A 72,089-nucleotide genomic window follows, 5' to 3' on the forward strand; every position below is an offset into this window, starting at 1 on the left:
TTCGGCGAAGAGACAGCGTCTGGAAACCATTCTGTGCTTCCTGCTTGCCGAAGATTATTTTTTCAGTAAAGCGATTCCGTCGTTTCGAGAGTACTTACAGAAAAGTCTAGGAGAGCTCCTGTGGTATATTTACTGAGTGCCGACAGCCAAACTTACGAGGAGCGTGCCGCGTTAGCCCCGAGACTACGCTAGCGCGGAGCTTGCGACAGATGGCGACTCCTTAAGTCCTCGGCGCCAATTTTCAAGGTTTCATCATGAATACAGGCCGCAGATGTCCTGCACTAATAGCAACAACATTCGAAAGAGATTTACGATCAGAGAACGGCCGAAGACTCCAGCCGTAGCTTGTATGCCCCCCTCTCCTCCATCCGTTATAAGCTGCAGGACTGTAGAACAGGCGCTGGTGAACAGCCGCTTGGCTATGTGATGTAACATCGGCCGTGATAGTTACTGCCCACTCCCTTTACGACGCCATTTTCGAAGCCACACGCACGACCCTTCGTAAGGGCGGCGATCACCTATGCTGCGAGCGAGCGCTAAAATCCCGCTATCCCTCGGTGAGCTTCCTCGTCGACAAACAGCTCTTCTAGATTCAAATGTCTGAGCCAAAGTGACCGTGAGTGAGAAAGGAGCGGTCGAAGCCGATACGGTTGGCGCCACCGTCAGCAAGAAAGTGGCGGCACAAAGTGAGCTACGTCGCAGGCGGTTCAGTAATTTCCGATGACGGCTTGATAAAAGCAAGAATGCTTTATTTTAAACAGTAAACGCAAAAGGTAGAACATTGTTGAAGCAAGGAAATCCACACAAAGAAAGAAAGGAAGAAAGAGAAAGGACATCTGCTCGCTCGACCGAATCGCTCAGCAGACGTCGGCGGGAGGCTTCTGCCCGGCAAGAACCTTGGCGTGAGGGGCCAAGATGGGCCAGGCCTTGAAGCGGTCAGACGAAAGGTACTCCTTCAGTCCCGGCAGGGCAGCCACGCGCTGACAGTATTCCTCTAGGGCAGGGAAGCCTGTGCGGAAGGTGCTTGGGCCCATCGTCTTGATGAACTGCGAGAAAAACAGTGACAATGCCTGCTTGACACTACCGCACACTAAAAACAAGAATTGTCTACGATCATTACATTCAGCCTGTACTAATCTATTGAGCGGAAACTTGAAGGATAACGATGAAGCTCAAGAAAATGTCAAGAATCCCGTCATGGATGAAATGCTGGGCGTAACTTCCACGGGGAGACAACGGTGTAGTTTAAAGGGAGCCTGAAACGATTTTGACGATCTTGTACAAACGTACAGAGTCGTTAGGGTAGGTCCTTTTGATCATTAATTGACGTGCTCCACGTAAAACGTGCAATATAATGTGATCAAAATATACATAATTACCGATCACAGCACGCCACTCGGCTGAGGTTTAAGCCACTCCTGACCAGGTAACGACTTCACGCGATAACGAAACTAGAGCGAGTTATCCCATTGGCTGCCCAGGGCGTCTCATCAATAATTTTTCAAACTTTTTAGCGAAGAAATGATCCAATTAGTTGGAATGTTCGTTCGTTTCTATAAAAGGGAAAATAACAGAAAGGGAATACACAAGGACAATTTATCACTACAATCATTACTTCCGGCAAGTGTAGTCTGCTTGTGTTACAACGTGCTCATTTTGTTGATGAGACCTCGAGGGTAATTCAGTGTTTGTCTCGATGTTTATTTTCAGGAGCACCATGGTTGGTCCTTGTCACGTCATGGGCTGCACACGTAGCGACTGGCAATATGTCAAGCAGCGACACTGTGTCCCTCTGCAAGGCAGCAGATGAGCGGAGTGGCTGCAGCGCATCGGACTGTCGGTATCCAATCGTCGTCAGGATTTGCGCGTTGACGGCCGTCACGTTTCAAGAGATGAGTGGAAGCGCGAACGTGAACGGTTGGCACGATGCAGCCACCTGGTGGCACATAAAGCTCAACGCACAGAGCTACTACAGCAGTAGCGAAGTGTATTTCTATTTTCCTGCTGGTGTAAATTTTCTCTAAACAGTTTTCTCTAAACGTTCAAAATGATTGACACTTGATAGATAAATAATAGCTCTTCGTTTGGCAGGTTAAGCTATGCGCCGCCAGGTGGCTAGAGCATGTAGACTGATCAGGCTGCTCATGTGCGTCTACGCTAAAAATCCTTTCTTATACCAATAGTAGTATGCAGGGGCTTTAGTTTACGCCTCCACCCATCCGTCAAAACGCCCAGGTCGCCTGTGGTTACCGCAATGGCGGAAGCGCTCTGCGATACTACGGAATGCTCGCAACGCACGCTGCTTCGATAGCTCTCGCATGGGATCGACTGCCAGGCGGCTGGCGGAGAGGTAGGAGAGGCTTCGTGCACTGGCTCCAAGACAACCGGCAGGGCGCGACACGACGTCGCATGACGACGCAGAACCAGTGAAGTCGGAGCTTAGCCCCGATCACACGGTGAACGAGTTGAGAAAATGCATGGCTATGGAGGACGGTAACTTGCAATTGTCCGTAGCTCTCTTAATATTGCTCTTAATATTGTACTCGACGCTTCACACAGATGGTGGTGCGAATGATTTACTGTAGTTGTACCCCACGCTTCTGCTAAATTTGTGCGAACAGATTAACGTTAAGCAGCAAGCCGACATTCGACTGGCAAAGAGGAAGAAACAGAATTGAGCATGCCGTATAAGGGAAGATGGTTGGTGGTCCGCTGGAGTTCTACTATGGTTGCTAAAAGAAGGGAAATGCAGTTCAGGACGACACGGAGGGAATTAGATGGTGTGATGAAATGAGGAAATACGCAGGCATATAATGAGGACATCCAGCACAAGAAAGCGGTAGTGGGGATCGCTGGATGGAGGAGAAATTCGACTGCTTCAGCTATCCATGGTGATTTAAGGGTCACTTGTCAGCTTTTATAGCGAAATCGATTATACAGACAGTCGTGGCCCATTCATGTCGTCGTGCTGTCCGGGAAACGACGGCGCACGCGCAGCCAGCGCGTGCACGGAAGTATAGAAGATCTTCACAGAGGCGCAGTGAGCTTGGCTGCAAAAACACCCCGCACCGCTCACTTTGTTAGGCAGGGAACACAGGGTAGCCCTCTGACCTCCGCTGCAAGCACGAGGTTTACGCGCGCTCATAACTTTGCTGCTGAGGACCGGTGTACATATTACGTCGTGGTGCGCACAATGGTGCTATCGGAAACGATAGTAAACGTCAATGTAACTATATATAATCATTTTACTAAGCGTCGAACGCCGACGGTTTTCCGATAGGCTTACCTCGCGAACCATGCAAGTGTGACGCTGGTAGCTAGCACAGCTTTCCTTACCGAGCCAGCATTGCGACACGCCTGGAGCTTTGCAGGGAGATTTTCCTGCTTTGTAGCAGTAGTTGCTTCGCTTGTGTCGTGCCATGTCGCGTCCGTGTATTAGAACACCGTGCTAGGGGCTCGAGCGCCGTGCTATACCTCGCTATCAATTTCAACATATTTGTTTCGCAGTACGGAACTACACTAAATATGGTGAAAAGACTTGTATTCCATAACTGTATGTTTGAATTCTGCAAATGCGGCTTCTTTATAGGTATCGTGTGCGGCCAAATTGGTAGGAGAACACCGTCGTGCAGAGATCACAGCGCTGAATAATTGAAGGCTGAGCATTGTGCGTGCAGACGTCCGCTACATGGAGAAATCGTCACAACGCCGATAACCGCGGAAGCGGAAGTGTGGAAGTTATGTGCGGAAGCTGGCTACGATATTGTTAACTTACGGGTTTTGCGGCAGATAGGACACCCATTGTATACAATCCGAATGAGCGCTCTTCATTTGGCCTGCCAGGGCCGTAGAGGTAGGTGTAAACGGGTGCTGACAGAATGGCTTAGCTCTGTTGCTGTCCAGCAGTGTTAAAACTATTTGCAATCATTAACGTAGAACGAACATGTGTCTTGTTAAGGGAAAGTGGCAAACGTACATAATCTCACAAACTGAAACGTTCCACAGGTAGACGTCGTTTGCTGCGTTTTTTATACTTTGGTAGTCCAGATAAGCAAGAGATGTCTGCAGCATTGGTGGGAAGAAAACGTGCAAGCGATTGATACGATCGGACCCGTTAAAGGCGAATATTAGCGGTACAAGGTATCCAATAGTTTTGAGGAAGAGAAAAAGGTTGAGATGTATACAAAATGCTAGAATGGAAAGGATGAATAGCATGCATCATTACCTCAAGCAGACTAGGTGGCTATTTGTCACAGCCCCGTTTCAAAGGGAATGCCAAAAATCAGCATCATTATGGAGATAGATAAAATGCGACTAAAGTCACGCAAATTTCGTTGGCGGCGCCGATTTGTGCTGTTAGCCTTCGCTTTTGTGCTGTTAGCCAATCCAACCATTTCTTGCTCAAGGAAAGCAGCATTATTCAAGCGGATCCGTTACTAAGCGGCCTGTTGCTGAAGTTCATTCGTGAATGGTCCTACATAGTTACTTCGTACTGCGTTCAGTTCGTGGACATTACGGCAGCAAACTCGCTATCATGAAATAAATTGTATCAATTTAACCTTCTAACACTGCTGGAAGAGGCATCCACTGCTCTGAGAACGTGTGAAAAATTGAACGCTCAACTTAAAAAAAATATAGGGCCGCAAGAGAAATGAGAGCGCTACGCTGACTGCGACCATCGCTTTCGTTTCTAGATAAAACACGCAGTGCATGTTGCTTGCCATAGTGCAGGTTCGCATAGATGAACGACCACTTTCGAAGTAGGTGATCCTTACGCTCTGCATTACACGGGCGTTCCCAGAGAAGGCGACCAATGCGTTAAAGTGATTCTTAAGCTCATATGGAAGAACCGTATAGCAAGTTGGCCGAGTCGGTACAATTGCATGTTGACCTGCAGGGCGAAGAAATAAGACTGGACACTAACAAGGACGCTCGTGTCGGCGTGCAGCGCTCATGTCGTGCCATCCTTATTAGAGCACCGTCGGTGTTCGCGCTTTAGGAAGTTCTCCTTTTTTCTCCCATTAACCTTTTCCCAACGTATGGTTAAGAGGATTATTCTTTTTTGGTTGACCACCGTATACTTCTCCCCGTCATTGATCTGACTCACTGGGAAACATCTCAATAAAACAAAATTGTGAGATGTGTTTCCTTTCGGTGTAACCTTCATTCAAACATCGGTGCTGATCTTGCAGCCACGTACCTGGAGAGCCTCGTAGAGGAGAAAGTCCACGTATGTGACACTCTTCCCTGCACCGAATGGCCCGTGCTTGGCCAGGTAAGTGTCGACCTGGCGCAGCTTGTCCGCGGTGTCGACCAGGAACTGGACCCGCTTCTCCTCAGTGCAGTCGGGACTGTAGCAGAGGCGTGCTGCAGCCCACACGATGTCGGAAGCCTGCGATTCGCACGAGGACAATGTGGAGGACAAAAATAAAAAAATAAATCAGGATAACGTTTTTTTTTGCACTCGTAAAAGTGCTGAAGTAAATCTAAAATGAACTATTGACGAAAGGTGGACGCGAGCCCAGATTATTAATGCATCATTTTAAACTTTTGGTCCTCTGAAGGACGAAGGCCTACGGTGGTCTCGAGCTACCTCGGTGGCGTTTAAGGTGTGAGACGGCAGGCTACCTGGTAATCCACATGTATAGCGCGAGAGTAGAGAAGGACGGAAAAGCAGGACGGGTTTGAATGGTTGTTTCTGTCATACCTTTGCGTCCTTGCTGTGCAGATCGCGGAGTTTAAAACAGTTCTATCTAATGGTGACACCTTTCTTGATCTGATCCCACCACTTAAATGGCTACTGCATTCTGCCGCGCATCTCTTACTTTAGCGCACATTGTTACGATGTTGGCGAACTTGGTATCTGCTGCAGAGCAGATACCAGGTTACACAATCTGTCCAATTGCAGTTCTTGCTCTTAAACTGAAGATTACATTGAATGATTTGACATGAGAAATCGAGTAGGACGGGTCATGCAAGGCATAAAATCGATATCAGGAGGCACTGGTGTATCTTATCAGGGAAATCATACACCTATATGGGTTATGGTATATGAGTAGTTGAAGATGCATGTTACACAGCGCAGTATGGACCAGGGACAAGTCATGACAGGACAAGGTGACGCGTGGGAGCTATGTTACATCCATTACAATGAATCGCCAACATGCCCAAATCCATTATCTCCTGTAGTTGTTAAAGATGCCCATTTTCTGACTTCGTCCCTAGTCAAAGATTACGATACTCCCTAATGTGAAGCTTGAGCGGAGCCCTATACCTGTATATATTTCGCGATATAATGGCTGGCGCGGACCATCCATCTTGTGCGGCACATCGTAAACTGAGTGAAGTATGGCGCGACTGTCTCGCTAATCGCCAGTTCGCGAGAGGCAGCGTGTGGGTGATGGGTGTGCGTGGTTAAGAGCAGCCGCCACAGATAGGCATCCGCTCAAGCAGCGCTTTGTTTCCATGTATGGTATCGGTGGCGTTAGCGGTGAGCAGACGAGGCACGTTACTGTGGCGCCATCATGTGGCCATCGTCACCGCAGTATGTTTTAACGCGATAGCGTTAAGGAGCTCGTGTCGCAGAAAAGCCGGTGTCGTCGGTGTCGGCGTCGGGTGTCGGCGGCGGTGTCGGCGTTTGCGGCGTTGACCGTGAGCGATAAATCACGGCATGCGCTTCATAAATAAAAAGCAACTTCCAAGATTGGCCCGGTGGGAATCGAACCAGGGTCTCCGGAGTGTGAGACGGAGACGCTACCACTCAGCCACGAGTTCGATGCTTCCAAGCGGTGCAAACGCGCCTCTAGTGAATGCGGTGTTGCCTTCGAAACGAGCCGTGGAAAGTTATACTGCGGTGTATATCGGTAATTATGAACATGTAACGTACAGAAGTCACAATTACACGAGTTGCGAAGTGCGTTTCCACTGCATTTCTTCTGCGCTTTCCGCACACGCAGAGCCATCTTGCGGCAAACACAGAAGACCCCCTCCTCTCAATGTACGGCGCTGCCCCGACAGGAGGCGCGCCGCGCGCGCATTGGGACCGCTGCCAGGCGCGTCGCGGGACTCCCTCTCCCCTGACGACGCTTCGCCGTGCTCCCGGTTTAGATTACTATCTATCTCTCTGCCCGTGCCGATCACGACGTTTGGCTGGCGTAGATCGTTTCCCCTCCGAGACACCGAGTTCTTTGGTTCGTTCCGTTCGCTCAGGCGCACGTTTCGTTGCCGCGCCGAACGCTGCGTTGCTCGACGCTCACCGCGTGATAGGTGGGCGCTAAGTCCGATGCGAGGCGCATCGTAAGTGATCGCTGTGCCGTAGCGCATTGTCTTATACCCCTTGGCGGGTCGACGGGAACGCTATCGCGTCCCACTCTTGAAGGCGAAGCTTAAGCGTCCTCCAATTTTTTTTTTCTTCTCACTCTTTCGCCATAGTCTCCTCTTCCGCTTCTCGTCTCATGATATCGCTGCACCCTCCTCCGCTTTTCTCCTTGCGCTCTCTTCATTATCGCCGCCTTTCATCACCCGCTGGGCTTCGCGTTCGCTCTTTCATTCTTCGCTGTGCTCGTTCGCTCAGTTACGCCGAGGACGCTAACGTAGGAACGGAATTTTAGATACGTCCGTTTACTGTCCTACGCACATTTCCAGCTTCATGTTTCTTAATGTAAAGCTTGCAGTTTGTTCGAGCGCTATTTGTGTGGTCGTTATATAGCTCAGTTGGTCACCTCCAGATTGCTTAGAGCTGACAGTATGCATCGATTGTGTACTCTTTATCAAGGGCAATGTACCCTGCGTCACAAATGTGTGCTCGCTGTAAGCGCTCTAACCCATTTCTATTCGTCTGGGAATTACTGCACCATGCACTGTACACAATTTCGCGCATTCACAAGCTATGCTGTCGTCATTGCGTATATCGCACCCACATCGTCTTTTTTTGGTGACAATGCAGATAACTGAGTGAACGTTGGGGAAAGCAAACCGCACGTGGCCAATTGAATATCAAATGCGGGAAGATATTCTAATGAAAAATGAAATACTATGGGAATATATTTTTTCATGGGAGTCCTTAAAGGGCCCCTCACCACGCCTCATCGCAAATTTCGGTTATACGCTGGAAGTTGTTACGTGTCCTGTAGGGAGCGATCTGCCGCAAAAATTTTTCAAGTCGGCTCATTAATACCCGAGATGGAAATATTTCAGTGCTACGAACCCATCATTTCAGCAGGCGGGCCCCACTGCATAGCGAGACTCCCTCTCCCCTCGCCCCGCCTAGGCTTCGCAAGCGAAATTCCTTCCCTGCGTTCTCCCTTGCCGGACCGCGAGGGTCGCGCGACACAAAGGTCACGGCCCTCGCCTTCATTTTTTTTCTCCTCGCTCTTTTTCGGCGCTACGCATTCCCGCTAACGGCTACGCGCGCGAGCTGTTGTTTCGTTCGCGCTGTGCACAAGGACACATGACTAGTGGTATAACCGACTATCCTGTCCCACCGGCGCTGACGTGTTTGGATCGCACAATTTAGCCACCACTGTCGTAGCCTGTCCTCGAGTATCCCGTTCCTGTTTACACAAGCTCGATCGACATTAATCTCAATGTGTGATGTATGAGGCGAAGAATATTTCTATTTAAATACTTTTTGACCAAGAAAGCGATTCTTGGTGGTTCATGCCCTGCCACACATCACCTGGTGCTCGAGCATTTCAACCCTGCGCACTGTTTCTTCGTCCTTTGGTGCTAGGCCATGCTTGCGTCCCAGGTAGCGCAGGATGGCCTGGCTATGAGTCATCCGCACGTCGCCATCGATGATGTACGGCAGGTTGGGGAAGTCCAGGTCCAGCTTGTACTTCACTGGCAGCCACTCGTCCATGCTGGGTTCCGGGCCATCGCCGAAGCCATACCTGTATTACGGTGAGAACATGCTTAGGATGGTTTCCGTTATTTTGTTTACATGAATCTCTCCTTGGCTCCTACAACTATCGACGTGTTGTTGCACACATGTTCGCCGCGTCCCGAAACTAGATCAATCTCACAACATCCGTAGTTATTAAGTGCGGCGCGCTTTTTTCCTTCTTCAGAGCTCCTTGTACTAGTCGCAAAACATTTAAAGCAGCGATAAACTAGTGCAATGCAAGCATATGCAATCTAACACGATGTCCTGATCAGCGCAGTGTTGAGTTTTGTGTTGAAAATTGCGAGCAGCATCTTCATTGTCAATGCAAACCCGTCTATACGTAGGAAAGCGCAGGCGTAACACGCACGCACGCACGCACGCACGCACGCACGCACGCACGCACGCACGCACGCACGCACGCACGCACGCACGCACGCACGCACGCACGCACGCACGCACGCACGCACGCACGCACGCACTAGAAGACAGGACGAGCGCTCGTCCTGTCTTCAAGTCTGCGTGTGTGTTACTTCGCGCGACAGACCAAGAATATGTTACCGCACGAACTCGCCGAACGTTCTACTCTTGAAATTATGACGGGAGCGAACGCTTGCTTTCTGGCTCTGAGTGCACCTTGGCTCTGAGTGGCGCAGGCGTAACACTCCCGTGGCTAGATCTAGTAAAACAAATACCCAAGATAGTGGACGAATTCATAGCCGCAGCAGTAACAACTGCTGGTGCAACCCACGTGTAATGCGAAGGTTGCGAGTTCGGCTCCCACCGGCGGCAAGCTATCTTTACGTTCACTTTAATATTTTATACACTTCAATTTACACCGAAGTTACATTCTTTAGGAGGAGTCACTCGTGTTTCCTTTGTAGCTTTGAGCTACCTTTGGGAGCACGACACTGCTCTTATGAAAAATGCGGTATTGCACAGGAAGAAAGCGTTGCGGGCAGAGAAGTAAAACGCTGCTGTGCTCGTAAATGTGCACAATATTTATTTATTTATTTATTTATTTATTCAGTACCCACAGGCGCCAAAGGGCATTACAGTGGGGGGAAGGGTTTAACAGAACAGGTATAAACTTCACAAATTTTTTTTTTTACCCGACGTGAGAAAAAACAACAAAAGTTCAACAGAACTTACAGAATTTTCAAAACACGGTAACTTATACATGGGCAAATTCAATCTAAAGGTAAAAAGAAATAGGCTAGTTGAGTCACTTCAACAGGGCAAAAAATACATCATTTGACACGACGTTGACGACACTGGCAGGTAACCTATTCCATTCCTGTATAGTTCTTGGAAAAAAATGTCTTCTTATACAGTTCTGTCTTGCATGGAACTTCTCGTACCTTTAGCGCATGATCCACGCGTTGTGATCGGTAATGAGGTGGCATTATGTATTTGTCCCTTTCTATACCAATTGTACCGTAGAATATGGAATGGAAAAGTTTCAGTCGTAGCCTTCTGCGTCGTACCTCCAAGGTATCCCATTTAAACTCTTCCTTAGCACTCGTAACGCTGAAATTAACTTTGTATCGACCTGACACGTACCGCACACCTAAATTCTGTACCCTCTCAAGTTTATGAATGTCACGTGCCGTCGGAGGGTCCCAAACTACACAGCCGTACTCAAGGACGGACCTTACGTACGTCTTGTACAGCAGCTCTCGTGTAGACGTGCTGAATGCTCTGGAGTTCCTACGAAGAAAACCTAACATTTTCCCTGCCTTAGCGGTTACATAGTTAACCTGCTTCTGCCATGATAATTCTGGGGTGTACCAAACACCTAGGTATTTAAACGCCAGTACGCCAGGAAGTACGCCAGGTTTGTAGCAAAGCAAGGAGGCGCTCTAATGACAGTGTCATATCCTACCTGAAACTATAGCGCGAAATTGCGCAATACGAATAGAAATACAGGACAGACACAGCGCCGACGTCGTACTAAAGAAAAATGAATTTGCGAGATTGCATAGTTCGATTCGAGGGAAAGCAGTAAGTCGGAATGCCAGTAAACTGCGTAAACACTCGGGACGCGCGCAGCGAATCTGCGCCGAACTGGAACACCGCAAGGCTTCACATATTTCGGTGATGTATAGCCGAGTCTAGTTAATTATCGGACAGAATACAAATATGGGCAAAGCGGTTGGAAAACGTAATGTGGCTGCTTCTGACTTCAGTTCATTTTGTATTGTTTCTTAATTGCGACAAAATGGGAAGCTTGGGTACTGAAAAGATCTACCTGATCATCGTAGCTAAAGAACACTAAGAAAATAGAATGCATATCTAGCGCGCCTTTAGGCGTGCTAGAAATAGGGAAGCTGACAGACTGACAGACGAGAAATTATTTGGTCCTAAGGGACTACGTTGTCGTAGTCGCGGACCGCACCAGCACCGGGGGCGGAAGAGCAGGATCTCCAGCGCTGTCGCAGGCCCTTTGGACAGCCCGAAGCTTGACCTGAAGCAGTAATATTGTTTTCGTCTGATACTTTCTTCGCTAACAGGGGATTTTGCTTAGAGCGTATATCACTTGGCTCTGGTGCCTGTGTTCGTTTCTTTGTTCCTGTACTCCATGTTACTGTGCAAATACAAAGCGCGTCGGAACCAATCCGACGTTGGCATCGTACTCGGTAGTCACAAAACATGTAAAGCCTCATCGAAACATAACACTTGGGTGATCCCTACGCGCTATAATATTTTCAAAATTTTTTAGGTTCAATGTATCACGAAACCGGAATAGGCAAGACTCCCCAAGTGGGTCCCTCGCCATCTACACGCGATTTGCTACGAAGCTACCCTTATTGTAAAGAGCACAATATGTATTCGGTATGACAAATATCCTTGTCTCGGGCGACAAGCATGCGGGCATATCTCGTACCGGAAATTAAATTTAGAACTCCTACCGAGCCTTCCAGATTGGATCACTCACATGTTTCATTTCTGCAAAGGGTACTTTAATTAAAGAGAAAGTAATCATAGCGATAGTAACTATACATAATTCAACGTTCAGTTGTTAGCCGAGCAGTGATTATAATACTTTTGCATAATGTCGGCCAGCGCTGCAATGAGTAAGTAGCTGGAAAGGAAACTCTGCAATTGACCATCTCTAAATTTTGGCTCTGGCGAATTGAAGCAGGTGGGATATCTTCGATTCAGTTACTGTTAAATATTATGCTCCGAAAAAGAAGAGAAGAAGACGAAGTTAGAAGCGAGCATGGAGCCGAGCGCGCGCCTGCATTTTTTTGAGCTGTTTTTTAGCAAGCGTCGAATAAAGAAGACGTTCTCTACTTCGGCTCCGCTTCCTGGTTTTCAACAAATGGTGCCGTGACCAGGATATCAGACCTACAGTTGAAGACCCCTAACGATGAAGCGAGCGTGGAGCCGAGCGCGCACCTGCATTTTTTGAGTTGTTTTTGCCAGCGTCGAATAAAGAAGACATTCTCTACTTCAGCTCCGCTTCCTGGTTTTCAACAGTTACAGCTTTTACCAGTTACCAGCTTTTACCTTTTAACTTACAGCGTTATACCTGTGTTGTTTATTGCTGGCGGAATCTTACCCAGAATTTTATTGATGGTGACCACACTACCCACAATCTTCCCACAGAAATCTTGGGCTATGTCAACCTGCTAGCTGCCTTGATGGAGGGCTGATGGAAATATTTGATGAGCATCTGCCACGAGAACGACGTCGACCGACGTCAGTAGCTGCTTCTTGATGAGTTGAACGGTTCTTCACCATTTTCTTCAAGGAGGAGGGTTCCCCCTTATCTCTTGGGCATTCCTTTGACGACGCTTAGTGGGGCCCCTGACAGTTTAGACACAAGTTTTAGCCCAGCAGATGTCTGGGGAGTGTAGCGCTGCAAAACGGGAACATATCGTAGACTTTCCACGGACGGCGCTCACAAGGCCGAATTTCTGGCATTTTCTGCACACAAGTCGCTTGGGAACAGAAGGCCCGACAGCATGTCGGAAATGACCTACATTTACATGCGACCGAAGGCAGTCATCTTTAAAGGGCCCCTCACCAAGCCCCATAGCACATTTTGATTATACGCTGAAAGTTGTTACTTGTCCTCTAGGGAGCGTTCTGTAGCAAACATTTTTCAAATCAGCTCATTAATAGCTGAGATAAACATATTTCAGTGTCGCGAAACTGAGTTCAGGAGGCGAGCTTCACCGCATAATATAGACGATGTCTCCACGTGCCCCGTCTAGCCTTCGCAAACGAAATTCCTTCCCCGCGTTCTCCCATACCAGACCTCAAAGGTAAACCTTGACGCATAGGCCACGTGCCCCGCCTGAATTTTTTTTTCTCCACTTTCTTGCGGCGCGGCGCACTCCCACTGACAAGCGTCGCGCGCGAGCTGTTGTGCAGCGCGGCAGAAGAAAGGAAAAGTGGGCAGAGATTGAGGAGCAGTTACATAGAGAACAAATAGGTGTGTATGCGGTTACAGAAATGCACCTTAGAGGCTCAGAAGAGCCGCCAGTTATTGCGAATTATGTTTGGGAAGGGTGCAACAGAAGGGTTGAAATCTGGGCCAGTTGGTACATACTTGAACGAAAAAACCAGTCAAAAACACAAAGCACAAGAGGAGAGGTTCACACCACAACGACTGCAGTATCAACTGAGGTTTATTAGAATCGGTGTAGTTTCAGCAAGGCCAGCAGAGCATGCGCAACAGCATCATCGCTAATCACATAGCATGAAAAAACAAGAAACGCTTCTATCGTGATCGACGTAGAAATTCAAGTTCTTTTTCAAGTAAGCGCACCGAGGTTGTACTAACGCAGTCATCACCTAATAAACTGATGTAGTACGCTTGTAGTATGCAATCGTTGTGGTGTGAACCTCTTTTGTCCTTTGTGTTTTTGACTGGTTTATTTCGTTCACGGGTGAAACAGAACTAAGTGGGAAAGAAAGGGAGGGGGAGTCGAAATGCTCATCCATCAGGGAGCCAAATGGAAAAGAGTAAATTCACAATGTCAAGAGCATCTTTGGTTATCAGTTAGAATGAGTGGGAAAGAAACTTGGCTGGGCGTTACGTATTTGTGGACCGGAAAAAATTGCACAGAGAAGAATAAAGAGTTAGTGGAATGCATAAGCGCTGATATTAAGGGTTTTGGCAATGGTGATGAAATTGTCCTATTAGGTGAAATGAATGCCCACATACAGGATTTAGATGGGTATACCGATAATAACGGGAAGTCAATGCTAGACCTTTGTGAGCAAGATAACCTCGTTATCGTGAACACAGGGCCTAAGTGTGAAGGGCAGATCACGTGGGAAATGGGAAACTGGCCATCAACCATTGATTACTGTCTGATGACAGAAGGAATTCATGATAAGTTGAGAGAAATGGTTATTGATGAGGAAGGGCATAGCAGCATAGGAAGTGACCATAAACGCATCATTTTGAAAATGGGATATGTAGTTGGGAAAGAGTAAGGAGAGCCAAATGGCCAGTCCAAATTTTAACACTAAACAAATAGCAAATATAGTCACTACAGTTGAGGATGAACTTGGAAAATGGCCAAGAGTGGGAATATGGTGAGCTTCTAAGCGTAATGACAGAAATACGGAAAGAGAAACAACATGTTCGTTGGAAAGGAAAAAATAAACCGAAAAGCTGGTGGAACAAAGAGATACGAGAAGCGATCGCCGAACGACAGAAAGCATCTCGAGAGCACAGGCAGGTGAAGAAGGCGCAGCTGCCGCAGGATGAAGTAACCAGTAACTGGGAAATATACCGAGAAAAAAGTCTATGGTTCAAATACTGGTGCAAGCAAGATTAAAAGGTGGAAGTGAACGTTGGTTGTCAGAAATACGTGAGAAAAAGGCCGCACCTAGAATATTTTGGAACCACATAAAATTATTAGGCAGGAAGTCAACAACAGTACAACAACATATCGTAGACGAAGATGAAAACAGACTGGAAGAAGGAGCGGTAATAAATTACATCCGAAAAGTAATAGCCGAATCTATCCAAGGCAATGACGAGGTTGTATTTGAAGGAGAAAAAGAGCATGAAAATGAAAGAGACCCAAGTGGAAAAGGAGCTGGTGCTGACAAATTTAAACTGGAAAAAAGCGGAAGAGAAAATTCCTAAACGCACAGCCACAGGGCTTGGTGAGGTTCTCGTTAGGCAGATAAATGAACTAGGACCAAAAAGTAAGGAAGCTCTGGTGAAAGCAGTGGAAAAAACTTTAAAAGAGACGAATACCAGACAGTTGGCGAAAAGTAGAATGGGTTTATAAAGGTAAGGGGGAGAAAGACAGAATTCACTCGTATAGATCGTTGACCATTACATCGGTAATGTACAGGCTAGCAATGCAGGCAATCAAATTCAACCTTCAAGTATGGGCAGAGAATAATGGAATTTTGGGTGAGTTTCAGAATGGCTTCAGAATAGGTAGGCGTTTGGATGATAACTTGTTTGTTCTTACTCAGTGTATTGAAATATCAAAAGCAGAAAGCAGACTGTTCTATATGTGGCCTTTTTCGACACAACAGGAGCCTACGGCAACGTAGACCGCAACATTTTGTGGGATATTCTGGAAGGGGAAGGCTTAAATAACGATTGTCTACAGCTTTTGATAGAGATTTACCTAGAAAATACCGTTTGAGTTGAGTGGGAAGCGATGAGGAGCGAGGAGAAAGTTGATATCAACAAGGGACTGAGGCAGGGGTGCCCTTTATCCCCGCTGCTGTTTATGATGTACATGGTGAGGATGGAGAGGGCGCTAGAAGGAAGTAATATCGGGTTGAATCTCTCATACAAACATGAGGGTGCAGTAGTAGAGCAGCAACTCCCAGGTTTATTTTATGCGGACGACATTGTGTTGCTAGCTAATAAGCGAAGTGATTTGCAACGTCTGGCTAATATCTGTGACAGGAAGGCAACAATTTAGGTTTGAAATTTGGTGTTAGAAAATCAGGTGTTATGGTATTCAATGAAAACAGTGAACAGACAGTGAAGATACAGGGCCAAGAAATACCTCGGGTAACAGAATATAAATACCTTGGAATATGGATAAACAAAGGCAATAGATATATAGAAACACTGGAAAAAACCATAACAGTAAAGAGGAAGAGAAATGCAGCCATAATGAAGCACAGAGCGCTATGGTAATACAATAAGTACGAGGTCCTCCGAGGTATGTGGAAAGGTGTAATGGTTCCAGGGTCTACTTTTGGAAATACAGTTGTTTGCTTTAAATCAGGGGTACAATCAGGACTCGACGGGAACCAAAGGTCAGTGGGTCGCCTCGCATTGGGCGCTCACGGGAAGACTACAAATGAAGCTGTGCAGGGGGATATGGGCTGGACTAGTATTGAAGTGAGGGAAGCTCGCAGTACAATTGAGTATGAAGAACGGCTAAGGAATATGGAAGAAAGTAAATGGGCTGGGAGGGTGTTGATTGATTGAAAAAACATTGATTCACAGTGGAGAAAAAGAACTAGGAAGCTTACCAGCAAGTATGCGGACTGTATGGTGGGCAACACAGCAACAAAGAAGGTCAAGCGGAAAGTCACAGGCTGAAATAATCTCATGGGTGGCGGCAATGAAAAAGAAACCTGCCATGAGTAACTACTTAAGAGGAGAAAACGAAATCAGGAAAGAAACCATTTATTATAACTCAAAGGGAAGCTCATTACTTTTCAAAGCGAGATCGGGATCCCTTAGAACACCCACCTATAAAGCGAGATATAAAAAGGAAGAACCAGCATGTGCTTGCTGCGGTAAAGCTAGGGAAACGACGGCGCATGTTTTATTAGAATGTGAAGACGTCTACCCAGCGGCCGATTTAGGCGCCACTGGCCTCCTTGAAGCCCTTGGGTTCAGCGGGAGCAGTGATAAAGCAAACATGTCCGTAATAGGCATTAGTAAGAGGCTATTGGAGGATTGGTGGAATAAATTGGGAAACGACAAAAAACAGACGTACAAAAGCACAGTTCGCAATAGGGGATCAGAAAATTTGGGCGTGGCACTTCATAGTGTTCTTTTTTTGCACTGTTTAATCTAGGTAGGACATTAGGCAGTGTAATAGCAAGAGCTTGGTGGCGCAACCCACCGTCTCGTTCCGAAGGGGACGCTCATAACATCCATCCATCCATGTGATTGTCCCGTTTCACGAAGCACATGATTTCGCGCGCTGTGCACAAGAACACCTGACTAGCGGTATAAGTCTGTGCTATACGAAAACTGAGGCAGCCACAAGTGGATCACAGAGCATGATCCCACGCTGGAACACGGTAGAAAATGAGTTGCGGTGTCTGCGCGCGCGGCTACACGACGTTGGAACAAGCAAAGGAAACGGAAGTACATCTCTCCTGTTGCGGTGCGAAGGAAAAGAAAAACACGCAGACATTCAGTTTGTGTGTCATTATTTCAATAAGGTTTAATTCATCTATTCTAGCAACATAATACACAAATAACATATGTTAGATTCAACAATTCTCGCAGTCGCATGTCACCACGAGTGACGTAACAGCGCGAATACGTGTACGTAGACGCACTAGCACTTGTGCGTCGTCCTCCGGCTTGGAGCCCGGTGGTCGCGAGGAGAAGGGAGAATGACATTCAGTTTGAAATGTCAGATCTTTCTGCGGCGCGCAGCGATGTAATACTTTGCAGACGCAATGGCTGACACGCATTGTATGCTCTGCGCTTGTCAGCTCTAAATGGCCAGACCTGGTGAGGGGCCCTTTAACAGGTCCTTCACCAGGTCTGGCCATTTCTGGTCAGACCTGGTCTGGACAAGGGACGATAACGCGCGATAACTATCGTGTCTACAAAGTATTACATCATTACGCGCCGCGGAAAGGTCAAGTTTCAATCCGAACGCCGTTTTCTTTTCTCCACGCGGCCACCGCGCTCCAACCCAGAGGACGACGTACTCGTGTACGGACGCCTACGTACTGGTGTGCGCAGTGTGACGTGGCTCGTCATGACACGCGACTTCGATAATAATTGAAGACAAAATCTGTTATCTGGCGAAATGTTGCTTGAATTGACGAATTGAAGTTTAGAGAAATAATAATAAGCACAAAGGGAATGCCAGCGTATTTTTTTGTTTCACTTCGCATCGAAGCAAGAGATTTACTTGCACTCCAACGGAGGCTGGTGGATCATGCCCGACGAGCAGCCACGCTCATTGGTGCCCTGGAATAGGGGCGCCAACCATGCATGCCGGAGATCGGCATCAACCATTAGAAGATGAAGACATCCGGCCCGACCGCTGAATTACTCTTCTAGGGCAATAAAGTTTACTTCCTCCTCCTCCTCCTCCTGCTTCTCACAAAAGTGTGGTCACGTGAGCAAGTACCGAAACTATGCCATTTTCTACCGTGTTCGTGTACCGTGATCATGCACTGCGATCCGCTTGTTCTGATTCAGTATTCGTGTAGCATTGAATTATACCGCTAGTCATCTGACCTTGTGCACAGCGCGCAAAATCGTGCACCACACGAAACCAGACAATTACAACAAGTCGTGCGCAGCACCGAAAGAAAAGAAACAAAGAGGAGAGAAAAATGAAGGCGGGGCCCGTGACGTATGCGTCACGCGATCCTCGACGTCCTATATAGGAGAATGCAGGGAAAGAATTTCGCTTTCGGAGGCTAGACGGGGCCAGTGGAGAGAGTCTCGCAATGCAGTGGAGCTCGCCTCCTGAAATCATGGATTCGCGGCACTGGAATATTTCTATCTTGTCTATTAATGAGCCGACATGAAACATTTTTGCGGCAGAACGCTCTCTAGAGGACACGTAACAACTTTAAGCGTGTAAGCGAAATTTGCTATAGGGGCCTGGTGAGGGGCCCTTTAAGCCCTTTAAAGACGATTTTTACTCATCTGAAATTTCCGACACGGACCACCTGTAGTACTTCGGTCCCATAATTGGCAGGCTTAATCAAAAAAGGTAAATCCTCGCCTGAGATGTCCGCATGAATGTGATATGACGCCTGTAGTAGCCTTTTTTTGCCAGCGGGATGTTGGTACGAACGTTCATGCCACCGAGGACCATGACAGGGCGCAGCGAGTCTGACGCCGAGGCTTAAGCGACGTCTACCACAACAACATTCTCCCGAGAGTTGACTCTTGCATCGCTTGAACTCGAGAGACTGTTGCCAAATGGCATTGAGGACGCAACTTGCCTGTTGAGAAGCCTCACGCTGTCGGAGGGTAGCGCAGATAGAAGAGGATGGTGCACTTCGGCGAACTCTGCAGAGTTTTCGTAGTAGATGTGCGCACAGAGGCCCTGAGCATCCGTCTCTTTGCTTTCTGACACAGGACAGCCACGTAGTCGTTGTCAGAGCTGTCATTGCTCTCAATCGAGTCTATCAAGGTAGGCTGGCTGTAGCTCGCTTCCTTGAGCCTGCCGACACGGACGCCGCTAAATCAGGTGGGAGTGCGGGTGGCTCCACTTCCGTTCCTGTCGAGCAGGAAAAAGTGTTTCCCGTAAGAGAGCGAGAATTACTAAAAAATCCTAGGGACTGAGAAACACTTATTAGTTTGAAGTATTCTTATTCGTTGAATCGGAAGGTAGAACTTCCCCTTTATTTAGTTTAGCTCCGAAACCCTACATTCTGCGCGTCCGTGCGACGTCATGGACTTCCATGAATTTTCGCATATTTGATCCGTCTTGATACAAAAAACGTTATAAAAACATGCTAGTCTGGTTATCCCACAACGAAGTGTAGTTCTTTAGCAACAAACAATGAAGTGCCCTCGAGTAGGTACTGTCAACCTACACGAAGTTCCGGTAAGCTAGGGCAAAAACCTAATGTAGCCGGAAACTGAATTTCATCATCGCGTTTATTCCGCTTACCGAGCTTCAGGTTGAACTGAAATTTGCTATTGTAGCGTTATTTGCTGATGCAGCTAATGTGTTCTTGACACCCTTGGCGTCTGGTTGCCAGTCAAAACCAGAGTGAACAGCTTCTCCAGGGGACGTGCGAAGACGCTGCGGCACCGGATCTGCACGGACAGCCGTAACCCGACTACGCGGGCAGTACCCTTTCTGGATAGCACGTGATCTCGCTCGCCTGTAGGGCCTATCGCGTTTCTTCACGCGATCAGCGCAGCCTCGACCATGGAACGATATACGAATAGGCGCCGGCACTTCGATCCGCGTACAGGCGCATCGTCATGACTGCACGTGCGGTTGCAAGGACGCGACCAAGTGCCGCGAGAAGCACCTCGCAATTTCTGTCCGCTACAGATCACCGGCTTTATAAGTAGGCGAAAAAAACGCGCCCAGTCATGGCACATCAGTGGAGTGATAATAGTGATTTTGAACGGATTTCGTAATGGGGTATTGTAGATGCAAGCGGGTCTAGCCTTGATATCGAGGGCAGCAACTGCTCCGTCTGAGCATTTCTTGCAGCACCGCTTGGTGATGTTACCTCATATCGAGCACACCACATTTATTAGGAATGCAAGACGAAGGCCATTGTAAGCTTCCTTTGTGCCTGCAAAAGTGCCTGTATTGCATCGTGTTCTTGAACAGAACCGAATGCTAGTGGTCAGAAGGAATTACCAGAAATAAAAAAATTGCGAAATGGCTGTTGTAATGATTGCAAGCTGTATGCTTGTCGGGGTCTTACTGTTACAATAATCTTATTTAAAGTGTTATTACCCAACTGTCGAAGCCGAAATGTCACATCGAAGAGATCTACATTACATACAAGCATCGCGTGATGAAACTCGCACTTGGAGAATACTCGTGCGCCAGATAAGCACTATGACGATTGCTATGTTAGCGGCATAAATTATGAACGAGTTATCTTGATCTTAAAGGGCCCCTGAAACGGTTCGGACAAATTTTGTAGGCGCGTAGGGAACAGCTTAAGCAGAACATTCGCACCACAATTTAAGTGAAGCGTTACGTATTAATGGAGCTCCAAGCGATTAGAAGTTACCCTCCTCCCTAGCTATGCTTTTCCTCCTCAACTCGCTCGCCGAGCGAGCGGCGCTAAGCTCCGCCTTCACTGGTTCAGCGTCACGATGCAACGTCACATCGTTCACTTCCGGTTGTTTAGGAGCACACCCCCTCCCGCGCGAGACCTCTCCGCTAGCCGCTTGGCCGTCGACCGAGAGCTATCGAAGCAGCGTGCGTTGCGAGCATTCTGTCGTAGCGCCGAACGTGTCCGGTACTCCGCTAAAAACAGGCAAGCTGGTCATTTCGGCAAATGACTGGAGGCATAAACTCAAGCTGATGAAGGAACTTTAGCGTAGACGTACGTGAGCAGCCTGATCGGTCTGCACGGTCCAGACACTTGCTGGCGCAGCGCTTAACCAGTCAAACAATGCGCTAATATTGCTCTAACCAAGTGTAAAACATTTTAAACATTTAAAAATCAACGTGTTGATGATTACACTCCTGCGAAAAATACACACCAGCAGCAAAGAATACACTTCGTTGCTGCTACTGTGTATGGTTGAGCTCTGTGCCACCAGGTGGCTGCACCGTGCAGACAGTTCACATTTGCCCTTCTGCTCATCTCGTGGCTCATCCCGGCACAGTCAAGCGGCCAGATCCTGTCCCCTTGCGCTTGCGTTTGCCCTAATACTGGACTCGCGGTTTGCAGGTCGCTAGGTATGCAGTCCACAAGGCAACAAAGTCGAATCATATGCTCGCGAAAAGACTGAGACCGACTCTGACCGCGGAGCTCTCGTCAAAATGGAGTACGTTGTAACACAAGCAGACGACACTTGCTGTGTGCCGGAAGTGCTGAAGTGTACTAAAAAACTATTCTTGTGTATTCTCTTTAAGTTATTTTCTTTTTACAAAAACAAAGTATCTAACATTCCAACTATTACGAGCATCATTTGTTCCCCATAAAGTTGGAAAAATTATCGACCACGCGCCCTGGTCAGCCAATCAGATAGCTCGCCCATGTGACGTAATATGGGTTATTTGCATCATATGGGTAGGGGCGGCTTAAAATTCCGCCGAGCAGTGCGCTGCGATCGGCAGCGATGTGTATTTTTAAAACCTTATAATAAATTACACGCTTTACGCAGAGCACTTAGATGCATCAATTAATGATCAGAAGAACCTACTCTAACGACTCAGTACGTTTGTAGAAAATCGCCAAAATCGTTTCAGGGTCCCTTTAAAGGGAAGGTGAAACACTTTTCGAAAAATAAAAGAGTTTTCTGCGGCATTCTACAGTTTTTAGTCCATTAAACAAGTAAATCCAGTTTAAAAAGGGCGGAAACAACCGCAAGCGGCTGTTTTTTTGCAAGAAAACGCGCACCAGCACCTCAGGGCATCGCGCGAACGCCGCTCTTGCCGGTGATTGGTCGGGACCGCTGTGACGTCATTCACGGGAATCGCCGATCGGCGCGGCCGTTACAGACCGTAGCACACTGTTCTCGTCTGGCTTCACGGATGAGTTGTAAGCATCATGGAACGTTCTCGCTGTCTCGGACAGCTTGTTCGAACAAGCTGTCCATGCTCGAACCGACAGCCGATACAGAAAACGATGGCGGCAACGCCGATTCTGAGTGTGCCAACAACGAGAACGATGTGTGCAGCTTCTCGCGCATTGGAAATATTAGCTGGTACGTATGTTTTTTTTTCATGTAGCTGCACGTTGTAATGACAGGATAGAAAACGCGCTAAAGTGTCACTGGGAACTTGCTGCTGGAAGTGCGTCGAAACACTAACTTTTCATTATATTGTAAACACGAGTGCGATTGCGCGATGCCGAGCACCTTGCTGCTGCTTGTCTAAAGTTCAGTGGTTTTTTACGTGTTGGTACACGATCGCGAACATAAGTACCACGTTTCAAAGCGCGCACATACAGTGCTGTGAGGTACAGTCATGGAAGTTGCTTATCATACGCATCTAGATCGAGATGGCCAGGGTGATAATATGTGCAATATTCAGACTATGGTTCAACGAGTTTGCGATTGTGGCTCGATCAAGAATCGGTATGCGTGCTGCATGCTGTATGATAGTGTTGACATACATACATTAGGCAGTTTTAGCACCGCCGTGTGGTAAACACGGTAACTTTACGGTAACTGCAACTGTACGTCGAATGTCGCCAGGCAAGCCTAGCAACGCTAGCAATAACGCGTTTCCGCATTGGTCGCAAGGCTATCCGGCTACGCTAAAGCTGTGTTAGCAGACGTTCATGGCTGCAAATGTTGGCATTTCTCGAGTGCATCAATGTGGGCACCGGAACACCGGAATTGGAATACCGATTGCCCGCATCGTGGTCAAGCTTCGATGATAATCACTGTCACGGAAATGTTCCGAGCGCAGCACAGTTGATTTCGTCTGCACGAAATTCTCTCTCCTCGAGGCACGGACCCACTGCGCCACTGCGCTGCAAGCTTGTCCTTCGGAAACATGTGAAACACCACATCGTCTCGCCCGCCTGTGTTCGCACAGCTGAATGCTGCACAGAACGAGGGCATGTTGGGCGCCCTTGGCTCCAGGCACTCACGCAGAACAGAAAGGAAGCACAGTTCACGAAAATCGCAAAAGAAAGCAAACGTCAGCGGCAGCAGATCTCTCGTAGCGTCGTTTAGTAATGCGCAGGACGGAAAGAAACACGCCAGCACATACCAGCACACCGGTCCGCCTGCACGCTCCCCGGGAATGACGTCATTCTCGCCGGTTCTGTCTTCCGGCTGCCTCCTCACCCGGCACTCCGGGAAGCGACGGGGGCAGGGGGCGGACACTCCGTATACATCCCATTGGCCGTTTTTGAGCAGACGCTCTTTCGACGCTAGCGCCAAGGTCCCCTTCAGTTACGGCCCTAATCAAGGGGCGACGCATTAGGCAAAATGGCGGCGCACATGATTGTTTACGTTGCCATGGCAACAGCAACAGCAGCCGCGCGGCGCCTCCTCTCCCAAACGTTTTTCTTTCCTTTTTGTTTTTATTATGCCGACCCGCTCCACTCTCTTTCTCTCTTTCCCCCATGTCGCGCGCGCCGCTCACTTTTTTTTTGTTTTTACCCGTAAGCGGCGCGTTTTTTTCTTTTTTATAGCGCGCTTGTTACCGCGCGCCACGCGCCAGCTCGCAAGCAATGCGCGCGCTACGCGGCGCATTGGCATTGCTTGCGAGCTGGCGCGTGGTGCGCCGTGGGCTATGCATTGGCACGCACGCAGTCTTGCCCATACTTATATTATACCAGCATGTGGCGGGACATAAAAAAATTCTACTTCCAACACAACAGATGTTTAGCCTCGCTTTATTGACTTCGTTTCCGAAAAGAGATTTTTCTTACAACGTGGTGTGATACACGCTCCAAAAATGAGCAAAAGTGAGAGGTGCATGACATATACAAGAGTACTAAAGACAAAAGTTCACAGATGGTGAAATAACAAAAGAAAGCGTGCAGTGAAAGCGCTAGAAAACGCGAAGGCCATTCCATGTACACACATATAAAAACAACATTTTTATATAACGTCCTCAAGACCTAAATGTAGACGAGCTCCTGATATGTGCACTAAGATATTGCACAAAATTGGACGACGTGTATGACGTAGTCATGACAACTATAAAAAGGGAAAACTCACTAGTAATGGCAAAAACAAGGACACGCAAAACACCTGAAAGATAGAATAAAATGCTAACATTGTTTGATTGAGAGCCATACCAAAAGAAAGCTCACTTATAGATCTGCACGAAAATATATGAAATGCTTGACATGTTCATTACTACTGAACAAATTGAAAAAAACATGGCAGAAAAAAATAACATCGTACTAAAAACTGAAACAAACATTATCACATTATTTCGCACTTGGTCACAACTTGAGTAAAGGTGGCAAGGGAACAGGAGATAGTCGGCTTTTGCAGCAGCACATAGAAAACATTCGCAGAAAGGCGTATTCCTCAATCAAAGACCAGGTAAAACAAGCCAACACGACCCTTCTTTCTACCCGAATGCAATGCTTAGCAGTAAAATTACGTCACTTAAGGCACTAAGTCGTACCTACTGGGCTGGCCCTTGTATAATAAACATGAACTGCAAAAATCTGCATGTAGGACACTTGCAATGCTCATGCTTTCCAGAGGAAAAAAAAGCGTATCATGCCTACACATGAAGGTTGTTCGGGCGGTTTTCCCATCGGGGGTTACTGAGATAGTACACAAACACTAACAGTAATTTTTCAGCTGTTAGTTGGTTTGTAGAACGTGATACACAGAAAAAGGACTGAGGGCGGTATGGAAAGCTGGGCAAGTTACTGAAGTTGCAGAATGAGACTTGGCACAGAAAAACACAAGTCACAGACCAGGTGACAATGAGGAGGAACATCTATTTGTCAGCTTTCTCTACCGGGAAGAGGCAAGTGTAGCACAATCAAGGCGCAACGACGTCCGGAGCCTCATGGAGTACACAAATGGACAGGGCTGTGTTCGTGTACATGCGCCTTCTGATGTCCTTGGGTCTGAGCGCTCACCTGTTGTCTTTGGGCACCCGGAACAACCTTGCAGGGCTTGTTTTTGAGGTATTTGTGCACCACTGCACGATGCACGAGCGGTACGAGTCGTGAAACGGGTGAAACATCGCGGAGCACAAGCACACAGCTACCGAGGAACACAGAACTGACTAAACTAGCCACGTCGGTAAACGCACAGCAGCGCACGTATCTCGATGACAGTAGATAACAAAAATAAAGCGTTACGTAGCGGACTAAGCAGCAGCCGGGCCGGCGGGGATGGCACGGCGGCGCGGCGCGTAGACAGTCGAAGGTGAGGGAGTTGAGAGTGTATTACGAGAGAGGGCGTAGGGAGAGGAGCCTAGCGGGGGGAAGGGCTTGGCCACCTGGATCGGCGCGCGTGCGCGCGATGATCTACGAGGCCATGCAAGGGAAACGGATTTTTGCGTCGCCCTGTACACAGATGGCGCCAATTTCCTGCGCCACCGGAACCGAGGAGTGTCCCCCCCCTGACGGGGGCGTGTCCGCGGGGGGGGGGGGGGGGGGGGGGGTTAGAAAGCGATTGCCGTCCTTTATATTAACAAAACGAAGAAAAAAAATTTCAGAACCATAAATTAATAGGTCTGTTCTTCGCAACCCCAGCAATTCATGGAATTTGAAAACCGTTTCAGCTTACCCTTAAAGGACCACTCCAGTGATTTTTCGATATCCACTGATGTCAATGAAATTTCGCTCATATGTTCTCTCTTGAATTCTGATTATTTGTGCCTAACTATATGGCTGCAAGCCATTTAGATTTCCCAAAAAGAATTTTAAAGATTTTTCTACTGGCCACCCTGTGTTTGCTACGTCAGAGTACACCCAACTCTGACTGAAATCGTCGCTTAAATCACCGCTGTCTAGTTAGGAAACTCTGTAAAAGCTCTCTGTGTCGTCAGGAGACATCATCTTGGTGTTAGCGCCAGGTGTTCTGCATGTTCAGCACGCGTTCTGTGTGTCTGGACTGTTTTGTGTGTTCTGCATGCGTAGGACCTGACGTCATTCACTGATAGTGACGTCACACGAAGAAGCTACCCGTTTCGGTCTCGTTATTTCGTTTATTGCTGATTTAAAATTATTGGTTGGGTTCTAAGCAAATTGAACCACCCTACAGGTGACAGGACCGTCAATACCATTTCAAAATGACAATATCCTAAATGGTTAAAAAAAAACGCCGAAGATGCCTTTTAAAGAGGGTGTCAGCTGATGCCTGTGGTAATTTTTTTCAACGTAGTGATGCCGGTCTTGTCTTGCACTGCTACGTCGGGCGGCCCTATCGCTGGACCGTAAACGCCCCTCACCGAATTGGTGAGGGGCGTTTACACACAATGCCCAACTCCTAAATTTTTAAACACTGCCCAACTCCTACCACGCACACCTAAGATAAGGCAACTGCTTGTCTCGAAGGGTGCCGTTTACGTGTTTGTGCAGAGGTCGAGTGTCCTTCCTTGAAGGCTGTATCAGCGTTGTCTGCACTTGGATTCGTAAGGAACGTCACAAAGCACGACCGAGAGAATGGTCCGCAGTCGACGAATCAACCAGTGTACACGACACTTCCTTAGTTACGGCAGAAGTGCACTTGATCTTAGTTAAAGAAAAATTAAATTATGGGGTTTAACGTGCCAAAACGCCAAAACCACTTTCGGATTATGAGGCGCGCCCTAGTGGAGGACTCCGGAAATTTCGACCACCTGGGGTTCTTTAACGTGCACCTAAATCTAAGTACACGGGTGTTTTCGCATTTCGCCCCCATCGAAATGCGGCCGCCTCAGCCGGGATTCGATCCCGCGACCTCACGCTCAGCAGCCTTACACCATAGCGACTGAGCAACCACGGCGGGTACTTGATCTTAGTGGTAGCACAACTACGGCAAAAAGAGGCGACGCTTTCTACCTCCGCATGATCGACGTCGTGGCTTCAAACGTGTTCCCAGCATTGTTCAGAGCCGTCCTAGGATTGTGACAATGCGCTTTTTGTAATGGCAGAGAGTAGGCTAAGCTAGGAAAGGAGTCGTCACCCTTAAATAGCATGAAAGTCAGTTTGCAAATATTTTTTGAGATCTCTGCAATAGCCCGAATAACATATTTCACAATATTGTTTCGGAACATTACTTACGATACAAAATAACGTGTTTTTACGCATTAATTTGTTCTAGCGTAGAAGATAACCACATGCAATTGTTTGTGAACGTGAAGAGTAATAGTCATGAGCAATCAGACTCGCCATCAAATGGTCGTGCTGGAGTTAGAGCAACAAGAGTCCAACTTAAAAAAAAAAAAAATGTTTCGCGATAGTGAACGCGCCGGTGCAACGAATTTTTTGAAAAAGCTTTAAGGACCTTGCACGTATATTCGCTAGACGGAAATTTCGAAAGATTTCCTATTGCGGAAACATTCGGAAAATATTTTACCTAGATTGGGGCTCATCTTGCCAAACAATAGTCATCTACTTTGCATGTCTTTCCCGAATGCTGCGCAACCTCTACTTTCCTTGGACGACGATATATATCACACTGACCTGAGCGTGCCGTTCGCGACACTTACGTACAGGAAACGCTCTGCTAAAGGAAAGGCACGTCAGATGGCTTATTTTCTGGGAAAATATATGCCCCCAAAGAGAGCAAGCTTTTGTAAGAGAAATAAGAATAATAACGGTTCGTCTTGAGCGCTAGAAGTTGTTTCAGGTCGCTATATCACGTGGCGGCGATTTCAAACTTATTTTCAATAAGCTGAAAATAGGCAAAAAAGGCTACAAGTATAATGCTGGTACTGATGACGTAGAAGAGACGGATAACCACCACAGTTCGCCCTATCTCGGAAGACTGCACACAACCTTAATCTCATTGTCGCAAATTGTCGAAGTCTAAAATATTTATAAAGAAAGAACAGTTTGAATCGTTTCTGTAATTGACAAAACCTCAAGTAGGGATTGCTACAGAATCATGGATAGAGACTTCAGTTTACAACGGCGAAATATTTCCGTCAGACTACCATGTGTACGGAAAAGACCGCAATAGTTCACAGTGGTGGTGTTTTTGTTTTGATCCACAGCAGTCTCAGCAAGACTCCCATCAACGTGAAAAGTAGCCTTTCCTGAAACGGTCCGGTGTAAATTGATGCTTGCAAACGGCCACTCTATAGCAAATGGATCGTCTTACAGGCCTCCAGACTGCAAGCCACCGGATTGTTTTTTTCAATTGAATGACGTACTGCTTTCGTTAACCACAACGCATGGTGGGGACTTTTACATTCCCCATATAAATTAGAAAGCTTTCAGCCGAAAAATAATTCAGCTCGTACCTCCATAGCGTTTTGCGAGCTGACAAAAGCCAATTCCTCGTTCCAGTACCAACAAGCTTAGAGTCAGCTAGCGAAAGCGTACTAGATCTGTTTCCGTCTAACGATCGAGATCTTGTGTCCAGATTCACAGGAATTCCTGGCACAAGCGACTATGAAGTTGTTACTAGCTGGAACATTAACGTATACTGCTATGCGCCGAAAAAGCCCACCACCACGAAACGTTTTTTTTAATGATAAATCAGATTACTTATTCCTATCTCTGGAACTCGACCGCTTTCTACCAGTATTACGACGACACACCTCCAAAATTGCCGTAAATTCTGCCTGACGCTCATTTAAAGCTAAAATATCGTCATTGGTTCAAATCCACGTCCCCTCACGCATCGTAGCTTCCTCACGACAGTAGTAAGCCATCGCTGAATCGGAACATTCAATGAATCATTAACATAAAGCACCGATTACATCGCAAATATTGCGCATGCCCGGATTCCGACACGTATGTTAAGGTGAAAGACTTAAACGAGTCAATAAACAAAGAAATTACAAAAGCAGAGGCTACATATCTGAGCATGTTAGGTGACAAACTAAAATGTAATCCGAAAAATCTCCGGATGTCTAAAGTAAAACGAACAGTAAAGTAGCTGTCCCTGATATTATAGATAACGTAAATTATGGTGAAGTCGTAACACCAACACGTAATAGAACACGTAATAAACATGGAGTTGCTTCGCTACTCAGAAACGTTCAAGTTAGTTCTGCATTTGGTCCTGATCATTCTGGTGCCCATGACTTTCTACTGCTAAAACTGTCCGCCATGAAAATTCCAGCATCATTGCTGAAATGAATCCAGGCGTATCTGACTGGTAGAAAGCAGCGCGTTGTTCTTGAGGGTCCGACCTCAACAGAGACTAACGTTTTGTCGGGCGTAGTACAGGTCCGCCTTGGGCCCGCTGTTATTTCTGAAATTCATAAACGACATAGGGAAGCGTCCTTCCAGTCACATGTCCCATACGCCTGTATGCTGACAATTGTTGCACATACCACGCAATTACGTCCCCTGTTGATTCAAGCATCTTACGAAGTGACTTGACACTGACGACGTGTTGCGACAAGTGTAGCATGAAATTAAACTCGGCCAAGTGCAATATCGTTCGCTTCAGTAAGAAGACGGTGCCGCTTGTCGCACATTACTTTCCACACACTTAAAATTTATTGAGGTAAGCAGTTGTAAGTACTTAGGCGTGGTTTTTAAGAATAACGTTTCTTGGAATGATGGTATATAGAGCGTGGCAACAAAGGATAGTCGTACATTAAATTTTGTAAAACGTAATTTCTCGAGAGCCCCCCATAAGTAAACACTAACAAACGTTCGTCTGATCTCGCAGCACGGTTGCTTGGCCTGGGACCAGAAACAAACATCCATTAATCAGTTGGAACGAATAAAAAGAAAACGCGCAGCCCGGTTAGTTGTCGCCGACTATTGTTTCACTCAGAGGTCATCATAAATACGTGTTAATTTGGGATGGCCACTCCTCGCAAATCGGCGGAAATATTTACTACTTGAACTTTTCTCCACCAATTACACAGGCAAGACTGGCTTGTGCAGGGGCATGCTCTATAACCGCCAAATGAAACGTGAACAGCGGAGCGCGTGGCCTTAGCATAAGTGAAGCTATAGTGCGCAACGTCCAGTCATCACCATTGACAGGCGCGCACATGCGCTTTGGCAGCACCGCGTGATCCCCCTATGGTGAGATATTTTGCTTCTGTTCTGGTTCTTATATTTGAAAGGCAGAAAAAAATAAACGTAAACAGAAGCTAGAATATTGCAGTTTACGGCGAGTATTGTGGCATAGCTCGCCGACGTTCCCGAAGGTATTGTGGCATAGCTCGCTATCGGCCTGAACAGCGGTGCGCGTTGCCCAGTTTGCCCCGTCACCAATAGAGATTGATTCGCTCATGTGGCTTGACGCTTGTGTGCCACATTCACTCTTTCAATCGGTGAACTCGCGCAGCGCGGTATTGCTGGTAGTCGGCGCGGGCGTGCCGAGCACTTTTGGCCGTTGGACTTCCAAACGATCGTCGTGCGGCGAAGCCGGATGTGCTCGCCTGTCAATGGTGATTGGACGGCGCGCACAGGACTTTCGCGTATGCGTGGGCCACACGCTCCGCTGTTCACGTTTTATTTGACGCTGATAGTACATGAAAAACCCAAGTTACATATAGCCCAGAACAGATCATCCACCAAAAGTACAAGACTGCGAATGCTGCATCAATCTATATAAGCATTCATTCTTTCCCAAGACTGTACACGACTGGAATATACTGCCGCATCAAATTGTCGCAGCAACGTCATCTGCATTTGAAAGTTTTTAGTCGCCACATTTGTATGTTTAGTACACAAGTTTCTTTTTCTTTAGATAGAATAAGAGGTTCACCTTTTCCAGTCCAAGACTTTTAATAACCTCCACGAGAGAGAGAAAGGGATGCACAGAAAAGCAGGGAGGCTAACCAGAGACGATTCCGGTTGGCTACCCTGCACGGGGGGAAGGGTGAAAGGGTATAAAAAGAGAAAGAGCGGAAGAGGGAGATAGAGAGAAATAGAGACGAGCACGAACAAACCGCGCACACTAAAGAGCTTAACCACAGGCGTAACGTTGTCTTAATCACTATTTTATTATATTGCGTTGTATTACATTGTGTTCCTTTTGGATTTCATTATAACCGTAGCTGCAAAGTTCTATTAGTTACTGTATGTTTTAATGCTGTGTTGTATTACGTATTAGATGAATTCCTTTGTACTATCAACCATCTGTATATATACGCATGTATATTATTCTTCCTCCCTATTCTAATGCTCAACATTGGGCGATGTAGATCAGCAACTAAAAAAAGTAAATAAATAAGGCAGTGTTACGGCAGGTTTCTTTCATTCACAAAATTTGTTGCCTGGCTAGTTGGTTCATGCTTAACAACTGAATACTGATAAGCGCAATTCCAAGATGGGACAGATCCTTGTCTGCCTGCTTAAGTACACGGCACACGAGGATCGCGCAAGCGCACTACCCATCAAGCCAACCAATGCATCATACCAGCAAACGTATAGAGTAAAGCATCATATCTAAAAACTTGTTTTCTTTGCTATGCAAAACTACCGGCATATCACTAATGCAGGCACTTTTTTTCTTTCTAATATGATATGCCTCCATTTCTCTGGCCCAATGCATCAAACAAACCAGCCAAACCCGTCCATGCGTCAACGATCGGGTGCGGCAACAAGAGCGCTCTGTAGCTAACAAAGCTTCATTTAATTTGCCTATGCACTGTAGGTCCTGTCCCTGCGAGCCAATTCTTTCCAGTAATCGAATTATAGGCAGCAGTGGCAATACCTTGGCCAGAAAAATAATGGAGGCATATATCAGAAAGAAGGAAAGTGCCTGTATTAGCGATATGTCGGTTGTTTTGTGTCTCAAAGAAAAGCAGGTTTTGGAAATGATGCTGTAATCTGTACGCTGCTTGGTATGGTGCATTGGTTGGCTTGATGGGCAGCATGCTTGAGCGATACTGGTCTGCTGTGTACTTAAGCAGGCGAATCAAATTAAATTATGGGCTTTTACTTGCCAAAACCTCTTTCTCATTATGAGCCACGCCGTAGTGGAGGCCTCCGAAAATTTCGACCACCTGGCGTTCTTTAACGTGCGCTGAAATCTAAGTACACTGGTGTTTTCGCATTTCGCCCCCATCGATATGCGGCCGCCGTGGCCGGCATTCGATCCCGTGACCTCGTGCTCAGTTACCCAAAACCATAACCACTAAGGCCCAAACAATAAAACGTTCCTTTTCTTCGAGCGCTTCCTAACCTTACGTGAGGCCTCCTTACAGCGAAGGACCGATGGAGGAAGCAAGCGTACTCTGAAAGCTCCCTTCACCCGTCCTCCGTCCTCACCTAAGGAGCGGTTGCCGCGTGCCTGGGTTCGAGATTTCTTAAAAGCTTTCGGCGAACACCAGAACACCACCATTCAATAAAAAAGGTTGTATCGTCGCACAATCTTTAAGTTGATGAGCTAATATAGAGAAGCGTGGACGCTTTTTTCTAGTTTTGTTGACTAAATCTAAAGAAGCCGCGCATTACAGTGCGAAACTTGATGTGCTCCAGCAACGCTGGCACGCCGGCGTCGTGCAACGCCTAGCAATGCTTTTATGCCGCACGCATGACTGAAATGAACGTGCCTGGCAAAACGTACCGTGCTCGCGCTTCTCCGCAGGTGGGCGACAGTGCGCATGCGCAAGAGAATGCCACGTGGTAAAGCAGTGAGGTGAAGCGCTCGTTCAGGGCCAGGAGCGGCGTAAGGACGCATGAAGGTAGCTTTGGAGCTACTTTATGCTGAGGAAGCACCAAGGAAGCCTTCACCGAGGGCCCCTCAGTAAGGAAGCTTTCAGAGTGACATAAGGTGGCCTCACCACAATGAAGGCTTCCTTAGTGAGGTAAGGAAGATTTCATTGTTAGGCTCCTTATGCTGAGGAAGTACCAAGGAAGCCTTCACCGAGGGCGCCTCAGTAAGGAAGCTTTCAGAGTGACATAAGGTAGCCTCACTGCAATGAAGGCTTCCTTACTGAGGTAAGGAAGATTTCTTTGTCTGGCCCTAAGCAACCACGGCGGGTTTAAGTAGGCGAAGTCTTGGGAATAAAATTTTGTCATGAGTTTGTGCCTGTGCTGTTCTTATGTGTCTATCTCTGTCCCGTCGTGGAATTGCGCTTACCAGTATGCAGTTGTTAGCCTTTTTCACTACTTCTCCTAACCTTCGGTCATGATCCATATCCCTAAATGTGGATCGTCAAATTCTGCACAATATGAACGAATGACAATCTCTAAAAGTTATTTACTCAGTAGGATGCCTTAAGCACAAGGAACCTGGAAGCCAAGAAATCCAATAAAAAAGCGCAATCTCGCTGCCTAGTGGAAACGGCACTAAAACAGATCCTAGAGCCGCCAACAGCAAGACAGAAAGGACACCAACGTGGTTGCCTGCTATGACAGCGCTGTTACAGAAAGTGGTTTTAGCGCAGTCACATTTATTTTGAACACATCAATGTCGATAGTTGAATGCACGGCGCATTATGACTCACAAAAAGGCTCTTATATCGCACCGCGAGTGCCTGCATAAGGTAGAATTTAATAAAAGTGCCGTTATTAGACAATCGACAGATAACCACATAAAATTGAGCTAGTTTGTAGAGATTAATCCTGACAGAAGGTACGGCGTGGAGACATGGATACACGAGAACCAGACAAAAACGCCCGACTATCAACCGAAGGGCGTGGTGGAAAAGAAAGTGGGCACAAAACTTATCGGCGCACGCCACCTGGCAATCAGGCACACGTGCGGGCGTACGCGAGAGATATTTGTTTAGGCGTTTCATAAAAAGCTGGATCAAGCATGCGCTTCCACTAGGAATAATATGCCAGGCGTAGACCATTAGACGCATTTCTTCGTTCCCGAGCCTGCACAAAACAGCGCACTCGTCAAATATGGCGTGCATTTAGTCTCGACAATGCAAAGAACGATTAGATGGCGATCATCTGGTTAACGACCTTATATTTGCCATTGATCTCTGGCTAACACGACGGCGTGTCAGCTCTACGTAGAAGCCGCCGCAGCCGAAACGCTGTACACCACACCGGCCAATTCACGTAACCCGTTGAAATACATGCACCTCGTTATGAGAATTTATGTTATTGCTTCTTGCTTCCAACTCGACTTCTTGTATTTAAAAGAGTTGGGTTTCTGTAGTTTAACGTAGCGAAAGAGCGCACGGAGTCATAAGGTAAGCCGTATAGACACATGGGTTACAGATTATGCTTGACCACCTGGGGTGAGGGAGCGAACACACAAGGCACAAACGTTGTTATGCATTCAGCCGCCATCGACATGCGGCCGCTTGTTGACATAGTATGTACATGGTTAATTACCAATGAAATCTGGGTACCTAGGGCCGTCCACACCGATTGGAATGCTGCCAACATGGCGGAGAGAAGAACTCCGAAATAATTCGCAGAAGAAAAAAAGTGTGACTTGCAATTCCCTTTGGAATGCCGCCTATAATCGCCATGCCGACGCAAACATTCGCGTGAAGAGTTCTGCACAACGGAAGCACGTCGCCCTGTTCTGGCACGGCGCCAAGTAAATGCTCGAACTCCCCGCCCCTGCCTCGTGTCGAGGCCACAATGTGTGGCGCAAGCCGTAACCGGACGAGGCGGGAAACCGGCATGCGCTGCCGCGGCGAATCCAGGATGCCGGAGCCACGCCTACCTCTTGTCCTCGTAGGGGACTCCGGCGTAGGCCAGCATGTAGCGGATGGGCTCGCCGATGCCTCGAATGTCCCAGTAGCCGAGCACGAGGGGGGCCATGTCTCTTGACAGCTTGGCACACGAACACGCACACTTTTGCCAGCAGCCGGAAGACGACTACGCGCTTGTTTACACGACTTTGAAAGCGCCCGCTCTGCCACCTATGAGCACCCCGCTAGTGTCGATCGAAGCGGCCCCAAGCGAGTCCCACGCCAACGGGCGGGCGCCGGATTGCGCAATACCGGGCCTCCGGGCTGTCGCCGACAGGGAGCCCGGTACCTACTGATTAGTTTTGACCGAGCGACCGTGCCATGACCGTGCCTCGAACGACGCTTTGAATGGGAAGCGCTGTGGGGAGGTGATGCCCCGAGTGCCATTTGTACGTGCTTTTGCGCAACCGTCGTGCGCACCCTTATGAAAATGACTGTTGAAATGTTGTTGGCATATTGTTGACGAATTGTTGACTCAATAGCCTTTCAACAATACCTCAACAATTATTGAAACCACGAAGCCATAATTCAACAATAAAGTTGTTGGGCAGTTCACAACAAAAAAGTCGTTGACTAAATTCTGTTGCTATATTGTTGACTAGTATTGAGTATTATTGAGCCATTGTTGAGTAGTTTTCACCAATAAGGTCGTTGACTAAATTCTCTTGATATATTGTTGAATAGTATTGAGTATTATTGAGCCATTGTTGAGTAGTTTCCAACAGTAAAGTCGTTGACTAAATTCTGTTGATATATTGTTGAATAGTATTGAGTATTATTGAGCCAATGTTGAGTAGTTTCCAACAATAAAGTCGTTGTCTAAATTCTCTTGACATATTGTTGAATAGTATTGAGTATTGAACCATTGTTGAGTAGTTTCCAACAATAAAGTCGTTGACTAAATGCTGTTAACTTTTTGTTGAATAACATTGATTCACGAGCAATATTGAGTTTCGAAGTATATGTGAAAAACACACGCACATATGTATGTGCGCGTCTTTTGCACATATATGTTGCTTTACTGATCACTTGATCACCATTGCATATATACAGGCTGTTGGTTCACGTTACTTGAACCATAGACGTATATACACGGGTTTCAGCTAACTTTACTCAGAGTGGAAAAATATGCCGATGCACAATAGTACGATGCGACCAAATGCATGTTGCATCACTCCTGTATGCGTCACGCTATTCTTGTAATTAGTCAAGAAAATTAGCCATTCTGAAGGAACAAAGTTAGGCGAAAAATTGCAATTAGGAAGTTCTAGAGCACTTTGTAAAACGTCCGATTAGGCAATTTCTAACTTTCTATCTATTAAGTGTTAGTGTTTTTCAGCTTACTGCGGATGCGCGCGGAATACAAGAAATATCACTTGACATATACCCGCTTGCGCGCGCCGTGCTTGCCGCGCTCCCAAACGAGCATACCATCGAGCAGGGTGTGTTGCCGCTTAAAAGGCGACAGGGCAGTGACGAAGGCGTTGGCTGAGGTATTGACGCCAGCGACGTGCTTCCCTCGCTGCGGTTCATAATGGCGATAAGCAGACGGGTGTTCACACCGGTTAAATGGTATGTATTCGTTTGTGCGCGGAAGGCTTAGGAGCAGTGCAATCACGACTCGCAGGCGGGCATGTCACGTGGTGTTTTTTGTATTTCGCGAGCATCCGCAGTAAACTGAAAAACACTAACACTTAACAGATAGAAAGACAGAAACTGTTTATTCAGACGTGTTGCCAACTGCTCTGCAACTTTCTAATTGGAATTTCTTTCCTAACTTCCTTGCTTCAGAAGTTGGTTAATTATATCCTTGACTAATTAGCTAATTAAGCAAAATAGAGAAATAGCGCGACACGCTACACACCAAATGGAGCAACATGCATGTAGTCACGTCGTCATAGAGTGCATAGAGTTTACACTTGGCCTAAAGTTAGCAGAAACACCCTACACACACACACACACACACACACACACACACACACACACACACACACACACACACACACACACACACACACACACACATATATATATATATATATATATATATATATATATATATATATATATATATATATATATATATATATATATATATATATATATGTGTGTGTGCAGTTTGAGAAGACAAACTCGTGATTGGACGCATCCTGCATTTCCATCGGCGTCCGTTATAAGGGGCCAGTGCCCTGGCTATGTGTTAGGAAACGGCATTGCATGCCTCCATGTTAAATATGGTCAAGGTGGCGGAGAACGTTCACAAAATTCAAGTCTGGGGTTTGACGTGCCAAAACCACGCTTTGATTATGAGGCGCACCGTAGTAAGAAACTCCATATTTATTTTGACCATCTGGGGTCCTTTAACCTGCACCGAACGCACGGTACACGGGCGCTCTTGCATTTCACCCCCATCGAAAGGCAGCCGCCGCGGCCGGCATTAGATCCCAAGCATTCGGGTTAGCAGCGCAACAGCTCAGCCACTATGCCACCACGGCAGGTGCGGCGGAGAAAGGAGTGAACATCGTTTTTACAGAGTGCGTTTCCCTTAGATGTTACCCGTTAGCGCGCTGCAGAACGAAACGAAAACCTTGGCCGATATTTACGACATGGTGCTCATATTTCACATGGAGGCCAAATTCTGTTCTGTGACCTAGACGGGGTGCTGGCGAATGTGTTGGGAATCTGCTCAGCCACCAAGCACAATCTGCGCTGCTATACGTTCTCGGTGACAAATCTCACAGCGCAGAAGCACAGGCACAAATGTTTAAAGAATGGGACGACAGACTGCCTGCAGTTTGCCATGACGTCGAAATAAGAAGCACAAACAGCGACGTTTCTATACTTTTCTGGTCAATAGTTGAGTTCGCATGGTTGCGGCATGCATTACCTTTTTTTTAATCCAAACGACGAAAACGGAGCGCACAAATTAGCACGGCGTTTGCGACGTTTGAATTTGGCGCCTTTTCCAGCGCATCCCATTAGCTCAGGCCGGTGCACTGATTTACTGCGCTAAAGAAAGTAGTTCATCAAAGAAGCGAAGCAAAAACTTTCATACACTTGCAAATCGCAACAATTGTCCAGTAATAACATGACATTACCACATTTGTTATGAAATGATAAAATTTATGATAATGTAAGCGTGTATTTGTATAAGTATACATGTATGATTGCGCGTATATGCTGTTGATGCTTGGCGCATTCCGGCGAGATCGTGCACGCCTTGACAGCTTCCCGAGTTTTCTGCGTTCTTTGTGTGCTTCGCTGTGACATCTTTGGAGTATTCCTGCGTGTTTCTCGCTTTTTATGGGCTTGTTGCCTCGAAGATCGCCATGATCGCCTCCGACTCGGCCGCATCAAGGGTGAGTGAGTGTTTCGAATTTCCCTTGTTCGTCCATTGCGACGTACGCGGTGAACGGAAGCGCGGGAATTATTTCAGCGCTTGTGCGTGTCTTCCGCGCGCCTCTTTTCTAGTTTTCATTCCTAGTACTATCCTTCCGTTGCGAGAATTGGTTGTACAGCACCAGCTTTGTGGTATATAACATGGAGTTATGTGCTGGTTTAACTTTACACTCCGCTTGTGGTGACGTAAGGCAGCTATGTGGTGCCAGCTAAAACAGAGCATGTTGTACGCCATGATTTCTGATACGGTGTTCGAGCACCGATTAAGTTAGCCTTGTTAATGAGCGCAAAACAATGCGACGTGAAACCATCCGATCTGTACTGTAATCGAAGATATTTCGTTTGCGCCACGCTAGTACAAGGCGTGTGGGCGAGCTTGTAATTGCGGGGGGCGGTGGGATCGGCGAAAGTGTATTCTGTTGCGCTGTTCCCTTCAGGATCGAGTGACTACGCGGTGCTTCTAGGCCACTACCTGATACGCCGCGCGGCCGATGTTCGCGCGATCGGAAAACATAGAGGAGGCTGTCGCGCAATAATAATAAAGAATTTGAAGGGTGTACATGCGATTCTATGCGATACGTGAGATACAATAGGGGTGATGCCACAGAGTGCTGCGAAATCATCGAGTTATACGCCTTGCCAACCGCGTGTGTTTTGTTTTCTACCAGTTCGCGCGCATTCAACTTTTTTTTCATCTTCTCCATTCGACGCCATCGAGTGCTTCGCCCAAACGGCTTCGCGTAGGCGCTCTTTGCATTCACGGAAAGGCAGATTTCATGGCACTCCAGGTCCTACAACATTCAAAATAATGTAATTTCGTGAAATTGCAGCATTTCGCACTTCAGTAACTGATTGATTTAACAAAGTTTTAAAATCGGTAAAGGAACGAGATGCCTGGCATATCTGCTTTGTCGTCCCACTGCGTTTCGAGGCGGCATGTATACGTTATCGGCAACATAAACATCAATAATTAGCATTGTTTCTTGTGGCCATAGAAGTAGCTAGTTATGTCGAAAAGCTATTTTTGCTTTGAATCCAAGCACTATAGAGTGAACAGATTGAAAGGGGAGCGCATCGTTGTGAACTAAATGACGACGCTTTGCCAAAAGCTTGGAATAATTCTTTGTCGAAAGAGCAGTTCTGTGAAATTCTTTCTTTGAGAGTAAGCAAAACTTCAGTAGCATCAGGTAGACGGGGAGTAAAAGAATGTAGCACTGTGGTTTTATATGAAGGAGCTGCCTTTAATATGTGGCCATAACAGTTAAGTAGGTGCGTGGAAATAATTTTTAAAATAAGTAGAGGAATGTGAAATAAATTATTTGACAAGCTCACACTGCCATTGGCAAGAGCGGCCACACTTTAGTGTATTCAATGACTAGTCATTTGTATCCGTCCATTTATGTCAGCCTAATCGTCCATGTAGCTGTTTTGATTGTTGCTTTTGCTGCATCGTGGCTTCACGTTTTAATACTGACATCTTTTTTCAGATTCAAAATGAGCTGGGAGATGCCCCGGCTGGAACGCTAAAGGTGCATTCTTTGGCCATCCATTCTGTAGTGTCACCATGATCAAATACAGTGATACCGTGAAAATGTATTGCAGGAAGCAGAAAAAAAAAACAACATTGCTGATGCAACTGCAAGGCATTTACTCCAGTGATCAATTGGTGCAGATTGCCTTCATTAGGAGACATGGTGCCTTTAAGCACTCAGCTGTAAGACTTTGCAACTGCACCGGGACTGGGAGTGAATTTCAGTGTCACTTGTGAACATATTAAACGCAGAATGTGCCTTTTTCAGTGTATATGCCTGATATGAGAGGGACATTCAGAAACTTAGTGTGGACATTAGTGATCTACATGAGTGCACATCTTTCTAGTTTTATTAAAACGAAGGTATTATGACCTATGTCATACAGCAGTGTGCTGCTAGAGGTATCAAACCAGAACAGCAGCACCCATTGAGAAAGTTGGCTGAAGAACGAGGAGTGATCGGGGCTTTCTGCATTTCATGGCCAAATTCCAATAAGATTGATGCTGAGCTGGACGGTGTGAAGTGCCGGTCACCACATACTGTAGCCAGCATGGCATGAACCTCCTTGGCATTGTCTCGTTAAGATACAGAAATTGCATCACTGCTCATAAAGAAATCGGAAATAGGGAGGTTGAGGGGAAGTGGTAGGGCTCCCCTCTGGAGCAGCCAGTGCATACCCTTTGCTATACTGATAATCCTACCATAATGAGAACTAGTGATGCATGTTAACCTATTACGCAGCCAAGTGCATTCCTTGTTTTGTATTAAGGGGACACTAATGACACCCTAAATGAATTTAAAATAAAGCATCATTTTGAATATCTACTTCTGTAAATTTCTTCGTAGTTGCTTGATTATTACAAAAAATAAAGCTCAAAGTTCAATTTTCTGAGTATCGCCCCAAAATCCTCGTGCTGACACCTCATTGTCACATCATGGATTCCAAGTATTTTTTCAAACTTGGGCTGTATTGGTTCTGTAAAAGTTGCTGACGCTTTTTATTTTGGGTTTTTGGAATACGATGAACATCTTTATTTGTAAAAAAAAATTGCTACGCCTGAACAGACATCATCAAAATCCATGACGTCACAGCAAGCTGATGTGGTAACTTCAAGGCAACACTGCCACCAATCTTTCCTCTTGCTGCTTTTACAGTTTACTCAGCCTCTTGTCACGGTACGAGTGGATCTCTTGAATTGTAGGAAGGTCATTTACAGATGCATCTAAAATAATTTTTCTCTTTAGTGTTTTCATGCTGTAGTTGCTTAGGGGTGTTGGCACAGCGCCGCTAAGCACGAGGTCACAGGATCAAACAACCGCATTTTGATGGAGGTGAAATACAAAACTGCCCATGTACCTTGCAGCCTGATTTGGTAAAGATTAATCCAGTTCCCCACTATGGCGTGCTTAAACATCATATGGTGGTTTTGGCAGAATTTATTTTATTTTATTTTATTTTAGTGCTCCTTTAAGCTGTAGAATTCATGATCTCTGCAAAAACTCACGCTTAAAGTATTCTCCATAAAGATTAAATAAACAGTAGATATAAGTGTCTATATTTTGAATTGTGGTGATACGTGATGACTATGAGAACGGTGGTACAATGAGACAGACAGAATTGTAATACAATGTGTGACGGCACGATGATGCACATCGAGGAAATGACCAAGTCTCCCTGGAGGTCCCTGACATGGACATCAACTGGCTGTCCACAAACTTCCGAGTTCACTCCGTGATCTTGTGGAGCCTGTGCTTTGCGAGTCGATTAATTTAATTGAGGTGGTGGTTGGCACATACTGTCCTTGCGGCTTATGTACATTTCATACAGTGGAGTGGAATCTCGCATATTACTTCTGGAGCACAGCAAGCGAACGTGATGTGTAGTGGTAATCTTAGTAATGATCGACAATCATGTCCCTCTTCGAGCTCCTAATGCTGCTTGCCAACACAAGCAGCAGCAGTTGCCCAAGGTAGCGTGAAAGAGATTAATTGAAAAGTGGCATATGCCCAGGTTCGCATACCCAGTCACCCAAGCTGTTCCGACGGTTGATTTTGAACCTTCACTCAACATAGCAGCCCAATCTCCCCATAAGACCATGGGCTACCCATTGACACTAATGGATGGGAAAATAGAGAAAACACCTGAAAATATGAAGTATCCTAAGAATGGTAATCACAATAAATAGTACTAGATGTGCATTAGCGAAGCTCTTGGGCCAGTTGGTGCATGATGAACTTGAAAAAGGGGCGTACTAGCAAAACAAAGGATGCGCACACACTGAAAAGGCGTTAGACAGGGACGGAAGCTGGTCCGTCCCAACGTCCGTCCGGGTCTAATGCTGTTTCCTTGTGTGTGTGTCATTTGTGTTTCGCTGGTACTCCCCTTTTTCAAGTACTAGATGTTTGGATCCTTTGGTTTATTATTCTTGTTTGTGCTGGATTATTTTTCTGAAACATGTGGCATCCAGACAGCATAAGAAGCTAGTAAGAAGTCAAGTTTAGCATTCTAGATTTGCAACAGGTACTTTTGTAATTTATTTGCAGTAGGGCTGTTGTGTGATGTGCTTGAAAGGCTTAAAACTGTTTTGCTAACATTTACTTAAACATGCAGGTTCACATAGGTTGTAGGAGTGTACATTGAGAAGGTTATCCTGGCACAGCTTACCATGGTCTGCCATGGTGGACCAGGAAAGTTTTCAAGGGCCTTGCTTCACCATGTGTTCACAGAGGAGGAGCTCATGGGCCATTTGGGTTTTGGAACACCAAGGGGCAAAAGAGGCTCTTGACCCCACCAGGGTCAGTACTGTTATAGGCAAGTACCATATATCCTTTCCGGTTGCATTTATACATTCACATTTTTTTCTAAAATTATGAACTTGCCAATGGCATAGCAAACGACTTTCAAGTAGCCCGTGTGTGCAGTTATGTGCTACAATAGCCTACCATTTGGAATGACTGTTCATATGATCATGAGTGCCTAATGCCGCCAACTCAAATGCTTCTAAAACTTAAAAGCTGCCTTCACTGCTGAAAGTGTTTAGCGGCTCCACCACATAAAATGAGCTGCATTTGCACAGCAGCAGTGCTACTTGGCTGTCATTGCAAGGAATAGTTGTCTGTGAAGCACGCTCCAAATCTATTGGCATGGACGACATGTTTAAGTAGCCTGAAAGTGTTGTTCTAATACACGAATCGCTGAGAAGCTATGCTCAAGTGTGGTTACTGCTCAGCTCGAGCAGGAGCACGTTCACCAAATTGCAGAAATCAAAACAGCGCTCCAGGTTCCGAGATGCGAAACAGTAGTTTCACCAATTTTAACAGACCACATCGAATTAAAGTTGCTCCTATCTTGAAGGAGGTCCATGTTATGCCAGACAGCAGCCTTTCAGCAGAGGGAACCGGAGTGGTGTGGCAATTTTCTTTTGGTTGTTTCAATCAAAGAAACAACAGGGACAGAGTTGCCAGCTTCACTTTCAACAGTACTATGTTTAGTGGACGCTTACTCATTCTAAGCACCTAACCTATGACTCGTATTTATTAACACGCAGTTTATCACTTTGTATTCTAAGGTATGAAAAAAAAATATTTATGTGGCTTTTCCCCATATACTTCAATGAATGGAGAATAGGCTCTTGGGGCCTATTGTATAAAGCTTCTTACAGACCATCGGACATGTCCACTACTCCCATTCTGAAATTGTTAGAATTGTTTCCTGCTTCCTTACTCCACCTACCTGTTAACAGGGTTATGAACCATTGCCAAGTAGATTATGGGCTTAAATTTATCAAAAAGATGAATGGGCTTTTCTGACGCTCTTGTTTGGGCCGTTGAGGATCACATTTTGGGGAGAAATATGCCTCTCTAATTTAGGAGTTATATATTTTTTGTGGTGTGCAAATACTCAAAACTTTCGAATTGAATAGTGTCCTATTCAATTTAGTCTGAATGGTCACTTTGTGAATGCGAGTATTCTAATATGTTGAAACACCAATAAAACATGAAATTTGAGCCAAAGTACGGTAAATTTTCACCTCCAATAACATAGTATAGACATAAAACATAAGAACTTCTAAGAATAGCAGACCAGGCTACGTTACTTAGGTAGCTGTACTTTAGAGGCTGTACAGCAATCGCTTATGCTTACCGAAGAGTCCTGTGCATGTGAAGAAACGTTTTGCTGCTCCATTTGTGCTTTTAATAAACAGCTCTTCATAACAATGACAGAAACTTGCTAACTTAAAGAATACTAGGATGTGAACCTCATCTTACCTTAATTGTGATATCATCTGTTCATTATTGAGAAGCTATCCAATATTTGATTTGCTTCTGGCTTTATTCGGTTCAGTCTCAAAAATCACTTTTCATGCATCCTTAATATTTTTATTGCAAATTTATTCTTCAGAGTGACTTTCCGAGAAAATAAGCTGGTAACTAATTTTTAAATAACAATAAAGTGGCAATACCATTTCAGTATTTGCAGTTTTACGTGTTTTATTTTTTATGCAGGATTAAGCAGCATAATTTGTTTGTGTAATGAAACAAAAACTTGGGGCAACACTCCCAAATTACTGCAATGACCGACACCAAGGAGCTAAGTGAAAAATCAGTTTTGGAGAAACCCAAAGAGCGACAGCACTATAAGAATATTTTCTAGAAGTCTCAGAAGGTTGCAGCACCTCCAGGGGGATGCTAGGCAACCCTGTTCTGAAAAGGCAAATGTTTTCAGAATGTTCCGTCACAGCCACAGATGTTTGGCAGTAAACACTAAAAGGGTTAAAGAAGTCAGTCCTATGGCATGTGGCTCTTAAAAGACAGCATTTCTTCGTATCTGTCATGCTAAGCAGCTTGGTGCATAACTACACGGCATCCTCATTGTAAGTCATTCAGTTGTTGAGGCATGAAATATACTTTGCTGTAAGCAGTGTTTCCTTTAATGTAGAAAGTCCTAAGTCATTGTAAGGCGAGAAGTACATTCCGATTGCATGTGAACTCATGAACTTAACATCAAATGAAGCCACACTCAATTCTAGTGACATGCCAGTATTGTATTTGGAGCATGGAAAAGCACAGTGAAGTGCTGCACATTTTAATTATGAAAATTACAAGAAATAATTTTAGTTGTCGGTTCAGGTTTATTTAAGAACAACATGAATTTTTTTCACCATTTTGTTTCTCAGCAAGCAAAGTTCACATCTTCGACATTGAGGATATTCATAAAATTATTTTGCTAGTGTCTTGTTCCTCTTTGCCCTTTCCTGCACTTGACACTTAGTGGAATCCTGTGCCACATTGAATAAATTTAAATGGTCGTGCTGTAAAGCTGTACTCGTGGAAAGTTAGAATAAAGCAACACAAATACATAAATCAATTTCATTATAACGAGGGCATATTGCATGCCATTCTTTTGCATGTGGAAGTTGCTTTTTAAAACTTGTTCTGGCTTCTTGTTTTCGCAGGCTTCACGTGTCGCAAATTTCCTGGTACCAACATGCCCTATGTAAAGAACTCTGGCCTCGCTTCTGGCATGGGACCAATAGCCTCTGAAGAGCCCAAGTTGGACAGCTCAAACCAAAACACAAGTGTTGTGCTTTTGTAACTCTCGTAATTTTTATCTTTTATGTTAGTCTTCTGAAGGGCACAATTTGGATTTCTCAAATGAGCATACAAATGTTGTGCCTTTCTATGCCTTGACATTTTTATGTTAATTTTATTTATGTTAATTATGCTAGTCTCCTGAGAAGCCCACATTGGATTGCTCAATCCAGAATACAAGTGCTGTGCTTTGTTATAGTTCACTACATTTTTATGTTAGTTTTTCATATGGTTCCAGTTAGGATAGTGTTTCCTTATTAATATATTCTTTAAGTTACTTAAGTCATTTCATGCCAAACCACCCAATTTTGTCAACTGTTCCATAATGGCCAACCGTTTCAAGTTTGCATGATTTTGAGTAGATACAATAAGAAAATTTGCTTTCATACATACACTTGAGTAATTCCAGGGCAACCAACCAGCGTTTTTTTTACCATCACAGATATAGTTGAAACTCCGAACTCTTGCTCCCCATTTATTTTCCTTTGCAAACATTTTTTTGAATTTTGGCAAAAATGTATTGTTCTTGCCCAGCTAAGCTAGAAGGCACTGATACACATTTCTTTGGAAAGGGAAATTGTATGATCCAGATATCCAGATGGTGTTCATGTCAAGAGACTGAAGTGGTGTGACTGCCAAAATTTGCAAAGTTTGAATTTTCTTCTAATGTAGGGAAATGCAGAAGGAACAAAAGAAATATAAAGTCAGACGGGTTGACTTGGGATAGCAGCAAAATATTTCAAGCCTTGGAGGTTCAGTTGATCAGCTAAAAAAACTGTAAAGTTCAATTTTTTTTGCAAAAAGCTTCATGTTAAAGGTAAACAAATTAGCTTTGGTGGTTGGCACAAAAGTATATGTCACCCATCATTACACAGCCCTACATGTCTGCTATGCATGTGACAAGTAACAAAAAGGTATTATTCTTTAAGTGCGATAAATTATTTTTTATAATGTTCATTTGTGGATCACACATACAGCATAAATATAGCATAAATATATTAAGCCATGTCATCTAGCAAGGAAAGATTGTTAATATAATTAGCCACAAAAACTACTCAACAAACTGACTGCCTTTTTTTATCTTCATGAAGGCAGGTGACGTCAAGCGCTGCAACTGCAGTCTCAACTCGTATTTTTTTAACATGAACGCAAAAAGTGGTCGCCAATGGTGTCTGACCACATCAGACTGAACATGGCACACATTACTTTTATATATGAGCATGTTCCGGCTCTGAAACAGTGGTAGCAAACAACACCACAAGAATTCGTTCATACTCATGTAGGTTTTCAGTCTTAATTATGAAGGTGTATTCTACTTGGATCATCATTGGGCTTCAGGGAGCAGGACACAAAGTGTCCTGCTCCCTCTATGTCGCATAGCAATGTGACAAGCCCTTTAAAATGCTTTGTAGGAACAATATCAGCGCTCTTCCTGGATTTACTGTCTACATAATAGCCGATATTGCTTTTTGTAAACTGCATGAAAGATATCTTTTAACACTGCAGGATTCCCTCACATATTAATACGCACAAGGTCTGTTAGAAAAGTATTTGACTTTTTTTTGCAGACACCTGATGAATATGAAACAAGCGCGTTTTCATCAGCCACCCTTGAACCTTTTCGCGCATGCACGAATTTTTTCCCGCCTGCCAATAGCGAGAATTGCTGGGACTCAGCGTTTGAATGACGTAGTACACAGTGCTCTCGGTTTTTTATTGCAATGAAAATGCCGGAGCGACTGGAGCAGTGCTACTGCATCACATTTTGCCAGAAACTGGGCGACAGCCAAGTGGAAACCATTCGGAAGATTCAGACTGCTTTGAATGACTATGCTATGAGTAGCACACAGATTAAGGAGTGGTACAACCAGTTTAAATGTGGCCACACATCGGTGGAGAGCAAGCCACGCTCCAGTCGGCCATCAACATGCCGAAATGACCAGGTCATTGCCGAAGTGAACCCCGTGGTGATGCGGGGCCATCGTGTGACTATCCAAGAAATTGCAGAAAAGGTGGGCATCAGCACATTTTATCCACATTCCATTATCACCGAAGATTTGGCCATGAAGAGAGTTGCGCCGAAATTCGTTCCCAAGCTGCTCATGGTGGAGCAAAAGCAGCTTCGTGTTGAAGTCTCATAGACATGCTGGATTCTACAAACAGTGACCCCAACTTTATGAACACCATAATCACTGGTGACAAGTCTTGGGTGTATGTTTACGACCTGGAAACCAAATCCCTGTTGTTACAGTGGAAGCATTCCACGTCACCAACCAGACCGCTAAGTGCGCAGCAATGTCAAAGTTGCTGACCGCTTTCTTTGACTCCCGCAGTGTGGTACACCACGGGTACGCACCACAGGGTCAAACAACCACTAAAGACTACTACAGGGATGTCCTCCATGGCCTATGTGATGCTGTTTGGCACAAGATACCGAAGTTGTCAACAGGAAATTGGCGCATCCATCATGACAACGCATTTCTTCCACTTGATTCAGACTTTTTTGGCAAAAAACCAGACTCCTGCAGTTCGACAGGCTCCTTACTTTCCTGATATGGCCGCCTGCGACTTCTGGCTGTTTCCCAAAATCAAGAGGCCATTGAAAAGAGCGCGATTTCAGACAAGAGAAGACATGGCTGCAACGACAGCTGAGCTAAACTCCATTCGGAAAGAAGCCTTCTCGGAATGCTTCTGACAATGGCAGCACCGCTGGGAGAAGTGGCTGGAGTCCCAAGGAGACTACTTTGAAAGTGATTAGGTTTCCAACGCTCCAGTTATGCCAGTTTTTTTTTTCTTCAGCCAAAGGTCGGATACTTTTCTAACAGACCTCGTATTGATATTTTATGTGCAATGGCTGTATGAGTTACCTGGCCCACACCAAACACAAGCCTCGTTGCGTTAGAGCATGTGTCCCTTGCAAATAAAATGCAGACCCTAACACCGCTTCTCTGTCATCTGTGTTGCAGACGAAGCCAGCTTTGTCGTCTGCAATCCCAGCCGGCAAGCTGTGCGCACTTCCGAGAAAAGTTGGTGCTGACAAAATTTCAAAAAATAATTTCTCGCATTTAAAAATAATGCCTTCTTTAACTTCACACATGCATAGCAGACACATAGAGCTATCCAATAATGTATCGCATTTTTTGGCCAACTACCAAAGCTGTTTTTTCCTTGAACGTGAAGCTTCTTGCAAAAGATTAGAATTTTTTTTTTAAAGGCGATCAGCTGAACTTCAGCGCTTCAAATATTTTTCTGCTATACTATGTCACCTGGGCTACAATTCTGTATTTAATTTCTGTCCTATGAATTTTTCGGATTGCAATTTGACTCACTTTTGCCAGTGCCAAAAGCACTTGAAGCATTCAAATATTTGAAAAATTGGCTATTTTGGCAGTTGCATCACTTCACCGTATTTCCACGCACACCATTTGAAGGCCTCAATCAATACAATGTGCATTTGAAAAAGAATTTGATTGATGTCCTCTAGCTCAGCTGAGCAGGAAAACTAAACTGTCACCAAAATGCTACAAGATATCTGGCAAAAATAAATAAAAGTGGGTAACGAGTTTTGAACTCTAGCAAGCATATGGCAGTGTGTCAGCTATATGTGTGCTGTCAAAAAAACGCTGGTTGATTTGGCATGGAATCGCACACTTGCAAGTGCATCTGTGCCATTGTCAGAGTTCAGTAAAAACTGCATTTTACATAACTTTGTAAGAATGGTTTATTGCTATTTAAAATACATGAGTAAAAATTAATAGGTATAAGTCCGCTTAAATTTAAAATGCAACAAAACATCTCCGGTAATGGCAATGATGTGCCTTTCATGTTTGCATGAAACCATATCTTTTTTGTGAATTCTTTCGTTATTTGTGGCAATGAATAAAATTGAAACGGAACTCACACAATGAGTAACTTTGTTGTATTCCAGCGCATCACTAATACCTGTTTCTTTTTCATATAAAAGTCTGAAGCAGTTAATATGAATAAGTCACTTGATATGTAATGACCTGCGCAGGAACGTTATCATGGCAGAAAACACAACTGGATCACGCAACAGCAATGCAGCATAATAAACTGCTCCCATAAGCATCACTTATTGTGATTGCCATGTTTCAAAAGTATGTAAGGTTTACTGAAATTGGAAGACACCATTCAACCAACAAATAAGGATTGTACAGGGATCCTTTTTCAGTTTTACAGTTTTTTTTTAAGTTGTCTGTGCCAGGTAGCGTAATTCCTGTTCTTGAGCTGGATTATTCAGAGGTGTACATTACTAGCACAAGAAATGGAGACATTAAACTGATTCTCTAAATTTATTAATTCACTTATAACATCACGGCACATATTTCAGTTTGCAAATTGTAGCCAGTGAGCCAATGACGCCAGTTCCGAGATTTTTCCATAAATGTGAGAGAAATACATGGGCATTCCGGTTACTTTCGTGCTTCAGTGCATAACAGTGCATTTTGTTAAAAAAAAAGTGCTACAGCAGTGCATTTCTACAGCCAGTTTGATGGCATGTGTCTCGTTACTGGTGTCATTCTGGAAATTCATTCTAAGTGCATACACCTTGTAAAATTACCGGTTACAATTCGTAAAAACATTTATTGGGAACTGAGTTTTTGTTAATCAGCTGACCATATATGGTGTCTCGATTTCTCATGCAAGTAATGTTCGGCAGTCTGTATCTAAAATTATGTTAGCTGCAACAGCCAGTCTTTAATAAATTCCATGAAACTTAAAGATAACCTCCCTGCATATTAGGTCTCAGTTGAGCACTGTGGGCTCAAGCAAATCGTGCCATGGTTATAGTACCACTGGCTACCTAATACAGAAAGCAAGTACCTTTTTTGAGTGTTCTTATTTAGTCATGTCAGTCTGCTTGTACATTTATTTATTTAGGTATTTATATTTATAAATTTTTTTCTTTTGGGAAATGTGTTTTACTTGAGGGCCACAGGCTACATCTTCTGTATTCAATTTTGTTATGGTGTCAAGCTGCAGGAAGTTTGTACTTTTAGTTTTTAAGAAGGTTCTGATGTTTTCAAACTACAAATGGTTGTACATTTACACAGATGTTTGGTTACAAATAAACAGTTCACCTAGCAAAATGGTTTTTGTCTGCATCAGTTCAGCACTCTTGATTTTGTGGAGGACCATTCACTCTGACAATTGAAAAAGGTGGCATAACAGTACTGCTAGCAGCTTTAAGATATGGTTTCTTACAGGCAATCTAGGAGCATGCTTTTGAGCCCAGGGTGACAGAGGCCTCTGATACAAAACGCCTGCATTTAAATTTTATCCCTATCCTCTCACAGCAAACATACCCACGTGACATCAAAGGTAATTATATGCAACATAGCTCAGCAGTATTTTAACGAAAGTGCAGGTTTAAACTGCTGAATACCCAGTGGGGCATAAAGGATTTTCAACATAATTTTAGTGTTGATGTTCAACAGATCTGCAACAATTCTTCCATGGGCTTTCAATATTAACGAACAACGCATTTCAACAATAGTTCAATGGGCTTTCAATTTTGAGACTTGACACATCTTCAACAATGCTTCAATGGGCTTTCAACATTGACAAACAACAGATTTCAATAATACCTCAATGGGTTTTCAATTTTGAGCTTCAACAATGCTTCAATGGGCTTTCAACATTGACAAACAACACATTTTAACAATACCTCAATGGGCTTTCAACATTGGCAAACAACACATCTTCAACAATGCTTCAATGGGCTTTCAACATTAAAATATACCATAGTTTCAACGATATGCCAATGATCTTTCAAATTGAGAGGCCACAATGATGTTTCGACAAAATGTCGCGGGCCAATTATCAACACCTGTCAACAATTTCCTCAATAATGTTTCAACAATTCCCCAATGATCTTTCAAGGTCATTTGTTGATGTTGAACAATAATATTTCAATGACCTTTCAACAATTTTTTTTGTAAGGGCAGTGACTGACGCCGAGTACGCGTTCTTGGGCGTGTTAACAGCAGGCATGTCGGAAGATACACGCGGCTCATAAGTGCTGGCCCACTTGTGCCGAGTGTGTCTTTTTGCTTGCGTTGGCCAGTTTGCAGGATTAATCGATTTCGTCGTGGGTGTCGATGTGAATTGCTAGCAAAGAAGAGAAACAAAATAAAACACGGAAAACACAGAGCAACGGCCTACCTCGAGTAACGGCCTACCTGTATACGACACATCATTGATTGAACACACGGAAAGGCACGCTGGTTTCTGCTAAGTAAATGGTCCTGCGGACTGTGGATATAGTAAAGTTGAGAGAATAAATAACAAATAAGTAAACGAAACATCCATACGCGCACCAGAGAAACATTAGTATGAATCTGCGGGCGCTAATTGTTTTGATGTTGCTAAGATATCGAATAACAAATATTTAATAAGCAGAAGGTCGTGTCGACCCGTGTGCGCCAGAGGGAAGTATAAGGCCGTACAGCGCCTCCTGGTTAGCGTTTCATAGCATTCATAGCTTTCATAGCAGTTCAGCATTTCATAGATTCACCTGTTTCGGTTTCTCAAACGGTAACCCGTTCAAGCCACCTAATGTTTCTTACCGTTCTAGTTGTTATCACCGTTTCTGTCTGGCATACCTAAGTGTTTTTCTGTTGTACGCTTATTAGTTCTCACTATTGAGTTGCTGATGTTACTGACGTTTAATACTTGGCTGCATTGACGCCATAATATAAGGTGTACGAAACGAACGCTACACTCGCACAGAAAAAAATGGAAAATTAAAGAAAGTAAGGTTGGATGATAGAGGGAACTTTTATGAAATCGGGCATTCCATTTAGGTTAAAGGAACAAAAACACGCACCAATGACGGCGGTAGTCATGCGATGGGGGACCGTACTGTCGTATTCAGGCACGTACCCAGGATTTTTTTTCGGGGGCGGGGGGGGGGAGGGGCCCACCACCTCCATCATCATCAAGATCATCATCAGCCTGTTTTATGTCCACTGCAGGACGAAGGCCTCTCCCTGCGAAGCTGAAGAAACTGCCGGCATTCAAAGCTTGAGTTATTCTGTCGTGTTTTAGGTGTCTCCGCCTGTAACAGCCGTTCAACGTTGCCAGGATCGTTCACCAAGGTTTTCTTGTGATATAAAAAGAAGAAAAACGTTGTTTTACGTCGGGCATGTGCGTTTAAGCCGACATTTGCTGTGCTTAGAGCAATAAATTCATTGCATAACGGTGCTGCAGAGTGGGGCCTGTTATTCCATCGCGTTCTAATCCCGTCCGAGGAGTCCGTCTATCCGGCTCGCGAACCGATTGGGCGCAGTCACACTGAGCTTCCGCCTCCCAGGTTGCATCCACGGGACGCATCTCACGCGTGCTGTCAGGAATGGACTGGTCCGCCTGTTAAAGCGTTTAATTGCGAAGTAGATGAGATAATTGCGTGTCGTGCCCTAGTTGGCCGTCACGAGCGTGTCTTATATTGACACGCACAGAAATTAGGGACATTTCAGCGCGACCACCAAGCGGCACTCCGTCAGCTCTAATCATGATACCAAATTAGCTGAAACAGATCATTTGACTACTTGTCACCGCGTCGTTCCGAAGGGGATGTTAATAACATCATCAGTGTCAGATTCAGAATTCCCGCAATGATGCAAGTCGTGACGCATGACACCATGTGCTGCCAAGTCACCATGCTGAGCCGAGCTGTAGGAAAAAACTTAATGCGTGCCGGTATCGAATGTGCCAATTCAGGTTCGTGCCATGAGGGAATTGCTCATTCGTTCATTGAAATTGATCGGCCTGGGCACAACTGGACGAGTTGGGCTGGCAAAAGCCTTATATATGTAAACTTGCGTTTGGTTTCGTCCCTATTTTCTGAACAAGAAAATTTTGGAGAAACGTTTTGGTAATTTTTTTGGTGAACCCACTTTTTCGCAAATTGATTTCGGGTGTGCGAAATTGTCTCGAAATTGCGAAAGCTTCCATAGAATTTCATACTTCAAATTTTTCACACGATTTAGAATGAATTTCCTTCCCCGGAAAACAGTGCCGCTCAGTTGATATGTGGGAATAGGCGTGTGCTTATTTTATTAAATGCATCCGTACGAAAAGGTGGCATTGTGGCGGAGAACCGGTACTCCTTATCTTTTAGAGAAAACGTGCATTGTAAATATAAACAGGCTCACACAAGCCAACAAATTAAATAGAATTATAAAAGAAAATGGAAATAGAGATTGGGACGCGCTCTCTCATACCTCATATAAAGGTCTAATTAGCCCCTTGCATGCCATAACACTCTTAATTAGCACACCAGGTATCACAAATTTAGATTACAAAACAGCTACTTGCAGCTCACTTGTGCTTCAAGGATATACAAGGTCACACCACAGGTTGCTGCAATGTCAAGATCAAAGGATACTTCGCCGAAATCTTAAGGTGCAGAACAGTGATAACTCGGTAAAGCACAATTCATCGAGAACATGTTATATCGCTCAAATAATTTTCCACAATGCTTGACACTTCCTAAATTTTTTTAGGGCAGTTCACTTGTTGGATATGGCCCCAATATTTTGTTGGTGAGATCGACCTGTCTTCCAGAACGCTATTTGTGACTTATTTTTTCTTTTCTTGTGGAGCATGAATACTGCAGTGCAAAAGGTGTGCCCAGTATCTTCTGACTCCGAGCTAGAGGAAACAGAGCTTGTTGGTCATTCTATACTATGTAAAAAAAACCGTTTGTATACGCGGTGCCTAGGTGAAAGCTATGTATTACTGTTTCCAGAGAATGGCTCAGTGCTACTGGAATGCTGTGTTGTATTCTCAAATCTATTTAATATACAACGGAGTTTATGCCCTGCCACTTTCCCACCAACTAATTCTTGACATTCTGGATGGCATTAGACGCAGATCATTGCATGTGCCGCTTGGTATTGGATATGTATCATTTTGAGTGGGCACACGGGGCGTGTGCTAACTTCGGGCGACTGTGTTGCCTGAAATGCCAAAGTGACTAGGGATTCACTAAAATAAAATTTTATGAGGGTCTAACGCCTTTGTTTAAATGTTTTGTAGTTCCTTAACTAGAGGTTGATAATTTTTGTTCAATCTTGTGGAATTATTGCTCAAAAGAGGCGCCTGAGGATCCCTGAGGGTGACCAATCTGAGTGGGCGGGATTTTTCCCTGTTTGTTTATTTTGACTTTTTCTGTAGGTATAGCAGATATGGTACAGTGTGAGTTGTTTCCCACCTATTCCTAAAAGCGCTACCGTGAATGCGCTTCCTCTGTGTGTGATTACCATACTTGGTGCACCATGTCTTAACACAACAGTCTCTGTGAAAAATCGCGCCACTTCTGCTGCTGTGCCTCTCCGAAGAGCCTTTGGTTCAGTGTAGCGAGTCAGATAATCAGTCGTCTCAATAACTCGGCGTTTTCTTGCACTTGACGCAGGAAGTGGGCCCAAGAAGTCCATTCCGATCTGGTCAAATGGTGTGCGTCGGATCTGAAGGGGCTATAGCAAGCCGGCTAGTTTTTTTGGGGGCGACTTGCGCCCCTGGCAATCGAGGCAAGTGGTGTTTCACGGCCATGGTGAGTCGTTGCCAGTAGTAACTTTGTCGTACTCTGTTGAGTGTCTGCGTTTAGCTTATGTGGCCAGAAGTTGCCTTGTTGTGATACGCTTGGAGTACTTCAGTTCGAAGTGATGTAGAAACAGCCTGTAAATCGTTGCATCCGATGGGTGGAAAGTTCCTTTTGTAGAGAACATCGTTGCATAAACAAAACGATAAAAGTCTTCTTCAAAGAATCTAGCATCCTCGGGAGTTCGTCCGTCTAAAAAAAATTTATAAGGGCAAGCAAATCGGGGTGATCAGGTTGGTGTGCAACGGCGGCCGTATCAAGAACATCGAGGAATGGCGTTTTGTCTTCGTGGGATGAGGCAGTGGACTCTACCGGCGACCGTGACAGGCAATAAGCGTTGGTATGGCTTTTCCTCGACTTGAAGATGGCCGTCATGTAGAATTCTTGCAGCCTGAGGCTTCAGCACGCTAGTCGCCCGGAATAATCTTTCAGGTTTGTCAGCCAGCATAGTGAGTGATGATCACTGGTAACTTTGAAAGAGTGCGCGTACAAATATGACCGAAATTTCATAACCGGCTATACTACGGCAGGGCATCCCTTCTCAGTTAACGAGTAATTGGCTTCTGTGCGCAAGAGCTTTCTGCTCACATAGGCAATCACACTTCCAGCGTCATCCTGTAACTGCAGGAGCGGTGCTCCCAGACCTGCATTGCTGGCATCAGTGTGAAGCATCGTAGGGGCTGCTTCGTCAAAGTGGGCAAGTACTGGAGGTGTTTGTGGCCCTTACCTTGGCTCATTAAAAGCAGTTTTTTGTACGTCACCCCAAACAAAAGCCACGCAAGTCGTCTCTCGCGAGGTGAGTTAATGGCGATGAATGCGTGCAATATCTGCGATAAACCGACGATAATACACGCAGAAGCCCAGAAAGCACCCAACAGCTTTCTTGTTGGACGGTAGAGGGAACTGTGCGACGGCAGCAATTTTCTCAGGATCGGGACGAACACCAGCATGACTGACGACGTGGCCAAGAAAGTGCAGGTCCTCAAAGCAAAAGTGGCATTTCCCTGGCTTCTGCTTGATGCCAGTCGACCGGACTGACGAGTAAAACGAGTTTGCAAAACGGCTTGCAAAACGAGTTTCCGTCGTTGCAGGTACTCGTCAAATACTGCAGAAAAGACGATGACGTCGTTGAGATAGACCAAGCAGGTTTTCCACTTCAGTCGCTATAGCGCAGTATCCATAAGCCTTTGGAAAGTTGCGGGCACCGAGCAGAAACCGAAAGGCAAAACTTTAATTTCGTACAGTCCATCGGGCGTCACGAAATCGGTTTTTACACGATCTCTCGGGTTCACCTCGATTTGGCAATATCCACTTTCCAAGTCTATAGCGGAAAAGTAATGAGAGTGTCGAAGCCGGTCGAAGGAGTGAGCTATGTATCTAGTGTAGCAAGGCTGAATAAGTGCAACGTCACACTTATATATATGAACTACGCATTCCTCACTGCTGCACTACTTTGTATATATATTCCGTTCATTCTTGCAACAAAGTTGTTTGTTGCCTGATCCGGACTAGCGCACATAGTGGCAGCGGTTCACTATCGCTATGTGGGCCCCGTCAACGCTGCTTCCCCCGCCGAAACCACTGGACCATCACAGACGCATGGCATGGATGCAAAACTTGGAAATGTGAGTTCACATTGTTCTCCACGGCTACCCAGTTAAGTAAGCAGCCCACAGAAGGCCAAGCAGCCACTTTACTTGTAACAGTTGGGGAGGAGGGCAGGAAAGCTTACAGCGCCTTCAAATTCGAAAACGAAGCGGATAGAAACAGCGTCGACGTTTTGCTTCATAAATTTGAATACTTCTACAAACCAGTGACAAATTTGACGTTTAATGAATTTCATTTCGGATCAAGAGACCAAAGCAAGGGGAGTGTTTCATTGACTAACTGACAGTCCTCAGGCTTTTAGCAAAGAACTGCGAGTTCGGGGACCTAGAACACCGTTTGCTCCGTAGCTGAATCATTCTGGGACTGCGAAACAAAAGCTTGCAGGAAAGGCTTATTTCCGTGAACCCGTCTTACAGTAAGACGATTGAAATTAGCCGGGACCAGGAACTAGGAAAAGAGCAATTTAAAGAAATCAGTGAAGGCGCAGAAGCAGCACGTGCCACAGTAATTCAAGCAGTCACCACAGAAAGGAAACCGTGTAGTCACTGTGGCTATACCACTCGCCGTGGCGATATATGCCCAGCTGAAGGAAAACATGCAAAAAGTGTGGTGGGCTAATAACTTTGCTCTAGCATGTAGATCGTCGGTGCGACGACAAACCAGAGGCGTTAAAAACGTGCTGCGCGAGGTACAAGCAGAAGACTATTTCTTTTCGCAAGCCCTGACTGTCAGTGCAGTCGATGTGTGGTACATCATTGAAGTGCAACAGTTGATATTGAAGGCCGCAAGCTCACGTGGAAGCTAGACACAGGTGGTAACTGCTGCGTCATTTCCAGCAAGGATGCTAAACTGCTGCCGAACAAGGCCGAGCAAACCTGCCACGCCATACTGACTGTTTTTTTCGGTCATAAGACTACTGCGAGAGGAAAAATTTGGCTGCGACAGTTGGCAAACATCAAAGTGCACGAAGAGTCGTTTTCGTGGTCGAACAAAATGTGCCCTTGACTCTAAGCGGATCAGTGGCGGAACGCCTTGGGTTTCTTTGTTGCGTACAAAACGTTCACGTCGAAGAGTTATACCCGGCAGCACAACCTTTCGCAGACGTTTTCAGTGGACTGGGACAGCTTAAAGGCGTGGAGTATACAATGAAGCTAAAGCCAGGAGCCGTAGGAGTCGTCGTGCCAGCTAGGAGAGTTTCGGTGGCCATTCAAGACAAAGTCAAAGAAGAGCTTCTGCGCATAGAAGAACAAGGCGTGAAAGCAAAGGTTAAGGGCCCGACGGAAGGGTCTAGTTACATAGTCACAGTCATTAAGAAAGATAAAGTGCGGATCTGCGTAGACCACATAGCGCTGAACAAGGCGTTATTACGGGAAAACTATCCTATGCCTACTCTAGAAGATGTTCTGCCAAAGCTTGCGGGAACCAACATATTTTCAACCTTAGACGTAGCATTGGGGTTTTGGCAGATAAAGCTAGACGACTCAAGTTCCAAACTTTGCACAATGAGTACACTGTACGGACGCTACCGCTTCTTTTGCATGCCTTTTGACATTGCCTCTGCTTCGGCGATATTTCAGACAGCGATGCACCGCGTCCTAGGTCTGCAAAATGTCGCAGTAGTAATGGATGACATTCTTCTCTGGGGCAAGACTAAGCAAGAGCACGACCACAATCTACAGCTTCTTTTAACGCGCTGCCGTGAACAGAATCTTCGACTAAATTTGAAGAAATGCTTCTTTTTGCAGCGAGAGGTGCGCTACCTGGGACACGCGCTCAGCGCCGAATGCCTACGTTTGGACGCCCAACGTGTTCAAGACATTCTGGAAATGCCGACCCCAAAAATACTGTGAGGAACTTCAAGTGTTTTTGGGCGCTATGAAATTTGTACAGCGCCTCATCCCAACCATGTCTGTAGTAACAGCACCACTACGAACTTTGTTACGAAAAGACATTGCGTGGGTTTAGACGGAAAACAGCAAGAAAGCTTTCTTAGATTGCGTGAGGCTTTGATTCAAGCACCTGTGCTCCGCTACTTTGCCCTAAGCAAACCCGTAACGCTATCAGTCAATGCAAGACAGCTGGGGATAGGCGCTGTACTTGTGCATGGATGCGCAGCCCGTTGCCTTTTCCTCACGGACACTCACAGAGGCGCAGACAAGATACGCTCAAATCGAAAAAGAAACTTCAGCTATTGTTTATGGATGCACCAATTTCATGACTACATATTTGGACAATATGCAGTAACAGTTGAAACTGACCACCACCCCTTAGTGGCGATATTCAGTGAGCCGCTATACCAGTTCCCACTACATCTGCAACGCATGCGCCTAACTTTACAGCGTTATCCTGTCAATGTGGCGTACAAGCCTGGCAAAGAGCTGTTCCTCGCTGACGCCTTATCAAGGTTTCCTAGCAAAAAGAATCATGGAAGAAAACGAGCAGATTCAAGTGGATGTTCTAGAATGTGTTTAAACCTCTCAACGCTCCCTGCAAGATTTACTAGCACCAACCAATGATCACGGCACCCTCGTAGAGCTACGGGAGTACGCGAATACAGCGTGGCCACTTCACAAGCGAGAAGTTCCGCGGCCACTAAAGGACGTACTGGGCGTACCGGGACGAGGTACATGCACAGGGCGGCCTCGTGTTTCCAAGCAACAAGGTAATTGTACCGCAATCAAAGATATGGGAAATGATGAGCCTTCTTCACGCGGCGCACGTGGGAGTGGATAAGATGAAGGCGAGAGTAAGGAACGTGATGTTCTGGCCCAATATTTCTAGCAACATCGAGCAGTTCTGTAAAGCCTGTAAAGTGTGCCAAAAGCATCCGCCTCGAAGCCCTAAAATGCCACTCCTGAGTCATGATGTACCCTCACTACCATGGGAAGTTGTTGGCATAGACTTGTTCTCCTTTGAAGGCCACGAGGTCGCCCTAATTGTCGATTTCTACTCCTTCTTTCTGAAATTTGAGTTTCGTACAACTGCAAGCTCTCCTAATACGTGGTGTTCTCACATTTTCTTGGCCCACGGCTTGCCCAGGGAGTTGTGCACTGACAATGGTCCGCCTTTTAACAGCCGTGAATTTAAGGACTTTCTCAAAACGCTGGGTGTTCATCACACCACCTCAAGCCCCTGTCATCCGCGTTCCAATGGCATGACGGAATGAGCGGTTCAGGAAGCAAAAAAGCTTTTAAAGAACTGTTCCTTTAAAATGCCTAGGTTTCAAGTGGCTTTATTTGAACGGCGCAATACCCCACGCGATGATGTGCTCCAGTCCCCCGTGCAGAGGCTGATGAGACGCCAAACTAGGACTCTTCTACCAGTACCTACTAGCCACTTGGAACCACGAACAGTTCCACCTGACGTGGTCCCGGGCCGCCTTCAAGAAATACGCCAACGGCAGAGGACCTACTACTATCGTGGCAGCAGGAACTTGCCGCATATGATGCCAGGTCAGCGTACAATACAAACCAGCGGACCTGGTCTCCCGCCGTCTTTCTCCGACCAGCCGATGAACACCGCTCGACCATCGTCAAGACTGAAGACGACCGGGAACTTCGGCGCGCACGAGAGCACCTCCACCTGGTAGACTCACAACTGGAAGCGAGCCTCGTGCCCGAAGACGTATCTTCCACAGAACCCCCTCAAGAATTACGGAGAAGCACAAGACTTCGACGCGAGCCCTGTTGGTACCCTCAACAGGAGACATGGTAACCATGTCTTAGTTCCCCTGTAAAAGGCAAGATGTAGCAAGGCTGAATAAGTGCAACGTCACACTTATATGTACCAACTGCGCAACACCCACTGCGGCACTACTTTGTATATATATCCCGTTCATTCTTCCAGTAAGGATGTTCATTACCTTATCCCGACTCGCCCGCATACTTGGGAGTGGATAGAAATCTTGTTTTGTAACCTGAGTTAGCTTGCGGTAGACGACACAAAAAGCAGGCTACCGTCCTTCTTCTTGAGCAAAACTGCAGATGATGTCCAGGGGCGCTTTGACGGTTGAATTACGTCGTCTTCGAGCATATTAGTTGCTTATTCCTGCATCTCTTCACGTTCTTATCCAGCCACACGACAAGGGTTCTGGTGTCTTCACTGATTATTCGGTGCTTGGTTAAGGGCGTGCGATCGATTCCAGATGTTGACGCAAAGCAGTCCTGGAACTCAGCCAGTAATACGAGGAGTTCTTGCAGTTCTTTTTGCGGCAAGGTAGTGCTGACGTCAAAAACAGGGCTGGATCTTATGCAGATGCTTCTTTAAGCATTAAAAAGCAGCCCTGAACATCTGTAACACCGTGGAAATAGGCCACAGCCGTGCCCATTAGAAGGTACCGACTATTCATGCTGAACTTTGTCAGCAACAAACTTGTGCGCCCATTAACGACGTTGACAGTCCCTCGTGCGACTGAAATACTTTGAGTAAATAACAGCGGGGTTACTTGGTCTGCAACTCCTTCCCCGTCGAACGGCGCGTCCCATGCCATAGAAACAAGGGTGCAAGAGCAAGGCGGGATGACAACGTCATCACTGAGGCGTAATGAGTTGCGGGGTGGTTTTAAGTAATCAGCTGGATCACGGCTATGATAAAATGTTACTGAATGGTTTGTGATGTTGATGACCGCACCATACTCCCTCAGAAAGTTCATGCCGATAATGAAGGATTTACAGCACTCGACTAGAATTACGAGAGATGCACCTGCTATTTTAACTCTCGGCGTAGATTTTCCGGCAGGCATCAGTAACTGGCCTCCTGCAGTACTTATATGGCGCCCTGTCCACATCGTCTTTACTTTCTTGAGGCGAATTGCGAGGTCTTGACTTATTATGGCGATGTCAGCGCCAGTGTCGACCAAAGCTGTCAATTGCTACCCGTGAACAAACACAATAAGGTCTGAGCTTGTAAGATCTGCGCTTACAACTTCGTCGCTGTCACGGCTTGTCGGCTTCATAGCGCCCTGCGGTGGAAGGAACGGGGGCTTTTTATCGTCGTGACGGCTTGCAACCTTACCCCCAGAGGTCGCCGCCTTTAGTTTCCCCGGCGTGGGCTATGTCACCTCCTGTCCTTGATGTTAGCGAAAGTTCGACGTATTGGGGCAGACGAATGCGCAAGAGGCGGATTTCGCGACCGATGGCCCATGTCGGCGTGTTCAATGGATCTCAGTGCGCGGAGCAGTGTTTGCTAGCAAATTCATTCAACTTACACCTGAGGACAGTAAAAGCCCGGTGCGTTAGTCTGCAGTCACGTAGTATATTCTTTTATTTCATGCACTTTAAAGGAAGGCTGACAAAAAAATTAAGCAGGACCGTCATATTAGCATAGTTAAAATAATCCCATGCTTCTGAAGAAGCGCTACAACTTTTGAATTGAAGATCTTTCGCTACGCTAATCTCTGAAAAGTTAGTTAAGCAATCTTTGTTCATTACCGAGACTTGCAGATGAAAAAAAATAACATGACGTGCTCCATATGGGTCAGAACAATACTGCGGCAATTCGACACGCGTAACACCTATGTTTTGTTTGTTTTTTAATACTACGCGCAAGAATAACATGAGCAAAATGTTAAAAAAAGAAGGGAAAAGTCGACGGACGCCGAAAACTGTCGGTGTTTCACCGCGAGGTGTGGTGTGTGATTGCTTGCGCCCTCGTTCTCCATAGCTCTTTCGGAAATTTATCTTATGGTTCTTGACATTCCTCTCTAGAACTGACCCATCGTGCTAGAGTGGCTCCACGCATTAGCAGGTTCGATAATATTGTATTGCGGTTATCTAACCGCAACGTCTGCAAATGGTGACGTACTCAACTTACAGACGCCGCGTAATCACAAAAGCCTTGTGGATAAAAACACGGGTGAGACAGAAAACACCCCCCGATGCGTAAGCGCTTCGGTGTTGATGAGATAGAGGTGTCCACGTATCCCCCCATGTGGATACTTGATATAGGCTACAGCGAACGGATCAAAGCAGAACAAAGGCCGAAGTCTAGACATTTGACTTGCCTAAAAAAAAAAACATGCGGCGCAAAAAGAAAGAAAGACAGGAAGAACAGTCAAGGACTAAAGGGCAAAGAAGACATGAAAAAGTACAAACTTTACTTTCAACTAATTTTGTTTCAGCCAGCGTCGTCAATGTAATTTAAGCACTTCACCAATGAAACTGCACACATTCACTATGAAAAGTGACTGTGCGCAAACAAGCAAACGAACAAACACTAGGAGTTATGCGCAAAATGAATGCGTCATCGCAACATGACGCCTTGCGCGGTGGCGCAATAACTTTGCCCATATTTCGCCTTCTTTTTTTTCTGTACAGTGAATGTGTGCTGACTGATTGCGCATGTGTGGCAATGTGATGACTCCGACTAAAGCAGTATTAGTTGAAAAATTTTTCTTATTAGTGTCTCTGTCCTCTCATACCCGCCGTGCTTGTTTCTTGCGCATTATTTTTTTCCTAGGCATTATGAAGCAACCAATACAACAAGCTTTGTTAAACTTGCAAATCACATTCGTCCTCCGCCTTCACTGTGCGGGCACTTGCGGTCTGCCTTGCACGATTTCGGCCACTAGGAGCGACCGAGAACCCAATGCGAAAACAAACCACAGTGCTCATTATTTCCAAGCATGAAGTTATATTATTTTTTTTTTAAATTATGGGGTTTTACGTGCCAAAACCACTTTCTGATTATGAGGCACGCCGTAGTGGAGGACTCCGGAAATTTCGACTACCTGGGGTTCTTTAACGTGCACCTAAATCTAAGTACACGGGTGTTTTCGCATTTCGCCCCCATCGAAATGCGGCCGCCGTGGCCGGGATTCGATCCCGCGACCTCGTGCTCAGCAGCCTAACACCATAGCCACTGAGCAACCACGGCGGGTGAAGTTATATTATCAGTTTGGACGAAGGCTATATACAGGGTGTCCTAGCTAATTTTAGCTGGAGTTAAAAATTTGCGAATATCGCGTAGCTCGACATAATCAAGGTAACGTTGTTCGCCGTCGCTTGGACATAATCAAAGAATACTTTTCATTCCGCCTAATTCAAATCAATTTGAATAAAGTTTATTCATTATAAAAAAGGAAACGGTCCCATTTTTGTTTTACGGACGAGGGTCCCAAAGTCGAAGACTGTAACCGGGATCCTCAGTGTGTAATTGTCAGAAAAAGATGACATAGGTGGCAGGACAGAAATAACATTTACAAAATGTACACTGAGGAAAACAAAGAGGTGAAGTGCAACAACAGAAGCGCGATTAGGACTACAATGTACAGTATTACTACCAACATGCAATAACAAATTTGGCGTACAACAGAATCTTTAAGTTATGTAAAGAAGGAACATTACAAAATAGAGAAAAATGTAATCGGCAGACCCACATGAACGTAAAGTACAAATATCAACGTGCTAAAATTATACATATAAAAATTTTAGCAGACATAAAAAGCGAGAGCATACATAAAAAAGCACTTGTAAACAAAACGACTTGAGGCAACGGCAAGCATATGAATAGCAAAACATAAAAAAACAGTGATAAGAATACATAAGTAATTCACTTGATACCATAATTGCGTCAATGGGTTAAAAGTAAATCTTTAAGGGATTTTTCGAAGGCATAGAACGAAGAGAGTGATCTTATGTTTGATGGTAAGCGATTCCATAAAAATATGCCAGCAAAAGATGATGTTAGTTAACCATAACTGATACGAACATGAGGCAGTAAAACATTTATCTTAAAGACAAACATAGTTCTATTGCAGTTACGTAAATCATTTAGGTCAATGAATTCGTAAAGCAATTGGCTGTTAAGTAACTTGACAAATAATGGTTCTTATTAGACGTTTGCGTGCACAAAGACAGGACGTCGAACAAAGAAGGGACACACAACATGCGCATACTTCAACTAGCTTTTATCGTGACAGCGACATATATATGCACTTCCACAATCAGAAAAGAAATACAGGATGGCAAGAAAACAAACAGAACGACGTGCAAAACTGCATAGCCAAACCAAATGTTGTCATACCTTTTGACCATCCCGAAACCTCACTTTCTTATCACTTAATGCTACAGACGGGCACTAACACAACTCTGATCATGCCGAAGAATTTCTCTGGTCTCAACTACCTCCCTGGTTAGGAGATTTATGTTAGAAAACAATATCGTGCGTCTGTTAAAGATAGGATAACAACTATTGCATGACTTGCAGTGTTCTGTCATGCGGCCTTCTATGCCTTGCTTTACCTTGCTGCAATTTTCTGCTTGCCTCTCGTTTACGCATCGGCTGGTTTGACCGATATAATACTTGCCGCACGACAAGAGAACCCGATATACTATGCCTTCTTTGCATGCAAGGAACTTGTTTTGATGCTTTCTCACGCATTTTGGTTTATCATTCTTAATTGGGCAGCTTTCCTGCAACGTCTTTCAAGTTTCTGGGGAGCAGAGAACACGACTTTGACGTCAGAGCGAGATGCTATCTTCTTTAGGTGATGTGAAATATTATGGAAGTATGGAATAACAACCATTCTTTTCTTCTGGCTTCTGTCTTCTTTGCTATTGCTGCCGCGCGTTGTTCTGTTTTCCACCTCGCATAATTTTTCTTTTTGCGGTACATATTTTAAGCAACTGCTACAACAACCTGTTTCAGGAAACCTGCCTCTTTCCACCGCAATACCTGCAAGTGAAAACTTTGCTTCATTAGGTGATGTCAAGACTTTTCACGTGCTTTCGACAAACATAATTGCGCTATATTTCTTTTAACCAGTTTTGAGTGCGCAGATGAAAATAGAAGCAGAGGCTTTTTTGTTTTGCGTTCGTACATCCAACACGGGTGATTTGGTTCACAGACAATTCTGATGTCGAGAAACTTGATGCTATGCGCTCAGTCATTTCATGAATTATACTCACAAGCTCTAGACACATTTTGAAACATTTTAAAATATTTCCAATTTGTGCGTCAGTGTTCTTAAAAGTTCTGTCTAAAATAACTGAAAAATCATCCACGAAACAAAACACGTTTACAACACCGTGGTCAATAATGCGGGTGGATATGACCCTGTCCCGCTGGGCTAAAAGTAAGTCACTTAGTAAAGGAGCTATACAGGAGCCGGTACAAATGCCTTGTTTTTGCAGGTAAATATCATTGTAAAAGGTTACAAACGTGGACGTTAAATAGACAGTCAATAATTCTAAAAGGGCGCCAGAGCCCGAGGCATTATGGAAGGCTACTACACCTGAACGGTCTATACACTCCTCAACACAGGAAAGTAGTTCGCCGTGTGGCAACGAATAATATAGATCTTTACAATACAAACCCTGTACAACCAACTTGTCCAAAACGTAACGCTCTTGTCAAATAAGATTAAGTTATATTGAAACAAGTTCACGGTCTGTAAAATGAGACTTTGACGGAGCAGAATGGATGCATTTGACTGTCGAGTACTGTTAGTAATGATACGAATGGCTTGATCTTGTAGAAGCTGAACTGATGGCAGGTGACAATTGCAGGTGTTACCCCATGAAGCGATTCCATAATTAATATAACTATGAATAAAAGCAAAGTGATAAAAGAGCCTTGTGTGAAAAGAAGGCGCGTGCTTTTATTAGAGCGCCAATGACAAATGCCGTTTTTTTCTTAATATTGTTAATGTGGGAGTCAAACTTGAGGTTAGCGTCCAGGAGAACAGTGAGGAATAGAACGGTCACGGGCTGGAATTTGATGAACACCAAGTGTAAACGCTAGTGGAAAAGTTAGCACCCTGTGACAAATATTGAATATTATATATTTAGTTTTCTCGGGATTAATAATTAGGTAGTTACAGCGACACCATTCTATAACCTCAGTTAGCATTTTACTTTGATGTTAATAACATTAACGACATGTCTGATAATGATAAGGTGGTGTCGTCGGCGCATAAAATGCAATGAGCTGAATGTAAAAGGTTGGTTAGGTCATCGATGTAAATAATAAATAGTAATGGACTGAGAATGGACTCTTGGGGCACACCAAGGTTAATTATTTTAGCTTCAGAAAGGGCACCACCTACAGAAACCACGTACCGCCTATCCAACAAATAGCTTTTTAATATAGTTAAGGTGGGACCAGTAATACCGTATGCTTCAAGTTTGGTGAACAATATGCTGTGATTGTGTCTAAAGCTTTGGTGAAATCTAAAAATAAAGAGCCAACGAATTCACTACAGTCTATAGATTGCTTAATAATATCGGTTAAAGAGAGCAATGCTAAGCAGGTAGAACTTCTGGAACGGAAACCAAACTGAGAGGGAATAATTAAATTAAAATTTTCAAGGTAGTTATTTAGACAATTAAATAATAAATGTTCAATAATTTTACTTAAAGAGGAACGAATATATATTGCTTTGTAGTTAGAAATTCGGTCTTTGGCACCCTTCTTAATTACGCGAATGAGCTTAGCCTTCTTTAGAGATAGAGGAAAAGTGCCGGATTCGAAAATGCGATTAGTTATGATACATAATGGTTCAGAAATAATATTAGCAACTTACTTTAAATGGCGTACGCAAATGTTATCTTAACCCTGGCTTGTGCTTTTCAGGCTACAGATTGTTAAAGACACCTCTGGAGCAGTAACAAGGGAAAGAAAAAAATTGTGAGCTGATCTAGGCAAGGCTGGCTGAGTGACTGTGACAGAGCAAAATCATCGCTAAAGGCATTGGCAACATGAGTGGGCTCTTGGTACGTTGTGCCATTCGGGTTAAGTTTAGAACATTGTTCAGGCGCAGAAGATTTATTAATGAATTCGTTCAGAAGCTTCTATTGCTTTTTTTATTATTGCTGTGTTTATTAAATTCACATCTCAATAGCACCTTTTAGCCTGCTTAAGTAGCGTGTTAAGAATATAACAATATTTTTTATAACGCAGGGCCAAATTACAGTTAAGAGGTTACCGTTTAGTTTTTCTGTATAGGTTATCTATTTCCCTTAAGCTGGTCAGCCATGAGGACGTCATGCACAGGTTGCAGGCATACTTATATTCATTATTACACCTAACGGTGGGGGGTGCTTATTCAAGCGGCATGTAAAACCAACGTAGAGAATTTATCAACTGCTACTGCCGGATCTTCCAACAGATTGATCTGAGTCCAATTAGTATTGATAATGTTATTAATAAATGTATCTTGGTTAAATACCGATGTATACTAAAGAAATGTTGGTGATTATTGGCACTAGACTGTTAAATGTAACGCAAATGGGAAAATGATCGGTTATATCAGTATGCACTACTCCCGACACAGGGGACGGTGTTATGTTAGATAACGCATGATCAAGAAGTGTTTGCGTTGCGTTATGGCTACATCTATATGGTAGTTAATAAGCGACTCGTCGACATATCCAAAAAGAGCAGTCTGAGTAGCCTAAATATGGGCTGGTATTTGTATCCAGTAAGTTAATGTTGATGTCACCAACGATTAAAACGTTCTTGCTTTCGAACGATAATTTGTTAAGTATGACGTCAAGGGCAAGTAGGGAAATCAGTGACAGAAGAAGATGGGGAACGATAGATGGAACGAAGAATTAGCTGTTTACGATTATATATAAAGAAAGCTTGTTCAGCCTCGATCCAAATAGCCTCACAGGAACTAACATTTATTGAAGGGTCATGCCTGCGGGTGTAAGGGACATCCGGAGCAACGAAAATCGCAGCACCTCCTTGACTATCAGACGAACGATGACAGTAATCAGAGTTATAAGAGGGAAAGCCGTATCAATTAGTATCGCTGTTAGAAAGCCAGGTCTCAGAAATACAAATAATCGGCAAAGAGTGGTCAAGATTGGTGATAAAGTTACTAATGTCAGCATGATTCCTCCTCAGGTTTCGAGCATTAAAATGGATCAGGGCACAATTATTGCTCGAAAGTTGATATTTAAATCTTTCCGGGGACATGAAAGACATGGCAGATTAAGGTGCGCAGGCGCACGGACAAGATAAATCAAAGACAGTTCGGTGAAGATGCGCAGGTCAGCTTTAGATGAAATGAAGAATACTTCGCTGTCACTGGTCTTACGAGCTTTAATGAGGCAATAATCTGTCCACAGGACCTACCAGTTGTTATCCTTCTTTAGGGCGAGGGCCTTCGCGAACAGCCTTTTGTTGAATTAGATAATTAGTCTCAATTATTTATCAACTTCTGAAATATTATATTTAGATGAAAAGGGCCAACGAGAAAATTGGAGCATGACATGAAAAACACCCGCTACAGCTTTATGTTGCTCAATACAGGCTTCATAAAAGTGTTTTTTTGCTCAAAGAAGCCCGCAGATGCACACAAAATTGCTGCGCCACTGGCAGCTCCAGCCACTATTTCGCATACAGAAATTCCGTTCAATATTACCTTTTTCAGGCCCTATACGTGACAGGCAGGGCCTTAAAATTTATGGACTGAAACAGTCGAATTTAATCAGTTTTCTTCATACCGTCAGAGTTAATATTAATTTTAATGTCAGCATTCTTAGGGCACTTCTCGTATTTTTTGCTGGACTAGCTTTCTATGTATGTATGTATGTATGTATGTATGTATGTATGTATGTATGTATGTATGTATGTATGTATGTATGTATGTATGTATGTATGTATGTATGGTTAATTTCATTGTGAATTATTTCTTGCTCGTTTACCTCTTCAAATGTTGCATAATTTAAACCTTTTCACACAGCTTGTTTTGATATGTTCTAAAATTTATTCAAAATTTATTCTGGGCATGGTGGTATTACAAGGATGGGCGCATCTAATCTGTTTGTTTTAATACCGCCGTTGTGGATCGACGTGCTGTTTACTAACGTCTGCAGCCTCACCGGACCGCTGCTGCTTGAAGATGACTACAACATCCTGACTAGAACCACCTTACAAGTGGATCCTGTGCTTCTGCCGGGAATGGTGGCATTTTTAGGATGGGCTCACATAATCCGTTTGTCTTCATAGGCAGGTTGCGAACGTAGTTCCCGCGCCTACGAAGGCGCCCCTCGCGCCGGCGAGCGCTGAACCGGCAGGACACGACCGGCCCGCTTGCGTTCGGAACGCCTGTCTGTGCACTGTTTCGCGCGCATCTGTTGCCTTTTCTGAGCAAGGCCGAAGTGCAACCCGAGCTGTCGCGTAGCGGGCTGCAACGGCACGTACAGCAACTCGGGAGGAACAAGTTTTACAGGTTTCCAAGCCGACCGTATGAAGCAGAACAGCGCCAACATGGATAGCGCTCGTCCGATGGCATCAGCTGTTTTATGTTCCGGCGTTATGCCAAGTGCGTTAAGGCTGAATTCTTTGCTTTTACAGCAATGATGGCAGCAACGGGACACCTGCAGTGCGTACCAGGATATGCAGAAAACGAAGTAGTTTGTTCCCACACTGTACCGCAGTAAAGCTGGGGAACTCTTTCCCAGTCCTCTCTCATTCAAACAGCGAGGTCTTGCTGAGAGATTTGAGGAAAGGTTGCAGCTGTTTGAGCTGGCATACACCCTTCTGCGCCCAGCTTATCAACTAAGGGGCAGTTGAGATCACCAAAATTTTTGACGACGTGGTTTATTGGAACCCCCTCTGCACGCATTGAAAAATCGCAACATAAATGTATCGCACTTCCAGTAACTTGGGCGAAAATATTTTGCCAGCGTAGTCTAGCACAACTGCTAAGTTCCTCCCCTTTTTTTGTATGTGTTTGGGGAGAGCAAAGTTGGAATACCTCGGGTAGGTCCTACGAGTCGTTCGTACGCCCTACGTTCTTGGATGAGATGTTTTAGATCCGTATTTGCCGTCCTGTATGTGCAGGGAAACTACCGCGGCGTCCTTGCACTTCCCTGCGATTCCAGCACGGCAATCGCAGCTCCCCGCTAGGATTTGTCTGCTGTCGCCGATCTTCAAGAATCAATGTCGCCTATAATTTCATGCGTCCACACCGTATATAACGAAGTAACTTACGAACATTGTTTAACTGCGCGAACAGACTGAGCTCAGGGACAGCATGGGACAAGGACGGGCACAGACTTGCAACTATTGTTTATTCCACAACGACCACATATAAGTACACCCCCGACATACACTACTGCGCGTGCGCGAAAAAAAGAAAAGATAAAAGAAAAGAAAAACCTTGTATATGCAAAACACGTCCTAGCTACAAGTAGTAAAGGCAAGGCGCAGAAGACCAGGACTCAAGAAGAAAAACACAAACGACAGGACCGGTCCTGTCGTTTGTGTTCTTGTTGAGTCCTGGTCTTCTGCGCCTTGCCTTTACTACTTCAAGCATGAACCAACTAGCCCAAGCAAGAGTTTTACGCGACCTAGCTACTCTCGTCAATAAACCTCATCTCACTGTTGTGTATATAAACTGAGGTGTCCCTGACACAGTCTTGTTCCTTCTTTCTGATATGGTACGCCTCGAGTAGCTCTCTGGCTGGGCTATCTCGGCAGCGGCACAAAAAAAAAAGTTGTGGAATAAGCTTTAGTTGCAAGTCTGCGCCCGTCCTTGTCCCATGCTGCCTCTGTGGTCCGTTTGTTCGCGCAGTTAAACAATGTTCGCTGATATGTACCAAATCGCCCAACAATAAGTTCTTCGAAGTAACTTACGCTGAGCTTCACGCATGTTGCTGGTGCGTTATTTTTCACTTGCGGAATACACATAGCAGTCACTTCCGATTAGTGCGAGTTCAACACTTCTCTCACGTCGTAGACGGGCCCCGCTTCAAGTCGACGACTTCCTTTCTCTAAATTCTTTTCATGAAAAAAGCTGTGAAGATGTTGTAATTCCCGAAACCCGGTGAAAATTAATATGTGCATTCTGTTTCGCGCCATCGCTACAGTTTGAAAGGGCGCCAAACACGCAGCGCGAGCTGCTGACGCCGTGAGTAATCCTACCGCATTCGCGTAACTGTTCGTCAGATGGCGCTAGGGGTCGGAAAGACAGGGCGCCGCCTAGCACTTGCAACGTGCCCATACCGAAGTAGTGGATCGGCTTGCTGTTAACTACCGTCTGCAGTCTCACCGGACTGCCGCTGCTTGAAGATGACTACAACATCCTGACTAGAACCACCTTACAAGTGGATCCTGTGCTTCTGCCGGGCATGGTGGCATGTTGAGGATGAGCTCACATAATCCGTTTGTCTTCATACCGAAGTTGTGGATCGGCTTGCTGTTAACTACCATCTGCAGTCTCACCGGAGCGCCGCTACTTGAAGATGACTACAACATCCTCACTAGAACCACTTTACAAGTCGATCCCGTGCTTCTGCCGGGCATGGTGGCATATTGAAGATGGGCTCACATAATCCGTTTGTCTTCATACCGAAGTTGTGCATCGGCGTGCTGTTAACTAATTTCTGCAGTCTCACCGGACC

At 45.2% G+C, this 72,089-nt stretch overlaps 1 protein-coding gene and 1 long non-coding RNA gene across 2 annotated transcripts; one reads left to right on the forward strand and one right to left on the reverse strand.

Annotated features, from left to right (window-relative positions):
- Positions 1–732: 732 nt before the first annotated feature.
- LOC135913845 (glutathione S-transferase Mu 2-like) lies at positions 733–35,324 on the reverse strand. Its single transcript, XM_065446545.1, has 4 exons — positions 34,950–35,324; positions 8,678–8,891; positions 5,201–5,392; positions 733–1,046 (listed from the first exon to the last, which is right to left on the reverse strand). Exons 1-4 carry the CDS (start codon positions 35,045–35,047, stop codon positions 858–860), a joined length of 693 nt encoding a protein of 230 aa, XP_065302617.1. The 5' UTR covers positions 35,048–35,324; the 3' UTR covers positions 733–857.
- Positions 35,325–38,184: 2,860 nt separating this feature from the next.
- Positions 38,185–50,611, forward strand: LOC135913846 (uncharacterized). Its single transcript, XR_010568133.1, has 4 exons — positions 38,185–38,336; positions 39,864–39,905; positions 42,520–42,720; positions 45,365–50,611. It is a non-coding gene; the product is annotated as an uncharacterized lncRNA (long non-coding RNA).
- The last annotated feature ends 21,478 nt before the right edge of the window (positions 50,612–72,089 follow it).

This window comes from Dermacentor albipictus, chromosome 5, assembly GCF_038994185.2.
Source record: "Dermacentor albipictus isolate Rhodes 1998 colony chromosome 5, USDA_Dalb.pri_finalv2, whole genome shotgun sequence".
Taxonomy (NCBI): Eukaryota; Metazoa; Arthropoda; class Arachnida; order Ixodida; family Ixodidae; genus Dermacentor; species Dermacentor albipictus.

Bases quoted from the DNA above. Each gene is read 5' to 3' on its own strand.
- LOC135913845 (XM_065446545.1), bottom strand. From the start codon at position 35,047: ATGGCCCCCCTCGTGCTCGGCTACTGGGACATTCGAGGCATCGGCGAG. The intron at 8,892-34,949 runs GTAGGCGTGGCT...ACCGTAATACAG, and splicing joins GTCCCCTACGAGGACAAGAG to GTATGGCTTCGGCGATGGCC. The intron at 1,047-5,200 runs GTACGTGGCTGC...TTTTTCTCGCAG, and splicing joins TCCTCTACGAGGCTCTCCAG to TTCATCAAGACGATGGGCCC.